This window comes from Micropterus salmoides, unplaced genomic scaffold (assembly GCF_014851395.1).
Source record: "Micropterus salmoides isolate LMB-PRFRI ecotype aquatic unplaced genomic scaffold, ASM1485139v1 Ms_hic_scaffold_8, whole genome shotgun sequence".
Taxonomy (NCBI): domain Eukaryota; kingdom Metazoa; phylum Chordata; class Actinopteri; order Centrarchiformes; family Centrarchidae; genus Micropterus; species Micropterus salmoides.
The window spans coordinates 22408649-22479277 of record NW_024044570.1 but is presented as its reverse complement, the minus strand read 5'-3'; the positions used below and the strand labels follow the sequence as shown (position 1 = coordinate 22479277).

General features: G+C 40.2%; 5 protein-coding genes across 8 annotated transcripts in view; 4 read left to right on the top strand and 1 right to left on the bottom strand.

Moving 5' to 3' along the window:
• The window catches only part of polr3b (polymerase (RNA) III (DNA directed) polypeptide B), a gene marked incomplete at its 5' end in the record, with an annotated part of 15334 nt that extends 9476 nt beyond the window's left edge, over positions 1-5858 (top strand). The window contains 5 exon segments of the mRNA XM_038705408.1: positions 2020-2123; positions 3262-3428; positions 4382-4495; positions 4653-4826; positions 5478-5858. Coding sequence (XP_038561336.1) covers positions 2020-2123; positions 3262-3428; positions 4382-4495; positions 4653-4826; positions 5478-5607 — 689 coding nt within the window.
• Positions 5859-8938: 3080 nt separating this feature from the next.
• Positions 8939-30050, top strand: rfx4 (regulatory factor X, 4). The gene is made up of 18 exons (XM_038705013.1): positions 8939-10050; positions 12564-12650; positions 12867-12927; positions 16807-16930; positions 18314-18375; positions 18879-19092; positions 19553-19630; positions 19762-19925; positions 20816-20916; positions 21055-21113; positions 21225-21369; positions 21721-21815; positions 22361-22478; positions 23790-23909; positions 24827-24988; positions 25102-25267; positions 25382-25520; positions 28668-30050. The coding sequence occupies exons 1-18, from the start codon at positions 10008-10010 to the stop codon at positions 28938-28940; spliced, it is 2211 nt and encodes a 736-aa protein (XP_038560941.1). The 5' UTR covers positions 8939-10007; the 3' UTR covers positions 28941-30050.
• Positions 30051-32168: 2118 nt separating this feature from the next.
• Positions 32169-44481, top strand: ric8b (RIC8 guanine nucleotide exchange factor B). Of its 3 annotated transcripts, XM_038706921.1 has the most exons (11): positions 32297-32380; positions 32810-32857; positions 32949-33578; positions 36241-36335; positions 37786-37936; positions 39193-39291; positions 39504-39648; positions 39882-40029; positions 40179-40298; positions 42073-42197; positions 42245-44481. In XM_038706921.1, the coding sequence occupies exons 1-10, from the start codon at positions 32297-32299 to the stop codon at positions 42179-42181; spliced, it is 1629 nt and encodes a 542-aa protein (XP_038562849.1). In that variant the 3' UTR covers positions 42182-42197; positions 42245-44481. The 3 variants fall into 3 exon arrangements, with proteins under 3 accessions (XP_038562850.1, XP_038562848.1, XP_038562849.1); XM_038706922.1 differs by having other exon boundaries at positions 32169-32380; positions 39196-39291; positions 42073-44481; XM_038706920.1 differs by having other exon boundaries at positions 32169-32380; positions 42073-44481.
• A 101-nt stretch (positions 44482-44582) lies between these two features.
• Positions 44583-57665, bottom strand: si:dkey-103i16.6 (uncharacterized protein LOC557125 homolog). Of its 2 annotated transcripts, none has more exons than XM_038706923.1 (8): positions 57155-57665; positions 48973-49195; positions 48368-48598; positions 47946-48178; positions 46545-46645; positions 46298-46459; positions 45965-46177; positions 44583-45168 (listed from the first exon to the last, which is right to left on the bottom strand). In XM_038706923.1, exons 2-8 carry the CDS (start codon positions 49185-49187, stop codon positions 44974-44976), a joined length of 1350 nt encoding a protein of 449 aa, XP_038562851.1. In that variant the 5' UTR covers positions 49188-49195; positions 57155-57665; the 3' UTR covers positions 44583-44973. The 2 variants fall into 2 exon arrangements, with proteins under 2 accessions (XP_038562851.1, XP_038562852.1); XM_038706924.1 differs by having other exon boundaries at positions 44584-45168; positions 48368-48586; positions 57155-57645.
• Positions 57666-59284: 1619 nt separating this feature from the next.
• tmem263 (transmembrane protein 263) lies at positions 59285-64561 on the top strand. Its single transcript, XM_038706925.1, has 3 exons — positions 59285-59442; positions 61012-61082; positions 62942-64561. The coding sequence occupies exons 2-3, from the start codon at positions 61016-61018 to the stop codon at positions 63241-63243; spliced, it is 369 nt and encodes a 122-aa protein (XP_038562853.1). The 5' UTR covers positions 59285-59442; positions 61012-61015; the 3' UTR covers positions 63244-64561.
• Positions 64562-70629: the final 6068 nt, after the last annotated feature.

Genomic DNA, 70629 nt, shown 5'->3' with positions numbered 1-70629 from the left:
TGCATAATTTACTCTCCTCATTAACACGGTGGCCACTGGGCGGTCAGCTCAGGGTGGGACAATGTCTTCTGTCTCAGATGGTGACGAAGAGAGAGGGGTCGCCGGGGGGTTAGCTGGAGGAGATGTGGTCCCAGATGTGCAACTGATGAATGGGCTAGTTTTTAATCAGAGCTCTTTGGACTCCCGTTGAGGTGCTACTTAAAAAAAAAAAATAAATTCTTGTGAAACTTTTTTTTTTACAAATATTTTTAAACAGAACTAAATCCTAAGTCAAGGTTTCATCATTTTATTAGAAGTGAATTTGACTGCAGCAATAGATTTCCCAGCTACTCATGACTAGTCTCATAAGTCCTGGTCAGCAGAGCAGAATAAGTTAATTATTTACCGGTCACAAACACACACACACACACACACACACACACACACACAGCTGTGGAGATAGGGGAGGAGGTGGAGGGGTTGTCAGCAGTAGGGGCCCATTGTGCGAACCGCCAGCATGGAGCTGTATGAGCTGTGATGGAGGGCTCTGGACCCTTGCTGTTGTCTTGCCTTTCTCTGCTGATTTCATGCCTCTTTTATCATTCACTTTCACACAAAACAAACAACACCAAGGATGTCTGCTATGGGAACTAGTGTGTCTCTCTCTCTCTCTCTCTCTCTCACTCACACACTCACACATATTTTCCTCCATTTTCCACTTTCTGTCCTCCCTCTCTTTGGTCTTTCTTCCTGCTTTTACCCCGATATTTAGACTTTTTTTTGACTGCCTTCTCTTTGTTTTTATTTTCCCCTTTTACCTCTTTTTTTCCACTGGCCTTTTCTCTCTTTTCTTTTCACCTTCTTCCTGCTGTTGGATGACTTTCCAGTAAATCGCTGCACTTGTTCCCAGTCTGCATCCTGTTAGTGCATCCTGTAAGGCATCAACAGTCCGCTGTGTGCTGTGTCGGCGACTCGTCGGCTAATAGTGAATTTTTCCCACGTGCACGGATTCAGTTTCTCCTCTCCAGTTGATCCCCCTCCACTTCCTTTGAGTTGAACTGAAAGTCATGGATGTGTAATCCCGGTCTCCCTGTCAAGCTAAGCACCTCTCTGCACTTCCTGCTCTCCTTCTCTTCTCTCCTCTTTCTCTTTTTTTTTCATTTGCAAATGGGCCTACAATCTGTTTACCCTGGCCAGGGAGGAGTGCTTCGGCCCCTCAGCAAACATTTGCACTCTCTCTTAAACTCCTGGCTACCCAGGATGCTTGTCCCCCACGTCATGTGAATCAAAAGATGACCCTGTCTGTCCACATGAGTATGGAAATGTCACGCTCAGCCAGAGGTCCACACCACCTCCCAGCAATACACAACAAGAAGTTTTACTAGAAGTTGTTTTAGTCAGAACTGTAAGGTCAGTTAGGTTAGTGTGCGTTTGACTTTTTGCTAGAAATTGATGATAGGGCTGCAACTGACAATTAGTTTCCTTACTTTAATCTTTTGGTTATTTTTTAGATGAGTCTGTAAAATGTAATTAAATATCACATGTTCTGGGAACCCAAGGTGACATCTTCAGAGTGCTTGTTTTGTCCAACCAACAGTCTAAAATGAAAATATATTAGATTTGCAATGATGATAAATAGAGAAACGCGTCTAATGCTCATATGTGAGAAGCTGAAACCAGCAAAGAATTGCTTGATAAATGACCTAAACAATCAATTAAATATCCACAAGATTTTCGTCTAATTTTTGATTACTTAATGGACATTATAATAATTAAAGATAAATAACTTAAAAGTAGTAGTTGTACTTACTTGGATACTTGGACTTGGGATGTGTGCATTTACTTACCTCAGTTCTTTTTGTGTGTGTGTGTGTGTGTGTGTGTGTGTGTGTGTGTGTGTGTGTGTGTGTGTGTGTGTGTGTGTGTGTGTGTGTGTGTGTGTGTGTGTGTGTGTGTGTGTGTGTGTGTGTGTGTGTGTGTGTGGTGTGTGTGTGTGTGTGTGTGTGTGTGTGTGTGTGTGTGTGTGTGTGTGTGTGTCAGGTGTTTGTGGCCTTATCGTTCCACAGGAGGACATGCCGTTTTGTGACACAGGCATCTGTCCAGATATTATCATGAACCCTCACGGATATCCCTCCAGAATGACGGTACGACTCTCCTCAACTGTGGGGGAAAAACATAATTTGTGGTGCTACAGAGAATTTTCTCAATAAATCATTTCATTGTTTTGTTTACAAAATGTCAGAAAGGACTGTAAAATGCCATTTTCTTACTTTCCCACAGCCCAAGGTGATGTATTCACATGGCTTTATTTTGCCCAAAATCCAAAGATATTTGGTTTAATATCGTTTATGACAAAGAAAAGCAGTGAATGTTCTTCATTTTTGTTTAAAAAGTCACTCAAATGATTAGTCAATTATCAAAGTAGTAACCAGATTAGTTTTCTGTCGATTTTATTAATTAATGGTCTGATCATTTCAGCTCTAAAATTCTGTGTAATACGTGTCGGGTAGGTCAAAACGACATTTGTTTTTGATGAAAATTTGGTAATTTGACGCCTAATCCAAAACCTGTAGACAGTTGTTTTTGTGATCTTTGGCTGCGAGTTCAGCGTCTGTGTTGACCATCGCTCTTCATAAGTTTGTGTCGGCTCTTCTGAGACAAAACCCTCATTATCCCTGCTCCTCTCCTCTCTGGGTTATCATTGGCTTCCAGAGCACACGTCCATTGATGCCGCTAAGCAGCAGTCTTGCTGTTCACAAACAGATATTTGTTGCTTCGGAGACGGCTGCCAGGGAAGCCACCGCCCCATAGCAGAGTGTGCAAGTTTTATCAAACATGCACAGTACATCTGAACTGTAGGATGGTGCTGAATGCGAATGACGTGAAACTTGGCCCCGTTTCTCCCTCCTTTTTGTCCCTTGCACTGTAAAAACTTAAGTGATCTTTACTGCTGAAGTCGTCAGTGCCAGTGTGTTTGCTGTCTGTGGTTGTCATGGAAAAGACTCAGAAATGTTTGGCTCGGGAGGATGTTTCTGTGGCCTGAGAGTGAAATGAGAGTAGGTGTTTCCTTTTATGTGATGGGGTCAGGGGTCCTCTGGGTTTGGAATTGTTGAAATCAGTCATCCTTAGACTGCTGGTCCCACCCCGAAGGGGTACATGTGTAATCTAATCTTACCCACAATATGCCAGCAACATTTGGAGCCAGCAATGAGTGTAAATCTCAAAAGATTTATGGTGTGAACGGAGCCATTGTTACATTTGTGGTGTGTTTTATTGTGTCAGGTGGGAAAGTTGATTGAACTGCTGGCTGGGAAGGCAGGGGTCCTGGACGGACGGTTTCACTACGGTACGGCTTTCGGAGGTAGCAAAGTGAAGGATGTGTGTGAGGATCTTATCCGTTACGGATACAACTACCAGGGCAAAGACTACGTCACCTCAGGAATCACTGGGTAATAAAGAGATCATGTTTCAACCCATTAAACACAACTCTTATATACATCATAGCACTGCTCAATATTTTCCAAAGTATACCATAATTATAGGTTGTCTAAATTTCATTGTTTATCTCTTTCTTTACACTGGTGTAGACATAAAACTAGCTTACAGCAACATATTGAACCCTTTTCTCATAACAATGGCTGACTGAGGAAGGACAAACAATTTATCTATTAATTTAGTTACTAAAAAGGATAATACTTTTACCTATAAAGCGCACTGTTCCGCACGGACATTTATTACTGTCGCACATCGCACTTACGCTGTGATCAAGTGAACACAATGTGATTATGATGGCGCTGTTTGCAAAGTGGAGGAAAAGAGAGAAAATAGCGAAGGACAAAGAAGAAAGTGTCCAAAGTATTGGATTATTTCAAGCTGTCGCCGCCGCCTACTAAAAGTACTTCTTATACGATTACTTGATGAATCGATGAAATAATCTGTAGAATACTCAATTACTAAAATCATCGTTAGCTGCAGCCCTAATCTCAATCTTAAAAGAGTTGGATGCTGAATTGTGCAAGAAATTAAAAATTATACTGGGATCAATCGATCAGCTTGTTTGTTTCGTAGGACTACAGTTCAAGCCTTACTGTTTTTCGGTTTTGAATTTCTAACAACTAGCTTATAAAAGAATAGCATCTTGTCAGCCAGCTGTCAAATGTAGGATGTCTGAGATTCCCAGAGACACCTGAAAGCACCATCGTCATCATGATGTTTTCAGCATCAAGTGTTTTTAGTGCAGCCCTCGCTCTCTCCCACATTACCATAAGACGCAACTTTGATTATATACCATAGAAAACAGAGAAGCAGCCATCATATGTGAGAAGTAACTAGCAAATGTTTGATTTTTACTTATTGTTGACTAGATCTTTATGGATGTATTTGACTGCTGTATTTTCCTCAGGGAACCTCTTGAGGCTTATATCTACTTTGGACCGGTATATTATCAGAAACTAAAGCACATGGTCCTCGACAAAATGCACGCCAGAGCCCGAGGCCCCAGAGCTGTTCTCACCAGGTAAAATCAATGCTCTTGTTGCAATTACATAGAAATAACAAAAAGAATGCTCAGTGTCTCGGCAAACACTGCTGAGACACTGAACAGGTGAGGTAACAATCTAATTACCTCTGTGTCAACTGTTTGTATCTCCTGAATGCGTCTGTGCCGCCACCAGGCAGCCTACAGAGGGCCGCTCCAGAGATGGAGGTCTACGTCTGGGCGAGATGGAGCGCGACTGTCTGATCGGCTACGGAGCGAGCATGTTACTGCTAGAGCGCCTCATGATCTCCAGTGACGCCTTTGAGGTGGACGTGTGCGGACAGTGCGGCCTGTTGGGATACTCTGGGTGGTAAGTTGAACTCTTCTGTCGACAAAGTTGCTCCTTTGGGAACAGGCTAACCTGTTCAGTAAGTTGTAGTTGCTGCTCATACACGCTAAAGATTTTAAAAGGCATTGCATGACACACCTGGGACAATGGACATGAGAGCTTTTGATAGTCACTCACAAAATCTAGTGTACATTAATGTGTACTGAGGGGGGGAAAAAAAAAAAAAAAGCAACTGTATGTAGCATCGTCTGTTTATGTTAGCAAGATTGGTCATTTGCATATCACCTTTCTTAAAAAGTGAAAATCTTCATAGGTGACCCTTATTACAGCACCGCACTGTAACTCTCACTCTCATTGGCTACTGAGTCTGCATGTTCGGGCTGAAACTCTGGTCCTTGTTCAACACAATGTGAAGCTAAACAGTAAATGAAGAATTTGCAGTTTCAATATTAAGACAGATCTAATTGTGTGGTAAATGAGCTGCCCCCCCCCTCCCAAAAAATCCCTGAATTATTCAATGTAATTGATTTCATTCAGGTCACATGTGTCTACTTCATTTCCTCAAAGTGGCATGCAACATGAGGACCTTTTCAAGTCCTCAGATCCGTCTGACGTACAATTTATGTTTCCTCTGGTTTGTTTCCAGTCTGATTCTGTTTTTTTATCTTTCAGGTGTCACTACTGTAAGTCTTCCTGCCACGTTTCCTCCCTGCGTATCCCGTACGCCTGCAAGCTGCTGTTCCAAGAACTGCAGTCCATGAACATCATCCCCCGACTCAAACTGTCACGCTACAACGAGTGACCAAGACAGAGACAGAAACACAGTCTGTGTGAGTGAAAGGTTTAGGGTTAGAGATATAATTTACAAAGTATGAAGTGTTCATTTATAAAATATACAGCAGAGAGAAATGAGAGGAAAAACAAGTGTTTTGACATTTTTGTTGACGTTAACAAACCAAAACAATGTGAAGTTTCTCATTTATGTTGATACTTTCTCACCGTTTTGCCCTTTTGTATGTGTACATAATAAACACAAAATGATTATTTCAGTCAGCTGCTGTTTGTGCTACTATTGGATTACTTAAAGCAATTCCTGTTTAATTACAAATATTAAAATAGGTACTTGAAAAATGCCCTCGTATCTAAGTACAACATTTGATTTGTCAATATTACCAAGAGTATGAAAAGTGCAACAAGATAGGAATTGGCACAATATAAATAAAATTGAAATGACTCAATCAACAATTAATAACACAAGGACCAAATAGCAGCAGCCCATGTCTGCAGTGTGTATCCTTTTTCTTTTTTTCTTAGCGCCACAAATCCTTGGCTTTATTCTTTATGGTTTTGGTGAATGAATTTCAAAGCAAAAACAAGTATTTTACTTGGCTGTTAAATGTTTTCCTTCTGGCAGCAACTGATTTTCAAAACCTGAAACTTGAGCTATATTTTTTGTCAGTGATCTTACTGTTGGGGCATCCAGGTGATGTCCCTGTTTCATGGACATTTGTTGTCCTTTGTCTTTTCCCTGCCTCTACATGTCCTGTCAGCCCCTCTACCATTGGGTGATAATACAGCTGAGGACAAACTCAAAGTAATGCATCTGATAGCTGCACAACTTGAGATTTGACATTTAGCTGCTGAACAGCGCTTCATTCACAAGTTACTTTGTTATAAATTCAGCCACAGAAATCAAACAGAAAGCAAACATGACATCATGACAAGATAAATGTGTGGGAGAATGATGGGACACTCCATCACCATCACAACAGGAGTGACAATAACAACAACAGAGTAAAAATACAAATTATGTTCTTCTCTTTTTAATAAAAAGAATAGAAATCAACCATAGAAATCAACCTCTCTGAATATTTAAACTAGTGTGAATTCTCAGCAGTGGCATGCATCCACACAAGCACACCCTCGAGAACACTTGACCTCCATGGCAGATTTTAGCTAAAAAGTTGTGGTTGCTTTAAGATGGGCACAGGTTTGTGGACCGATGAACTGATGGACTAACAGAAGGAGATACAGAGCTGCCGGTTGCAGCTAAACATGTTACACTCCTTAGGCATCATATAAACTTCCAGATGCATCATAAAGGGCTTTTTTGTGTGTGTCTTATTGGCGTAGATGTGATCAAGCAGACAATCCTCCAGGTGAGTGGGATGATTCACAAGTTGCCTGAATCCCGTTATCTTTAGCTCTCTGATAAATAACAGATGTTGAAGTCACCAGTAATCTATGTCAACTATTTGACATTTCTCATCCAGGAAGGTTGGAGGAGCATTTGTTGTTGGTCATGTTATGTGAATCATGTTATGTGTTGCAGGCCATTCCCACGGCCACACCCCCTTTTCCCTATTTGCATGAACAGTCAATCAGTTGTCCTTTGGCTCATTACCAAACTTTCCACAAAATCTTTTGCATGTCTCTGAATCCATTTGGAAGTTAGCCTCTCCTACATCCATGCCCCCTTTTAGCCACTTGGCATGAACACAAACACACATTGGGACCTCCATGCCAAATTTCAGCCTGCTAGGGGGAGACGTTTTTGTGGACTGACTGTTCAACCGACAGAGTGAGCCATAGAGCTGCTGCTCGCAGCTAAAAACCTAATTATGTCGGGAAAGCACTCCTACATTTACTGGTCCTGAAAAATCTGAATTCACCTCTTTGGGTGATCAGAAAGACGCGCAGCTCATGGTTACAGTCAGCCTGTAGAGGGAAATCTTATGTACTTACCTGAAATGTCAAACTAGGGTTCGGCAATATGGCTAACATTTTTATCTCAGTATTGAAATAATTAAAAAAATATATATTTTCTGTCACGATTTAGCAAATGTATACATAATCACATAGACAATAAGTAAATGAATGTGTTCCACTGTAATGCATTACGCAAGACCAAAATCATATGTGTCAAACAAAAAAACACATTTTATGTTGGTGTATTATCAGATTGATCTTTGGCCTATAACAAAAATCTGAAAATTGTGATAAATCACTGTCACAATTTCACAAATACCAAGATTATTTCATCAAATGTCTTATTTTGTGCAACCAGCAGCCTCAAACGCAAAGATATTCCATTTACAATCGTAGAGGACAAAGGAAAAAACAGCAATTTGAGTAACAATTGTCAGCATTTTTGCCAATTAATTGTGTTGATTTATTAATAAATGAATTAACTAATCATTGCAGATCTATAGTTTTTTATTACAGCTTGCTATAACATAAGATGTAAGAATAGGGAATTATCCCACAGTTCATATTAGACCTGATATTCAGGTAAAATGTTTACTGCCTGATGTAGGTCCAGGAAACTAACTGGCTCATAAAACCATCAAAAGCAGTGTTTTTTTGTTTTTTTTTAATTTATTTATTTGTAACTTGAATGTTTGAATGTTCCTCAGTAGATAGTGGAGGCATATAAATGTCATGTGATAAGCAGACAGCAGAATGGCAGATAGCACAAGTGACGACATCTATCTTTGAGTCATACGGTTTCCTCTTTCAAACCCAAGCCTTAATACCAACAACATGTCGTATGTAGCGTAACCATACCCCCCACCCGCACATACACACACAACTCAATTGGGGCCTTTTCACTGAACAAAAGCAGTACACATCCGTTTGTGCGGGCAGAGTGTGTGAAAATAGGAAGGGTGGAAGAGGCTCTTTTGGTGGCTGCACCTGTCCTATTTTATGAAGCTCTAATAAGCAGATAACAGGATGAAAAAGAAAGGACGTCCACTGACGGAGATGCAGACTCCACCTTCTCCTTATTTGACTGAAATTAATTAGATCCTCATTTGAGGTCACGGCTTTGCGTGAGCCACCATTTAGGCCTTTAAAGGTGTCACAATTGGTTGTTGTAGTATCTTTCTTGTTTACTCTTTTCTTAAGTGCTGAGAATCTTTGCAGACAAGTCAAAAGGATTTTCTGTTATGATGATGAAGAGTTTGTTTTACTTTTTTTTTTCCAAAGTCTTTTTGACCTGTCACTCATACCAGCAGTTTTTATCTACCTAGAAGAGTCTGAATGGATGCACAGACCTGTTTTAACAAAGTATGGCCCTTTGCACAGTGTCCCGTGTGATGGTTGCTGCCACCCTGACGGCCAGTTGGCTGCACGGTGTGTGTCGGTGAGTAGCAGCAGCAGCGGTGCCCACGCCTGCGCACTGGTAGAGAAAGTCCTCCTTTGCTATCCATGGTGTGGTGAGTAATTCAGCCATAATCCGCCTTTCTCCTCTCCCCTCTTCTTTCCCCTCTCCTCTCCCCCTCTCCTGTGGTTCCATTCATATTCTAATCACAGCTTTCCCTTCTCCAGCTCTCAGGCACTCCATCAGAGCCCTCCCAGCCTCGGGCTTTGCACTTTTACTTCCCCCCCTTTGTGACCATTCCCTCTTCTCAGAGGCACACCAAAAATAAGGTTGCCACAGCGAAAGCATGAGCGAAAAAAGACGTGAGAACTCCACCAAAAGATTCACACTGGTGCAGTTTTAGCATGTTTGGATGATGCGTGTCGACTGTGAAAAAGTTATCATAAAGACGGTTTAATGGTGGAATGAGGTGAGAAACAGACCAAATGTGACAACAAGTTTCTGTGGGATGTGTAACGGGAGTTATAATCAGGAGAAAAGGCAGGAGTGGCGGTTTTGTAGGGATGTATGTTCATATGGAGCTCTGGGGTGTATAAAAACGTATTAAATGCCTTCATGGAAGACGAGGAGGCCACAGTGTTAGGACTGCGTAGATCTAAGCCCCCTTTTTTTTGGGTTGGGAGGGAGCTTTTCTTATTCAAAACAGCTCCACAAAAGACTTCCAGTGAGCCTTGCCACATCCCCATCTGACTTGGGGCCATTCATCAGCCTTCCAAGCCTATCAATGACATGTCCCCATCAGGGCTCCTATAAAATCAGCCCCTTTCCCATGAAACATCAGCAAACATTTTGACGGGTCTGGCTTTCCCCCCGCTGGATTTCTGGAGTCTCTACCCCCCTTTCCTCCCCTATTCCCACCTCCCCCCTTTCCTCCGCCAACACCACCCTTCTCTGGGCGAACCTCAGATCCTCAACATCTCCTGTGACGGGCAGTGGTCACGGAAACACAGAGCGAGACAAGGGGAGAGCCGCTGAGGAGGGGGAAACGTGCACTAAGCCATTTTCTTGGAGGAGAAAGTGTCGTTGATGGGAAGAGGATGCATTGCGGGCTGCTGGAGGAGCCTGATATGGATTCCACAGGTCAGTCCTGTTAAACTCGCTTTGCCTTGTGTGGATGTGTTGAGAAAACTAGCTTCTGTTCAGAAACATTGTGTGAGCGTCTTCTGCTGCTGCTGCCGCTGCTCTCCTGGAAGTCTCAAACTTTCTCTGCAGTCGTTCACTGGACGTGTCTGGATGCTCAGCTGTTGTTTTTGGGTTTCTGCCTTTTTACCACGTGTTTATTTTTTAATTTCTGAAGTTATTTCTGAATGAGCGTTGTTTGGTCGCACACATTTATGTGAAGTGATTGAAGAAAAAGTCACAGAAAGCAGAGAAACAGCCTTTAAATCTCTCAGTATCAGCTGGGCCAAGTGGCTTCTTGCTGTCTTTTCAGTTAAACCGGTTAAAAGGATCTCCGTTCATCATTAGGAGTGGAGAAATAAAAACAACAGGTGCACATCATGGTGCACTTTAAAGTACTATGCATCTGTTCTTTTCTGCTTACTTGCTTTTTTTTTGTCTAAAATTGGTAAATGTTTAAAGCATTTGTTCAGCTTGAAAATTGAATTTATCAGTATTTTATTTTGTTTTATCTGGTAAAAGTGTGTATGTTGTTTAGTTTTCAGAAACAATGATTAATGTCTAATCTCATTAAAACATGCAACCGTTTCTTATCTGCAGAAAAGTGGCACACCTTGTTAGAATAAGTAAAGGTGATCGATTGAATTAAATCTTTGGTTAAATACATATTTCATTCATCAGTTACACTAAAAAAAATCACATTTGTAGTATGCTGGTGCAATGTAGAGTAGTTTAGCCCTGAATGTGTGTTAATAAATGAGTGAACATCCGTTTCACTTGTTGATCAAATTTAATCCAATTATTTAGATCCCCACCTTATCTGTTCCTGCGGCAAATGAAGCTTGAGGTCTGAGCCTCTGTGGAGAATTAGCTTCACTTCAGTGGATTCACTTGTTCATTTCCAGGGTTGGTTCGTTTGTTTTTATTTATTTATTGTTTTATTTAATATTTTTAGGTGGACAGGTGCACGTGCTGTCTGTAAATGATGAGACCTGTCAGAGAGTGACACTGGTGGTGTTTTTATTTAAAGTTAAAATGCAAATGCAGGCTGTTTTTTTTTTTTATTGTGAAACAGGCATTATAATTTGCATGTAGAGTCATGTTAATCAGTTAGTAAAGTGAAAGGTGATGATAATCAAAAGTAATGAAGACAGTATTTAAGATATTAAAGAGTAAGCTTCAAATGATAATATTCCTCTAACACAGGGACAAAAAACCTTTTCCATGTCTGTGTTCAGAGGCCCTGAGCAGCGATGATGGGACTCAAACTGCAGTCTGACCTTTTCTATCAGCACGTGCCGAACATCGAGGTGTAGATTCCTCATCGAGTGTAAACTTCTAAAACTTTTGAATATCTCTGACCTACACCAACAGGTCGTCCTGCCAGCAGTCTGTCCCAGCAGCAGCTGCCATGGTGATTGTTGTCAGTTCACATGCAGAAAAATATTATGTGGAGAGTTTTTGTCGTGTTTGTAGAGGTTAGAAGTAACTAGTTAAGTACTTACTTTAGTACTGTATGTGCTGTGTAAACATCTGAAGGAGCCCTGTCCGCTCATTTCCATTTTAGGTTACATAATAGTATTAATTCACCAGAGTTAATGGAAAATATTATACTTTTTATTCCCATGCTCTGTAGGACATTCAGTTAAGTACATGTTGCTGTTGAAGAAGAATTATTATAATAGAAAAATGAAACTCAGAAAATGCTTTGCTTTGCACAAAAATAAACAAGAAGAATATTAATCATGTATAATTTCCTTCTTAACTACAATTAAAATACTGAATACCTTTCTTGAAACAAATGCAAGAATTTAAAATGGACTCCCACTCTACGTATCGGACTGTTTCTACATGAAAGCTTTGGTGTTGTGCTGCTGCTCGGTCACAGACAGCACACCAGTTGAGCTTTTTCTAAGTAGAAATTAAAACAGGACAATGGCCTCTATTCCACCAGACTGCTTCAGTAATGTGCGTAGGCTCTTTTAAGCAAGTGTGTACGCTTGTAGTCTCCTGGGAACAATGCTGGATTCCTGCCGTCTTGGTGAAAATGTCTCAAATAGAGCCATGGCTGAACCGCTGCCCATACAATCGATTGTTGTCCCCTAGCCCTGTCACATTAGTGACATTTAAAGTGTCCTTTATAGGCAGTGATTTGCGCTGTTTGTGTAAATACAGCTTTGGTTCTTTTCCACTGCAGGACCAAATGAGTTCACTCCAGAAAGTGAGTTTTAAATTGATAATTTAAGTTTCAATGAAAAATATTGCAACAAAAAATTACCAAAACTAATGTTTTACCCAAATGACATTTAAAAAGCCCAGTCATGTTACATCTTTACAAATCATATTCAGACCAGATTAATAATTTCATAATCACCTCAGTCTAAATAACAACAGAAAAGTTCAACTAAGAGGTGTCATATTAGCATCAAAGATTGTCCAGCTCTTGATCTGTCGTCCCTCATGTCTTTTTTTAGAGAGTTGGATTGAAAGATGCCTCAACGAGAGTGAGAGCAAGCGATACTCCAGTCACACGTCTCTGGGGAACATGTCCAATGATGAACGTAAGCAGGACGAGCACTGTTACACTCAAACTGCTGACTTCACTGAGGAATCTGACCTCATTTATATTAATCTTATAGTTAGTGTTTAGTGCAATACACGTCATTTAACCATGTATACACAGAGAGGATATTATTGTTGAATTATTATTGTCGGCTGTGTAAACTTTCATTGGTGCCACATACTCCCTAAAATACAAAATGTTTTGTTTGTTGCAGATGAAGAAAAAGAAAACAACAGAGCTTCTAAACCACATTCGACACCGGCTACTCTGGAATGGTAAGTTATCAAAAATGCAGTTGTATATTTGTTTGTGTATATTTAGTCACATGTAAAAATAAGTGAGAAAAAAGTCAGAAATAAAACAACACACATATTCAATGCCAGACAGCATTTATCAAAAGCAGATATTTTGTGAATAAATGCAAAAACGATGTAGCCAGGCTTCCTAAAAAAAAACAAAAATGGTTTTTAATAAATAAATATTTTACCTTACGCTTCCAGTCAACAAGAGAAAACGTTAATGCTATATATATAAAATCTAGAATTATTTGCCAAAGTTTAAAATGATACACACGTAACACGTGTTTTTTTGTTTATGTTAGATATCAAAATTAGTTTAATTGTTTTACACATACACATATTACACAATATTTTTAAATAGAACTAAATCCTAAGTCAAGGTTTCATCATTTTATTAGAAGTGAATTTGACTGCAGCAATAGATTTCCCAGCTACTCATGACTAGTCTCATAAGTCCTGGTCAGCAGAGCAGAATAAGTTAATTATTTACCGGTCACAAACACACACACACACACACACACACACACACACACACAGAGATGACACTGAACACAAGTTTCTTTTCTGGCCTTAATATGTTATTAAAGGTAAGATTCTCATTATGTGCCATTGAACCACAAACGCAACTGTAAGTGACGTTCTGCTTTTGAAATGTTTTTTTCCCCCTTTGTTTGTACACATTGAACACATTTTGTTTTTAAGTAACAACAGGAAGCAGGATTTAAAAAAAATCTTACATATGATGATAATCTGATTAGATAAGATTTGATGTTTTATTTATCTTCACAGAAAAATGTGTTGGTTTTTTTACACTGCGCTGCTGTTCAACAATACAGTCTGCATGTATAAAATACAAACTCTACACATGCCTCTAGTTTATGTGTGTCTGCCTGTTGCACAGCCCCATGACCAACGACACCCTTTACTTAATTCAAAATGCACATGGGCTTTCATTAATATTTATACTGATTTAACCTGTGCTGTGGGGGGCTGAAACCCATTGTAAGGAACATGAGTTGGGTCAATGTACATATTTAAAAAGAAGCATTATAGACATAAATGCATATGTAATTTGCTGCTTATAATAATGTTTTCACTGTGCATAAGATGCTTTTTTAGGTATAGTGAAATTTACTACAAATCTTGCATATATTTTAGCAGGATGTTGCAGTGAAGGTAAACCGTAATGACGAGTATGTGATTGATGATTTGGTTTTTTGTTGTTAAATCAGAAATAACACATTTGGTCACAATTTGAATCTGATTTTCAGAAAGTCACTAAATTGAGGCTTATATATTTACATCAGAATAATACAGAATAAGTGACAATACAGCTATATCTAAGTGAAGCTGAGTGGTTGTTATTCCACTAAAAAACATTACTAGTGAGTGTAATTCTTTTATGACAGTAATTAAAGTTCACTGCTTTCTAAGTGAAAGGAAATGCAAGTCAGGTCAAAGAGATCAGCTCCCACGGCTCTCTGAAACAATGCAGTCATGGCTCATAAAACAACAGGACCAGGCTCCTGCAGTAGCCATATATAGTCCATAGACTAAAGTGGAATATGAGGCATTTATTGAGAAATCAAGGTTAAGGCCTAGAAAACATTACAAGTGAAGCAGTGGGTTAGTCCTGATGCAGACGAGGTGAAAGATTCATTGTGTTGTTTGTTTATTCTGTGAAGGTCCAGACTCTGAAGTTGTCTCAATCCGTTGTTCCTTTAAATATCAGTTTCTAGTTTTGACCATCTGAGCTGTTCCAAAGTGCAGGGAGACATTTCTCCTCGTACTATAAAGATATTTGATTTATTAGTGAAACTAAAACTGAATATCAAAGTGTGTGACAAAAACTGGTAAACTCATATCTCAAACTGAAAACATTGCATGTTTAATACCTCATCAGAAATCACTTGTAATGATGCTGCTGCACCTCAAGGCTCAGTTTTTATTTAGCTATGTGACTGTTTTTACTTGTAAATTGTACACAGACAATGTGATCAAATATATGTGCAGTTGTCTGTCTTGCCAACTAGCTGACAAACATATCAGAATGTTTGTAATAGCAAACTGCCGTACAGTGAAGACTGGACCATGAGGGGGCAGAAATACTCCAAAACAAACTTAAAGCATCACAACACTGATATACTAATGGGTTATCAAGTGTTTATAGTAATAATAATATTATATATAATATTATATTATATATGTCATATAGTATAGTCGTTTACACAGTGCCTTTTATAAACAAAGCTACAAAGGGCTATACAGTAAAAACAGAAAATAAAATGTAAATAAAATCCAAGACATAGATTGCAAAGAAATTTTGAAAAATGTAAATTTCAGAAAGGCCATAATAAAGGACACATCGATGGTACAAGGCTTTATCGGGACACACAGATGCGTATCATCCGATTAGCAATGAAAATCGATATTATGTCTGTGCATGATTTGCCCCAGGCGTAGCATGCAAATGGCAAATAAAAGGGGACCCAGAATAGACCCCTAGGGGACCCCACAAAAGATAGGAGCATGAGAGGAGGAGGCATTTCCAAGTGTAACAGAGAGGGACCTGTTGGACAGATGAGAGATGAACTAATCCTGAGCCACATCACTGATGTCAACATAGCTTTTCAGACAGCTGATTATGGCTAATGTGTTAGCAAACAGTTGCCTGCCTTCATATCCAGCCGACAGCAAAATGTATTTTAAAAACACTGACAGCTACAGAAAGCTGTAGAGTTGTGTTTTGCCTGTCATTTGGGATCTGTAGTACCAGCAACCCTTTCACATTACTGGAAGTAATTTGATTCAATATTAATATTAAATATATTGATTAAAATTTAAATAGTTCTCAAGTATTTTAATGCAAATCAATTATACATCAACATGACATGTATGATGTGCATCAGAGACCACTTACTGAGGCTTTAAAGTTAAAATCAGTGGTAGTTTTTTTTCTCTCCCACACATAAATTATTTTAACCAGGTAGACACAGTCATTTAAGACCACACTAAAACCACCGTGACCCTTAAAATGCAGGAACTGAAAACAGATACTAATCCAAAACGTTTGATCCCAGTAAAGTATAATGAAATACAACCTCTTATACTACAGCTGTTAATGAGATGAGGTCACTTACTATCATCAGGAAAATTATCTTTTGGACTTGTCTGTTACACATGTATCCCTCCAGGAGCAGTTGTTGTTGATGTCTGTGTCGTTGTGAGATCAGTGATATCTGGCTTGTCATGCTTACTGTCCACTAATTATGCTACATGTGAAGTTGTGTGCTACAGTGCATCTGCTGGTTGTCCTACGGTGCACAATGTTTGGTGCTAACTGTTGTATTAAATGTCTGTGTAAGTGCTTTATACTAAACATGACATGTTGTGATGATGTGAATGTGCGGACTTGGCGCTGCTTAATGTGTACATGCATGTTCGTTGTTTAATATTATATGACTTATGTGCATTTATTTAGTTTTCTGTTTCGACTGTTTCTCTTTCTTCATGGGCTGTTGTGTGTTACAGCCTCGTCAGGGACTACAGATAGAAATTAGTCCCAATGGCTTAATCTGGTACATTTACATTGTCTTTATTAATGTCCCCTCTCAAGTAGAAAAAATCCATATTATCAAATTGTCTTATTGTACTGCAGTTAATCATTTTGCTGACGTTTAATTGAGCTTCTTAAACATTTACACAGAAGATTACTGTACGTTTTCCCTCATTATTACCAGAAATGCCATGATCAAAAGAGGCCTGTCTGAAGTTGGGATGTCTCTTTTTGGCTCATTCATATTAGCAATGCTTGATTTTTTTTTCTGTGCTGATAATTCCCATTGTCATTCACAGGCTAGAAGAGAACTATGAGATAGCAGAAGGTGTGTGTATCCCACGAAGTGCCCTCTACATGCATTATCTAGACTTCAGTGAAAAGCACGACACACAGCCTGTGAACGCGGCCAGCTTTGGAAAGGTAAGACTCAAACTTCAACGGAGATGAAGGCTAAAGAGTCGGGGAGCTCATAATTCCCACTCACATCCAGTTTAACTAAAAACACCTTGAAAACACATTAATGTCTCTAATCAGTTTCTGTTTTTATAATTTTTGATTAATGATGCAGATGATGTGCAGCTGAGCAATTCTTTAAAGAAAAAAATCGAATATGGAACATTGTCTCAGCTTTTTAGGGTTTTCATGTACATTTGAATGCACTGCACGTTTATAGAATTCAGAGCAAAATAACTCAGCAGCAGAAGATACAAGCAGTAACCTCACACACTACATCAGCCGTGAGCATTGGTCTGACCATTTCATGCCTGGGTTGGTTTTGCAGCTTTGGCTGCTGTTGAAGTAATATCAACTGCAGCTCAGTGTGAAGCTCTGTGGCCGCTCGCTGAACACATAATCTAGAGCCAAAGGAGATGTGCTTTCGTCTGTTCCCACAACCCCAAGAAGTTCCTCAGCCTTCCTACCCCCAGCCATCCCCTGTACCCTGGACTCCGGCCCCAACCCCCAACCCCCAACCCGGCCCACCCCCACCCCTCCACAGCTCCTGTCGGAAGATATTGAAAAAGAGAAGGGGCCTGGATTAATGTGTAATTAAAGGAAATTTGGAAGGGTGAGATGTTGCGGAATGTTAGATCAGTGGCTGGAACAGTGTGGGGTGTCCTTTAGGAAGGCTTCATTGATTCAGGACAAAAAAACGAGAGAGGGCCCGGACTGCCTCCCTGTCTGCTCATTTATCAAGCGGGGCCTGACAGAAACTTCACAGCTTGGCCTCTTTTTTCATCCCACACAATGGAGAGCTACACTGTTTGCTAAAGTTTCTGCACCAGGAGCTGGACCAAGGAGCCAATCTCTTTAGACAAAAAAAAAGAGAGGAAAGCAAGAAGGAGGGAGTGGAGAAGAGAAAGAGAGTGAGAAGGAGAGATGATGGGTGGCTGGATAGATGAGGGGAGACCGTTGATATAGGAGGAAAAAAAGTAATACCCTTGGATGTCATAAATGGATGGCTCTCAAAGCTTTCTTTTTCTCTCAGAGACCTCCCCGTGGATACAGCTATGAGACTTTCATGTTGTTCTCCTGACAAACGTTATTAAACACTTTCTCATAAAGAATTGAAGATACTGTACAAGTGCAGTATTTCTATTAAGTAATGCATGCTGTAATTACTGCATATTAGATTTTAAGTAAAACAAACCCCAGCCCTTTTTCTGCTGTACACCATTTTCTTTCACTGAGTAAAAAATACACACAAGCTGATATTATAGTACATATTATTATAGTTGATGAATTTGATCCTCTCCCTGTGTAGTTGCAGTACACTGACAACTTTTTCTCACCTACAATGAACAGATCATACGGCAACAGTTTCCAGCGTTGACTACCAGAAGACTGGGGACAAGAGGGCAGTCTAAGTAAGTTGCTTTAGTTTGGTTTAATTCTGTCATAAACTATGTCCGTATTAAGCGTAACCTTGTACCCGATCAAACAAACCGTCAACAGCATGTATCACAAACAAGGTGTTGAGCCCTCCAATCGGAGCACAACACATGAAAACAACACTAAAAGTTTAAATAACTTCATTCCACTGTGGTCCTGTGTTTCTGAGGTTTTATCGAAAAAGTAAATTTCTTCACCTATTTAACAGGAAGTCTACACTTTCTTTACCTGAAGTATTTATCACATGTCACATTAGAGAAGATCTGAAATTGTTTTTTGTTATTCATGTAACTGTGAATAACTTTTGTTAAACATGTAAAGATACATGTAATCTGATTAAACATTTTTAATGAATTTACACATTTATTAATTAGAAAGATAATTGTTTAAAATGCATATGAATTGTTTTTCACAGTTTTCTATAGCCTGTAGTGATCCTACTTGTACTGAAAAGATGGCATCCACCCGTTCTCCTTAGGTATCACTACTACGGCATAGCGGTGAAGGAGACCTCTCAGTATTATGACGTGATGTACTCCAAAAAGGGAGCGGCGTGGGTGAACGAGACGGGCAAGAAAGAGGTCACGAAGCAGACAGTGGCGTATTCACCGCGCTCCAAACTGGGGACGCTCCTGCCAGAGTTTCCAAATGTCAAAGACCTAAATTTGCCTGCCAGCCTGCCAGAAGAGAGGGTAAACAGGAGTTTTAAAAGTCCATCCTTACAGCCCCCCCACTCCCTGCCATCTCACCATCTCTGCGCCCCCTCTGGCTCCAGCCTTTTATCTGCCTCAGGACCTTCACTGGGTTTGCATTTAGAGAAGGACCTTGAGGATTTATATGCTGGCTCCTCGCTAACTCTTAATCTTTTGGGGGAGATAATAAGATCTAGCAATGGACAAAGGACAGGCACTAGCTGTCCGGCTTTTAAAGAGGGGCCATGATTTTAAATGGTTTGTGTTTTGCTGATCTCTAAAGCTCGTTTTATATTACTTTGCTCCAGCCTAGACCTGTAACATATATTTATTGGTTCACATGCTTTGGTACAAGATTTATTTTCTTGTTTTTGTAACACTTTTTTTTGTTTCCCCTGAAGAGACAAAAAGCTATTAGTTTTGTGATGCAATTAGATTAATAGTTCGTTGTTGCCCGTAGGTGTCAACCTTCATCATGATGTACAGAACGCACTGTCAGAGGATACTGGACACTGTTATTCGAGCCAACTTTGATGAGGCAAGGTTTCTTCTGTTTTACAGATGTTTTACTTAGCATCCAAATCTGTCTCAACAAAAAGTTGATAATTCCTGTAGCTGAACTTTAATTTGCTGTAATTTTGAATATTAAGGTGTGTGTGGTACTTTCAGGTCCAAAGCTTCTTACTGCACTTCTGGCAGGGCATGCCGCCCCACATGCTCCCTGTCCTCGGCTCCACCACGGTGGTGAACATAGTTGGTGTTTGTGACTCTATCTTATACAAGGCCATCTCTGGGGTGCTGATGCCCACTGTCCTGCAAGCACTGCCTGATAGGTGAGCATGCTTCACTGCTCTTTACTGCTACACACATTAATGTCCTGGTTATCATTTATTTCAGTGAATTAAGCTTTTCTCTTCAGATAATACCATGTACTTTAAAGGTGTATGGACTTCTTACTATACTATACATTTTACTATATAATACTGCTATATAAGCAGTGTCATTTCGGTGTATTATTGTGTAAAAAAAATAAAAAAATAAAAAAAAATAAAAAAATTGTTAGTGCAGTTCTGTTGCATGTCTTACCTAATGATCAGCATACACATGAGTGAGGTTTGCTTACATTTATTTTGCAGCAACAATTTGTATAAACTTCACTCTAACGGTAGTAGTTTACAGTAGAAATGTGAGAGAATTAAATTGTTGTCTGGAAGCACAATTCAAAATGTGGCTTATTGAGAAATTTAAATGTGAGGCTGAAATGATTTGTCAATTACTTAAATTGGTTAATCGTCATATGATTTTTCAGGTAAAAACGCCCTAGATCATCTGGTTCCAGCTTCCCAAATGTGATGATTTGCTGTTTTTCTCTGTCACATGTTATAGTAAACTGAATATGTTGAGTGTTATCCTTGGAAACAGCATTTTGACTGAAGGTCCAATTACTGTCTTTTTCTGTAACTTTTTCCCACACGTCAGTCTTCCTCAGCAGATTGAAGTTGCTCAGTTGAATGTATTTATGTTTTTGTGGGACAAAAGAAGTCCTCTGAAGGCCTCATCTTTCGTTCTGGGATTTATTGTTTTGCAACATTTTATTAATGGATTATTTAAGAGAGTAATTATCAGTTATGAAAAATCAATAACGAAAGTTGTTGCTCTAATTAAATTAATTATGAATGGTGTCAACGATCTAAATTGTGCATCTGTTCCCTCATCCACACAGTTTGACTCAGGTTATCCGAAAATTTGCCAAACAGCTCGACGAGTGGCTAAAAATAGCACTTCACGACCTTCCTGAAAACCTGAGGAATATCAAATTTGAATGTAAGTGTAAAATCCACATCTCATCATAACGATTTGTGTCTTGAAAATATGGATGCTACATTTGTGTTTTTAAACAGAAAGTTCAAATGATGACACTCACAGGTTTAACCATATTTTTTCTCCTTTTTTTGTTTCCAGTGTCCAGGAGATTTTCTCAGATTCTAAAGCGGCAAACATCATTAAACCATCTATGTCAGGTGCCTATCATAGTCTGAATGTTTTTTAATAAAATCCATGTGAACAAACAAAGCTGATAAGGGATATGGGTATGCTTGTGTAAGTAATATTGTTGATTTATCTTACCCAAGGCATCGCGGACTGTGATAAACAGTGCCGACATCACCTTTCAAATGCTGGAGGACTGGAGGAATGTGGACTTGAACAGCATCACCAAGCAGACACTTTACACCATGGAGGACTCACAAGAGGAGCACAGGCAGCTTATTATCCACTGTAAGTCTACGCATTTTAAATTGATTGCACTCTTCACACACGCAGCCAGACAGAGAACTACACGATACTGCCACACAAACAACACAGGGGGACAATCATTCCCACGACCAGCAGAGTCAAAGCATTAATGGATGGAGACTAAAAGGTTACACAAGTTCACTCTCCTCTGAAACACCCTGTGGAGCATCTCCAATTCACTCCAGCCTCACTCCTCTGAATCAGTCCTGATGGGATCAGAGGTCACAGATACAAGTAGAAGTTGTTGCATAAAGCCGCCATTTGCATCCAAATTTGTCAGTTTTTTTAGCTTTCAAGTGATGTAAAATACTGACGTCCTCCCTCTTGTTGCAGTGTATCAGGAGTTTGACCGTCTTTTGGAGGAGCAGTCTCCGATCGAGGCATACATTGAGTGGCTGGACTCCATGGTGGACCGCTGTGTCGTCAAGGTCAGACAGCAAATACTTTTCTTCACTCATTTCTGGAAACAGGTGTTTAAGCCTGATCTGACTCAGCATTTTTGCATAAAGTGTCTATCTTTTGTTCAGGTTGCACAGATTAAGTTTATATATTTTTTCCTATTTGATGCTGAGGAGTGATTTTAACTAAATGTTTGAAGTCTTTGCACAGCAGAAGTCTTATTACTTTGTCCTTTAAAAGACACCTGTGGCTGAAAGCCACTCGTCTCTGCATGTCTTTCTTCCACAGAGGCACTTACGTTGCAATCCTCTCAGTTAATGATGTCTTCAAGCTTCCCATTTGCGTCCATTATGTGCCAGATATGGGCTTGTAAAATTTGGTCGCCCTGGCAACGTCTTGGACTCCCCAGACAATAGTTCAATAGGAAGGCGTGTCCCTGGGGGCAAATTAAATAGTTGACTTGTTGACATGTTTTTCGTTCCTGAGGGTTAAGCCCCAATGTGGACCTAGGGGTTAATTCTGCCCCGGCATCCCAACCCTTCCCCCTCTTTTCTCATGGAAATGTTCTCTCTAGGTGGCAGGGAAGAGGCCCGGGTGCCTGAAGAAGGTGGCCCAGCAGTTTCTTCTGATGTGGTCGTGTTTCGGTACCAGAGTCATCCGGGATATGACCCTCCACAGCGCGCCCAGCTTTGGTGAGCTGCTAATGCTTTGTCATCATTCCTTAATGCAACGGAAGTATACAGCTCTGACAGAAAAGTTAGGTATATTTATGATGTCATACACTTACAAGGGCCCACACAACACAGTCTTATAAGATGCCAAAAATTCCATGGTGAAACATATGTCAGACAAAAACATAACATCTTACATTGCAAACAAAGAGCTTTGTCATCCATCTCAGACTCCACAAATAAAACCTGCCACAATAAAGGTTCCTTTCGTAAAATACAATAAGCTCTTATAATCATCCAGAAGTGGGCATTTCACTAAAAAGTGTGGCCCTTAAGTCATAATATTGAATAATAAAACATTAAATTCACTTTGTCTTCAGTCTTTCCTCTTCAAGGAGAACATTATTTCTGTAGCTTTATCTGATGGTCTAATCTAATCTACCTGAACATTACTGTGCACTTTAAGGAAAATGAAAATGAATAAAAGCATACCAAACTAAGGATTTCATATCACTAATGCAGGATGTCCATGTAAAAGTTACACATACCCCCGCTGATGGCCAAAGCTGGTGTACAAATTCCATACAGGTTCAGTGCAATTAAATAAACATTGTAGAATTGCTCTCCTGTATGAAACTAAAGTCTGAAATAAGGAGAGTGGAGAAACAAGTCAAATGGCTGCTTTAATTGCTTGTTGTGCACGACCAAGGTTTGCAGTAAGTGAAGTTGTAAAAATGAAAGAAAAGAAAATGGCTTTTCTTTCCTCTACTTGTGTCCTTTGGTGCTGTCTGTGAATATCAAAGACACAGCTGGTTGCAGTGTTTTGATAAAGCAGGTCTCTGTGCACAAACAGCTAATTAACAAAAGCCACCCCTCCCCTCTCCCGATGCGTTTGCCCGGCTTTTCCATTTTATGACCGGTCAGTATTACACCCCGCTCCCTTGAATAGCCGCAAGTGTTTATTATGCGCGCGGCGGCTGCAGCGACAGACAACAATGACACAATTGTGACACTCACTCACATGCCACGGTCTCATCTTCCGTGCGACCCCGGGGTCAGCTGCCATATTTTTGGCGCTGACTTGGTACACGGAAAGAATCGCACTCGCTTCTTTTTTAATGACAGCGACCATCCTGTCCGCCTGTAGGATGTGATGTCATCACTCGGATGCTTTTAGAAACACTTAATGGTCTTCATCATTTTTGTCCTATCCCAAAACATGGCTAGCCTTTTGTTTTGTTTCCACACTGTCACCAAGTTAATCTGTCACTTCCACATAACCTCCTGGACTTCTTCCTCTGTGTAAAGCTCATCCTGTCTCTTTGTCTGCAGGGTCCTTCCACCTGATCCACCTCATGTTTGATGATTATGTGCTTTACCTGCTGGAGTCCCTGCACTGCCAGGAGAAGGCCAACGACCTCATGAGGGCCATGAAGGGAGAGGGCAGCACAGGTGAGACCGCTTCCTGGAGGCCTAAGGAATTATTAATGACAGTGCAGCTACATAAAGGTCTAGTGTAGTAGTTTGTCAAGAAATTAAGTTGCAGAATAAGAAGATTTTTCCAGGAATTATGTGCTGTTATTGGTTTCAATTGATTAAGTGCTTTTTCCAAGCAGAAATCCCAAACATTCAGTGGTTTCACTTCATGAATTGTGTGGATTTGCTGTGATAATAAACTAAATAGCTTTGGTTTTGGACTGTTGGTCAGTCAAAACAAGCAAACTGAAGACATCCCCTTGGGCTTGAGGAAATTACAATGTACATTTTTCACGATCTTCGAAAACGATTTGCACGAAACGGTAATGATGACTGATTATTGTTTTATATGCCTTTCCTTAAAAAATGAACTGGTTTCTCTTTGGAGCTGCCTCTGAAGAAGAAAACAAAGTATAAAATTATATTTACTTTACACTTTGAAGCCTCAAACTACTGATGTCATGAGAATCGTGCGAGCCTATGGGGTCTCCAGTGTTCAGCTGAGGTAGTTTAGTCTTTTAGTCCAATAATGTACTATTACAGGTTACTCAATGGTAGCGACATGAGTTTCTTCTCTTCATCTTCCTACACAGTGCGGCAAAGTGTGAATTGTGCTGACTGTCTGTAAATGCTTATATCCAAACATTTATATATGCAGTATAATAAGTCCATAAATGGCTGTCAGTCTGCGAAAAACCTGATAAGGCATGATAGGAAACAGTCTGCATTATCACTCGATTTTGTACCCATAGTTCATATGCTTTACCTTCATGTATGTGTTTTACTTGTACACATTCACGTACACCTAGTTCTCAAATTAGCTGCTTTATTTGGCTTGCAGCACAAAACACGGTCGGAGTATTTAATGGTTTGTCCTCTCTTGACACCTTCAGCAGAGAGAGAGGAGGAATTCACACTGACAGAAACCACCCCCACCTCTCCATCTCCAGGATCCTTCTCTCCCGCTCGGTCGGTCCACTCTGTGGGAGTTCCCTCGGCCAGCTCCCCCATAGCAGCCGTGTCCCCGGAGTACACCGGAGTCACCTCCACCACAGGTGAGACAGGCCTCGCAATCACACGCAGATATCCTAGATAAGCAGAAGTCTCACCGCACATAGTTTCTCTGCACCAACACATTTGTCTCTGTGTCCATATATTCGTCTACCAGGCGCTGTTCAGTCATATACCTGGTCCCTTACATACACAGTGACAACAGCCGGCGGCTCCACTCCAGAGGCCGGACAGCAGCTGTCCTGTATGAGGAGCAGCGCTCCAGTCCCACCTCCATCCCCCGCCCACCGGATGCCAGTCTACGCCCACAGAGAGGAGCATGGGTAATGATGATTTTAGAGTTAAAATTCTTTTTCAAGGCATTTAGAAAACTTTGTTGGAAAACTTTTGATTTTTGTTGGAGAATTTCTTAAATGAACTTTCTTACTCCATTCTAGGTATACTGGTAGCTACAACTATGGCAGCTATGCCAACCAGCATCCTCACTCAATCCAGAGCCAGTATCCCAGTCTGGCCCATGAGCCGGCGATCCCAGCCCCCCTCCACTACTCCGCCTACCACCGGTCGTCTGCACAGGTCAGTGCCAGTCACCCAAATACTGAGGTTTAATAGCATTTTCTTTCCTCATCTGTGAACTAAGGATGTATTTTGACCAAACCAGAATGTAAATGTAAAGAAATAAATTAATTTGCTTAGTGAGGCAAAAACAATCATTTTAAATCCATTTGAAAAATTTAGAATAATTTTAAATCCCTTATTCATATGGGGATTCCCTTATCCCTTATTCCCTTAAGTTTTGCTACTGTGTGTGGATACAGGACCTGTTTTGTTTGTTACTCTTTGATAAGTAGAAGAAAAAATAAAAACAGTAAAAGTGGCAAAAACATGGGATGAAAATACAATTACAACAATTACTCCATTCAAAATTGTGTATAATTAATGGTACAGAAGTACTGAATTAGTATTAACATTCATTTAAACATTCAAAAGTCAAACTAATCATTATACAAAATGAGCCATTTCAGAGTGTAATGTGTTATTATGTGTGTTATTATTATTGATGCATAATATATGAGGTGTATTTTAAAGTTGCAGTTGATCAAGGTGGACCACATTTAAGCTACATACCGTTTACATACAAGATTATATATTTTATAAGATTATATATTTTGTATGTAAAACCTTAATTGCGTACCTGTAGTTGGTAGGTAAATGCAGTGCAGTAAAAAGCTGAATATTTCTTCTGTGAAATGTGGTGGAATAGAAGTATAAAGTAGTAGTAGTAAATTAGAGTACTCGAGTAAATATGGTGTCTCTTTCCACCGGTGAGAACAGTACAGTGAAAGCTGCAGGTCACGCTGATGTCCAAAGAGAGAGATGAAATTCAGAGGCCATTTACTTAAAAAACAAAAACAAGATGGCTATGATGTTTTCAAATAATGTGTGTAAATATGAGTGTGTGTAGGTCTAAATTGTACTTCAGAACTGCCCTTTTAAGAGAGTAAATAGGGGGCTGAAGATTTACACGTGAGAAAAAAGGTTATTAGGATGAGATGGAGTCTGATGTTACAGCTGGTGTAGCGACCGGTGTGCGTTTACTCTTTTGATGGTAATTTCCTGTCAAGGACCCTCCAGCCTCCTCTGCCGTTACAGTGGGAGGAGATCAGCTGGGCCTCAGCGGTCGCAGTGTTTCTAAAAGTCTCCGAATCTCCCTCTCCACACAGCGGAAGCAGACAGTGAAAGGTGGCGCGGCCGGGGCCAAGAGGGGCCCTGCTCTGTTACTCCTCTTTCCAGCTCTCAATAGTCTCTTCATCTGTTTGAGCCAGTAGCCACAGAGCAGGGCAAGGGGGCGGTTATTAAAATATTGTTATTCAATGGTCTCTTTTCTGCTTGTGAACAAGGGGCAGCTGAGCCGTCTGTTCTGCTCTCTGACCTGCGCTGACTGTCTTTTTCCATGCTGTGATCCCTCATAATGGAATCGACTGTCGTGTTTATATTTAGTGAGAAAAGGGGTAAAGGGTCCTACTTCCACTTTTTTTTTTAAATCTGTCTGAGCTTAAAACGGGCACAATGCCTGTGCTTTGTCTGAGTGAGAAGTTGGGGATGGAACTGAGACGAACAGAAAACTTTGTCGGATGCCCATCTGTCCAAAATATTAATATCAACTGGGATATTTAGTCAGAGCTGTTTGGGCTCAGTCACCACAGGCAACAAAAACCACTTTTTCAGCTGATGTCTAATTTTCTTAAGTGGCTTCATTTTCTATTTTGTACAACTTGTGAAGCAATTTCCCCTGACAGGAAATTACAATCTGCAGGGTCAGGTTCACACCCAACGCTACAGGGCTAGCACAGCATCAAAAATGATATCAGCAGGGCTAAAGCTACCTTTAGGGACACTTAGGTCATGTTCTCTGTGAATGTTTATATACTACAATTAAAAAGTTACACATGGTGGGCATTTTATAGGCTGATTCCAAGCTGTCCTTTTCAGGTTTTTTGAGTCAGTATGTTAAAATTTGACTACTTTTAGGCTAATTAGTAAATAAATGATTGATATTTCCCCACCAGTTTATTCCTGGCGTTGTGGAGAGGGCCGCGTACCTTCATTAAAGGAATAGTTTGGGGAAAGCACTTATTTATACAGTAATAAGAGAAGATTGATACCCCTCTCAAATCTGTCGATAAATATGAAGCTACAGCCAGCGGCTGATTAGCTTAGCTTCGCAAAGAAGACTGGAAACAGTTAGCTTGGCTCTGTCCAAAGGTAACAAAGTCTGCCTACCAGCACCTCTGAAGCTCGGTAATTAACATGTCATATCTTGTTTGTTTAATCTACACAAAAACCAACAGTGTGAAAACACTGTTTTACTGAGGGTTTGTGTCAGACTATTTATTCCCTGGGACAGAGCCATGCTAGCTGTTTCTAGTCTTTATGCTAAGCTAAACTAACTGGCTGCTGGCTGCAGCTTCATATTTAACAGACAGATTTGAGACTGGTATCAATCTTCTCATATAACCCTCCACCAGAAAGCCAATAATCCTTTTTTCCTTCTTATTCCTTTCTAGGAATTAAAATTCAAAGACTGTATCATTTAACAGTAAACTGAATAATTAAAGAAGATAGAATGATAGAAGAAGATAATTATGAAATAAAATAAGACAAAAATTAAATCTTATTTTTTGGTGTCAACTCAAAATTTCCAAAGGTGTAAGTGGTGCATTTGGGGAACTTGGACTCATGACCTCAGTATTTCTGAAGTCCTAGCTATGGAAATTAGAGAGAAAACACATAATGAACGCCCTGTATTGATCAGTAACCGCTCAGCAATAAGTGATGTTCATGTCCAAAATTCTGATACTTAAAACTAAAATTGTCTGCCAAATCTGATCTGAATTTCTTAATATTAATGTAGACTTTACAGGCGTCTGCTCCTTGAGCTCTTTTGGCAAACTTGTTGTAAAGTTTTTTGCATGAAGTCCCTTACATATTCTACAAAGTTTGCAATGATCTAACCCTGAGCTGAAACAATTGGTCGATTAATTGATAAGTCAATTCACAGAAACTTCACTTTTCAATGAGATTACCAAACATTTAATGGTTCTACCATCACAAATGTGCTGAATTGGTAATAAAAATAATTGTTAGTTGGGGCTCTATCTGTTCACTGTATGCTTCTCTCAATAGATAACAGAACTTGTTTCCTCTTCTTCTCTTCCACAGTACCAGCTCAACGGCCAGATGTCTCGAATGGAGCCGTGCTTGATGGGCAGCACACCTCGGTTGCACCCTGCACCCGTCGCCCCCCGGTGGCCAGATGTGTCGCCAGCTAACAGCTGTTACACCAGCCCACCTATGCATTCATCCCGCTATGCCACTTCTGGGGACATGTACTCTCCCCTGGGCCCGCGCAGGAACTCAGAGTACGAACACTCGCAACATTTCCCCGGCTTTGCCTACATCAACGGAGAGGCTACCACAGGCTGGGCAAAATAGCCTGCAAACTCTTCTTTGGATAGCTGTATACAAGCTGCAGGCCTGCCAAACTGGTGGATGCAAAGTCTCTGAACACTTCCAATCAAGTATATCAGAAAAGGAGGAGCAGAGGGTGGAGAGTACCAATGCAAGGTAATAGGAATCATGGTATGGACGTACTGACAATTTGAAAAGACTCATGACATTAACCACTCTGATGATTGTGGTGTAATATGTGCTGAGGTTTAATGAAATTTCAACAATTGATGTTTTTGCTCACTGCTGGAAGAAAAAAAATCAATTAAAATCATATAGATTGTCAAAACTTGCAGCAAAATCATTTTAAGAGTGCAATGCTGCTGCCAAGCTGTGCCTTTGTTTTAAGGAATGTACACCTCTGCCAGAGTTTCCCTCGTCAGTCTCACAAGTCAGCACACAGATCATCCGACCAACTCTCAGTCGGTTTTGTCAGTGACTGGCGGATCAGTGTGCTGTAAGCTTTTACTGACACCAGTACAATCTCAGTGACACTGCTGTCTCCTCTTCTTGCTCAGCACTGTGCAGCATCTTGTCATGGGCTCGTCGCAGCAGATTTGTTTGCTGTAGGATGTGGATGAACTGTTCTGCCTTAACGTTCTTTTGAAACAGTGGCAAAAAGCCAAAACATACAACGTCATATAAACTCATGAAAGACCTTGTTATTGTTAAGGTGTCTACATCTTGGATAATTTTTTTTAATGATTGAATGCTGTGACTCAAAAAGAATTGTATCCTGTCGCAAGCCTTTTTGCTGTTTTCCTGTGACAATGTACTATATATCTATATCTATATCTATATATATATATATATATATATATATATATATATATATATATGTACATATATATATATAGTATGTATTTTCTGTAACTTTGTAACATGGTGTATCCTTTATTTTCTATGTTACAATTGGTACTTTGTTCTCTGTTTTGTATGGTTAGTACGCATTAACTTAGGGTTGTGTGTTTTATAATGCACTCAAGGCTACCGAGGACCTATTACCCTATGGGTATTTATAAAAAGGGAAAATATCAAAGTGTACAGTAACATGAAGTCTAGTCACTTTCTGTAAATAAAAGCACTGGAAACCGTCTGTGGTGACTGTTAAACTATCACAGTTGAAACTGATTTGTATGTGGGAAAAATGTTGCCACATAAATAATTTCACAATTTAAAACAGTGAGTCATCTTTGTCAAATCGTCTTCTTTTTCAACTCTTTCTTCATTCTTTCTGTGTAAAAGTGAACAAAATCATGCACAAAAATGTCCACATATTAATTATATTATTATAACCATCATTGTTAGCGCTGGAGCAAAGTCTTAACTGACATTGATAGGTCCTGCTCTTTCTACACTTTCTATGCCTAACACAGCCATTATTGATCAAGTTTTTAATAGAATTATTTAAGGTAGATTTCACTAATTTACCAAATATGGTTACTTTATAACTACTGATTAACTACTACTTGTTAGCCTTCCCTATGTTCCAAGTCTAAATTTTGATGTTGGAAAAGGAAAAACATTTTGGAGGTCGTCTGAGCTGATTTTTACCTCGGCAGTGGCAACACTGTGGGGGGTTGGGCCAGTAGCACATGGGCCACACTACAGAAAGAATTACATTTCTATAGAGAGAATGTCCTGCTGTGCTGGGGTCATTGCACCTCAGTCCCGTAACCTTTGACCTCTGACCTCTACCGAGGTTTGTATTTATTGGAACATAGATCTTCTGTGTTGTGTCTCTCTGAAATCCTCCAGGATTCACAACAGAGACTTTGAATGCAGAAAAAATGGCAACCCACTATTGTGATTTAATCACCTGACCTGAGTGTCAATATCAATATCCGCTGAAGATTTCAGAGGAAGATTTGTGATCCCGGGTGTGCACAAGGACGTCACTGTCAGCTGTGAAAAACGTGCTGCCAGACCAGAAGGTTTTATCTCTGATGTCACCAAAACACTGCTTCAACAGTGGTTTTAACAAGTACCTCCGTTTTTATTTTTAAAAACTAGTTAGTTAATTCTAGTATACGTCTTCTATGAGCTAGAATTTCTTTGAATTAAACTAATAAAGAAAGAATCAAGAGATGAATCTGAAAATATAAGATTATAATATAATTTCAAGTTTCAAAGTAGGTTTATTGTTTTGAAACTTACAGTATTTATACATGAATAGTGTAAAAATGTGTCAATGGATGAATAAAAACACGTATTACAAACAAATTTCACATGCTGAGATTCATTTTCCATTGTTAAGGGTCATGAAGGGAAACTGACCTGTGGGAACATTTATCAGAAGGAAAACAGACACACTCGAAGTTATTGATAGTTTAGATTCTCCATGTGCAAGTCTTCGGTTGGTCTGTTGAAGAGGAGGATTAATCAGACGTGTAGAAAACACGCAAGCTCCACACAGAAACAACTAAAGTTCAAACACTGGAGGTTGTTAATTTGAGGTAAGTTTCAGAGTCTGTATGAAAGCTGTGTATCATGTGTCATAAACAATATAGTCTTTTTCTAAATTTATAAAAACAATGAGACAATTGTGGTAAATCTGAAGAATCTATTTACTGCCTCATAAAACCTGAAATAAGAATAAACATCTTAATCTGTGATGCCTCACAGATGTACCAACAACACCTCCAGTTATATAGGTATATATATTTTTATTCAAATAAGCTTAAATGTAGAACTCCAGATTTTTTTTTTTTAGGCCACATAGTCAGTATTCACAGTTCACAGGCTGAACATGATATTCCTGAGTTAAACAAATTAAATGTTTGTTAATTTCTCAGTAACAGATCTGACTGTCACAGAGGAATAAGTACATGTACATAAGCTTTTAACACCAGAAGTGACTGTGGCAACCCAAACCACTGACAGGAAAATATTCTGTGACAGAATCTCTGACTTTCATCCTTAGATTAATATGTCTCTGTGTGTAAAATATTGTACTGCATTATTATTTATTATACCTGCATACTAATTCATTCATTGTCATGTCCCTTGTTTGTGTGGTCTTTTTCACAATATCCCAAAAGTTAGGTACCGATGCCATTTACACATGCAGATTCACCATGTTTCCTGCCTTGAAACTGTAAATGTGTACAGTACTGAATAAACCCAGCGGAGAGCAGGACAGCCCATCAGGCGGAGACAGTCAGGGGAGTTTCCCTGTTGACAGCAGCAGACCTGACGGTAACACACACACACACACACACACACACACAGACAGACAGACAGACACACTCAGCTAGCCGGCCAGCTAGCTAGCTAGCTGCACAGCACCCATTGGTCACGTCAAAATCAAGCAAACCATCTGCTTTCTTCAGATATCAGCCATGGATTTAAATAATATGTTGTTGCGACTTGAAAGTGCCAACGAAGAGGAAGTCGAGAAGCTTCTGAAGCAGTATAATCAGGAGGTGAGTCGCGGCTCTGCTCGTCTTTACATCAACAAACCGCGGCGCTAACGTCGCTAGCTAGCAAAGCTGCTAGCTTTGAGTCGGCTACTAGCCAACGAAGCAACTATGTTGGTACTGTCATATGATTTCTAATGGTGCATCGTTAAACATATCATACCCAAACCTATGTATGAGGCAAACAGGGCGTTGATGCGTTGTTTGCGTACGTAATGCTGATAATGCTACTACTGCCTGCTCACAAACCATGTTGCTAAGTTATTCAGAAATATTTGCAAACAGATATTTCTTGGAGGTCTCTAGGAAATCTAATGACATTTAAATGCGTTTCAAAGAGGTTGGGGTTTATTTGTAATACGGCGTGTTTAATATGTCTGTAACATGTCAGACTGAGTTGTTTAGTGTCAATAATGAGCATCTTATCTGTTTCAGAACAGTCGCACCTTCGCCTTTGACCAAAAGGAAGAAACCCTGCGGAGTGTAAGTACTACTTATGGGAGCAGCTGGCTATTAGACGATCCAGGTACCTCAGATATGCTATAATGTGTAATCCTTTCACTCTGTGTCATAGAAACTGTGTCAGAGTGTGTTGGCAGTACTTGGGAGGCAGGCGCAGCCCAGCTGTCAGAAGACATGTCTGGAGACACTCCGCATCCTGTCCAGAGACAAGCGTATCCTCGCACCTGTAGCCACCAAGGAGGGCATGCTGATCCTGGGAAGGATGGCGGGGCTGCATGCTGGAGAGGAAGGATGTGATAACGAGAAAAGCTCTCAGGAAGACGCCCAGTCAGAGGAGGAGGAGAGGGTGGTGGTGGAGGCCTTGAAGTGCCTATGCAATGTGGTGTACAACAGTCCTGCAGCTCAGAAGGTTAGTGTAGACGTGCAGCTGGCTCATGGCCTGTGTGCCACCCTGCGTACGGCCCGCACATGGCACCACGAGGTGGGCCTGTTCACACTTCGCCTTCTCTTCCTGCTGTCTGCATTGAGACCTGATGTGAGAGGGGTTTTGAGGAGAGAATTGCATGCTGTGAGACTGCTGACAGAGGTGCTGGAGCACACCCTTGATGTGCGCTGGGTCGGTCCCTATGAAGCTGCCCCTCCAGAGCCGCAGGCCCTGCCCATGCCTGCAGAGGACAATGAGCGAACAATGGAAGCACTCAAAGCCTTGTTCAACGTCACACTGTCTGAGGCTGGTGGTGAGGTGAGTGTATTGTAGAGTAAAGGTTCAAGTTGCAAGTATGTATGAAAGGGTTGGGAGTAGGTCAGCTGCGCATCACCAGAAACGTAAATATTTATGGCTCAGTCATTTGCTCAGTTACAGATTAGTCTGCCCTGGACCACAGAGATAATACAACTTTTCCCCCCACAACTTCCAAATGATATCTCTCACTAACCATTTGGCCTCTTTACGTCTTTCTGAGCAACACACTCAGCAATTTACCGTCAGTGGCTCTTAGCACGTCAGCTGAATCCCTGAAATGTAAACATTCAGCACAGCACAATACTCTGCAACCACTCAAAATGTCTACAGAGAAGGTTCATTTAGGGAGGGCCTATACATCAACACAGAGCTTTTGCGTATTTTCCGATCTTATCCACCAATGACGTCTTTTTTTACAGTTTGAAGTCAGTTTCATAAAAGTCTTTTATAGGCGTCCATCTTCGACTGGTTTTGAAATAGTTCCACCTGATCACAAAATACAGGAGTAACAGGTTGCCCGCACCAAAATACCCTTCTCTTTTTTACTTTAACATTCAAGTTGTGTACTAAACAGTGTTTCACTTTTAAACCAGATCAGTCACTGATATCCCATTCAGCATAGGTCTTTTTCCCAACAGACATTATGACTGGTCATAGTAGGAAGAGTGTGATAGTGAGTCACCGTGTGTTATTATTTACACTTGTGTTTTTATTTGTGTGACAAAATGTAATATCTCTTTACACAATATCACCGTCCAGCACTAGACTGCGTTTATTTGACACACTAGCTCTCTCTTTCATAGACTTCACACTAGTGTTGTAGTACTTGAGACCAGTCTTGGTCTTAAGACCGTTCTTAATATCACTTTTTGATGGTCTTGGTCTCGTCTCTGACTCGACTGCATTTGTACTCGGTCTTGTCTCAGTCTCAGACATTGAGGACTCGGGATTTTATTTTAAGATCAGTCAAGACCGTAACTTTGGGAATATCAATAAATTGCTTTTGCATTGTTTGATTTATTTGTTAACATCCTAACTTTGATGGATGTAAAACTTATTGCTTTAAAATGCAACCAATAACCCTGATAAAAAAGGGGTTGTTACTGTTCACGACTGTCTCCCCTCCCAGCGATGGTAAGCATGGAAAAGGCGCGTTGAATTAAGAAGCTTACGTTGATTTCAGCTGTTAGTGTTTGTATGGGTGTTTTAATAGGAATGCTGATCTTTCAGATCAGTTTGAGAAGTACCTATGATCTCATTCCACATTTTATTGTGTGTCATGTAATGCAGGGGACTGCTCTTGGTCTTGACTCGGTCTCGCCCTCCTTCGGTCTTGGTCTCGACTCATTTTCGATAAACTCTGGTCTTGGTCTTGACTTGGTCTCGGTTTGGGTGATCTTTACTACTACAACACTACTACAGGCCAAAAAGCTTTGTCATCCTCTGAGTGAAATAGGATGATATTTGCTATATGTGCTTTTGGACCAATGTGTGAAGTATATATTATATTTTATTGTCATTGATGTCGATTATGATAACGTTATTATGTAGTTTGGCCCCAATCAGACAGAAAGCGCGTTGCAGGTTCGAAAACGCGAGGCACACATCCTTTTGTGGTTGAATTTGGAAAAGATCAGTGCGTGTTTTTTTTGTTTGTTTTTTTGGTTTTTTAATGTTGCTAGGCAACCACCGAGTTGCTCCAGAGGTGTGCGACCTCTGACATGTATAGCAATTGTAAGTCGCAATGGAAAAAGCGTCAGCTAAATGAATAAATGTAATGTAATGATCGGGGCCTAAGAATGTATTTTAAGTAATAATCTGTTTGTGTGTATGTATATATATTCAATTCACAAAAAGAAAAATTATTTTACAAAAGAAAAATCTAAATCAGATCAGTATTTGGTGTGACCAACTTTTGCCTTCAAAACATTCATCAGTTCTTCTATGTACACTTGCACAAAGTTAGAACTCGACTGTTTTCAGCCATTTCTGAGCTGATGGCACTGCTGGACATCTTGTGATTACGAAGGGAAGTAAGCATGATGTGTCTTTCATCTGCTGTTTCTTTGGACGACCAACAAACAACCCTAACCCTAAACTTTGCCTGTTTCTTTGTGCTTCTTCAAAAGAGCTTGGACAGCACATCTGGAAACCCCTGTCTGTCTGGGAGAGAGCTTGCTGATGCAGAATAACTACCTTGTGTCTTGTTGCTGTGCTCAGACTTGCCATGGTGTATGACTTTTGACAGTAACCTGCTTCAGCAGCCTCACCTTGTTAGCTGAGTTTGGCTGTTCCTCACCCAGTTTCTGTGTCCGTTAATGATTGTGTTTCAACCTACATATTGAATTTACGATCATTAGCAGCTGTTTAGTATAATTGTTTAATCATGCACCTGCCTACAAAATACCTCCCTTTATTTAGAAGAATTGATGCTTTTTTGAAGGCAAAGGGTGATTGATTTTTCTACTTTAAACTCACTTTGTATTCTGTAAATTGACAAACATAATCTGTTAACATGTCTATTTTTGAAAATACTCTTTGCTACCAGGTTCCTGACCTTTTAGCTTAAGTCTTTTTTGTTTCCCTTATTGTTTTGCTTTACCTCTTAACAATAAAACTGTCTGCTTGGAATTAACGTTTCTGTACATCCTTGATTTTATAGGAGGACGACCACCAGTTCCGACTCATCGCTGCCATCCTGCGTCATCTGTTGATGCTGAAGACTGAGACGGAGGAGAAAACAGAGGAAGCACACAGGTCTGTTCCTCACTCCTCTTAATATTTTATTCTATTTTTGTAAGATACACCGTGCACAAGGCGCTCTCCATTTTGCAACTTTTGAAAGGACGCAAAACAAGCATGAAATGGCCCAGTCCCATGATGTTTCATGACTTTCAGTATGTAAATGTGTGTCCTCACTTCTATATTTGGTGATTGTGCTTTACTCGAATGCTGCTGTTGAGCCAAACTTTATTTGAAACTGATTTGCATAGAAAAGCACACCGATTGAGGACGTGCTGCCACCACTCAGTAAACTAACTTGTACCCATGTGAGAGGCTGAGTGTCCTGCAGGCAGCTGTGAGTGAGAGACATTAAGCCATTAAGACTGATAGCCCACAGTCCGATAGCACACTGCAGCATCATGGGAAAAAGGGCGAAAGAGACATTTCTTTGGAGCCTCGTTGGGTGTTTCATCTTCTAAATGTTCTTAGCTGTCGTAATACTGCAGCAGTATTTGCTTCTCATGCTAATTTAATGCAGGAATGCCAAGAATCTGTGGCCATTAACTGAAATTTAAACAATGTCTTGTATAAGTGACTGATGTTCCTCTTGACCTGTCAAGTCGTGGCTCAACTGGGAGTTTGGCCCCTTTTGATCAACAGATCAACATAACTCTGCTGTAGTTTGTTGGAATGTGACAGATCTCATCTAAATGAAATTGTGGAGTGTCTTTAAAAGACATTTCACAAACATCCTCACAGTATAAAACACGGCACACTAAAATACAATATTGATATTTGGCCTTGGCAGTATTCACCATAATCAGCCAGCTTTGTCCTCCATCGGTGCTGCCCAGACAACAGCTTTTTGTCTTTTCAAATTCACCATTTTACAAGTTCTCTCTCTCATCCAAAATCTTTCTCATTGTTTGCCTCTAATTGGCTATTGCCGGTCTTCTCAGACAAAATTAATGTAAAATCATACTAATTAGATACAAATTTAAAACTCTAGGCATGCTTGATGAATCTACCTACAGTAAAGGAGGTATAATTTTCTGTTTACTATACACAGCTGGGGATGGTAAACAGAGCACAAATTACAGTTCAGTTCAGTTGTGAATGACATAAATATCAACATAGATTTGTGTAGAATTAACAATGTGGCACAGATGGGAGTTAGATGAAATGATTTGACACTTAAAAGCTCCCCATCAGCTGTTCCAAAATGTAGATTAAAACCAGAGGTGATTGGTCCTTTGCCATGAGGGGTACTTGACTTGACTGTCTCAGGCAAAATGTTCCAAAGCTTTCATCTATTAATCATCTTATTCAGTTTTTAAACCTCATTTAGACTTTTTGGCAGTTGCATCTCAGAAACGGATGATTTGATGTGTCCCTTTTTATTTACTGGACTGTAAATGTCTCTTTTGATCTAAGATCTAAGTAATTAAAACCTTGGGGTTTTTTTTGTTTGTTTTGTCTCCAGCCATGCCGTCAATCTATTGAATAACCTGCCTGTGTCCTGCCTTGACAAGCTAATCGACGTGCCCGTCCAGGGAGGACTAGAGAAATATGGTGGTAAAAACATGGATGCAGTCCAGGTGTTACTGGACTTCATGGAGAAAAGGATCGACAAGGTAAAGTTCATCCTCTGCAGCGAATATAGAGAGGACTGGCTGCATCGTTTTCACACTGAAAGTTACTGATTATTTGTATCTCTTTATGTGTGGTTGAAGAGGGGTAAGAATGTTGAAGTAGACATTAGTGAGTACATTTAAATCTGTTGTAATTGACACTTTAGGACATAACAGACATATTTCGAGCTTAAATTAAACATTATTGCCAACATAGGCAAACTCACACGCAGTAAGAAAAGAAACACATCTTTGTGATATTTTGCATCTATTTGATATTTGAAAGTAGTGCTGAACCTGGAATCCCTCAGATCTGATCCTTGGCCTAGCAGAACAAAAATACACTCACAATAGCCCCTTTTCCACTGCACGGTACCAGCTCGACTCGCCTCGACTCTACTCGCTTTTTTTTGCTTTTCCATTGTGGAAAAGTTGTACCTGCTTCAAGGTACTTTTTTTCGTATCACCTCTGTCGAGGTTCCAAGCGAGCTGAAGCGATACTAAAATGTGGTGTAAAAACACGGCAGACTACTGATTGGTCAGAGAGAATCATCACTATTCACTGCATCATCATTGCGCACGCCGGACAGAGGCCATCAACAGAAACTTTTATATTTTACAATTTTCGTATGTTATTTCATCACTAAATCCACTTCCAAGTTTTGAGGTGAGAAATCAGCTGTGTAGATTTTGAATATTCATAGTTTTACGAAAAGTGATGGCGGAACAAAAATGTGCTTCAAAGTTTTCGGAGTTGAGGAGCCCCGCAAGTGGCGGCGGTGGAAGCCTGCACCAACCTGCGGGAGGAAGCCGGCTAGCCGCCGCTCACAGAGCCCTCTGGTCCCACCATCACACAGACCACTGCAGCAGCAATGGCAGAGGAAAACACAGCTGTAAGGTTTTGATCTGTCTTTACATTCTAAGTAATGCTGAAACATTTTAACTTAAATCAAGAGAAAGCTGTGTGAGGGTCGCTGGTGTGTGTGTTGCGTTGAACATTACATCGCGGCAGTTGTGTGTGGCACTATCTCTGGGTAATATCTGCAATGGAAAACGGAGGACGGGCGAGGCGAGTTGAGCTGGTAATGGAAAAACGGCAAATGACTACACACAAAGCTTTACCACATGTCGTTCAGGTTCTCATCTACCCATCCCGCCTTTATCTCATGATCCTTCATGTTTACCCCCGAGTGCACTGCTGAATAAAATCTATCCATTGTTTCAGCTTGTGAAGTGTCTGTGGTTTGTGTCACCTCAAGCAGGGCTCCAACTACAAAGAGGGTTTGACTCCGGTGCTCAGCCTCTTGACTGAAGGATCCAGGAAACACAGGGAGATCCGCATTTATATCAAAGCTCAGGTACAGAAGTTGCCAACGGATTTAAACAGAGATAATAAACTTTGACACTTTTTGTGCCCTGCCTTCCCTGTGGAAGTGTCTGAGTAAACTACTGAAGTCTTACCAGGATCCCAAACGTGTGTGTGTGTGTTATGTATTAGTCAGTGACTAGGTTATAGTGACAGAAAAACAGAAAATATAATCTGAACTAATTATAATCCCTGCATCTTCAGGTACTTCCCCCACTGAAAGATGTGAAGATCAGGCCGGAGATTGGCACTGCCGTCAGAAACAAGTTGGTCCGCCTTATGACACATGTCGACATGGGTGTGAAGCAGACTGCTGCAGAGTTTCTCTTTGTCCTCTGCAAAGAAAGCGGTGAGTGAGCTGGGGGCGGGGGGCGGCAGGCAGTGGTCGGGTCATGGGAGGAACATTGGGGAGAGCTTCAGAAAAGCAGGAATGGTGCCTCTAGTTGGGTCTAATTGTTGAAGTAGTGCACTGCCAGATGCATGATCGTTACATAACTGTATCTACAGCACGGGTCATCCTCGCACATGAACATTTATATGTAACTCTTCACAATCTTGTGTATCTGTGGCCTCGTCTTGCAGTGGACAACCTGTTAAAGTACACGGGATATGGAAATGCAGCGGGGCTCCTGGTGGCTCGAGGACTTCTTGCAGGAGGGAGAGGAGAGACAGAGTACTCCGAAGATGAAGAAGACTCAGACACAGAGGAATACAAATCTGCAAAACCCTTGTGAGTGCTCTGCACAGGGCTTAGAATAATAGTAATAATAAGAATTGGTGATCCGACGTCAACTTGTTCAATACATTAATGTGTATGCATTGATAATGAATGAATCCGTTTGCAGCTGTACATTAAGCTCGCTTGTGTGCTTGTTCCAGCATCAACCCCATCACCGGTCATGTGGAGGAGCCGATGCCGAACCCCATCGAAGAGATGACAGAGGAGCAGAAGGAGTACGAAGCCCAGAAACTTGTCAACATGTTTGACAAGTTGTCAAGGTGAATACACTAAACTAGGAAGTATTCAGAGAGATAATAACTTGTTTGTTTTTATGGAGCAGGGTCTGTTGCCTGACTTTCCATCAGATTTAATTAAAATCTGCTGATACCTGCTAACAAACAGACAGACAAACAACAAAATGATGCCACAGAAGTCTTTGACAAATAATAATTTGTGTTCTTTTGCAAAGGCTCGACTAAGATGATGAACTTTTTCAGTTTGAACAACTGTTGCTTCCCCTGCTCAAATTATATTATTTATTGTTTCCTCTGCAAAGAGCCCTGCTGCATTTGTGTTGACCTTTCCTTAGTGAGCAGAGGCCAATGTTCGTCAAGCACCATGTCTGTTCAAAAGGTAACGACGAGCTCGCTCCCTGCCAACCGATTCATCAAAGGAAGAATCTCTTGCCGTTAGCTTCAATTAGGCCTGGACTTTGAGCACGCCGCAGCATTCAGCTGGAGTAAAATGGAGGCTGCCGGCACGCCACCGCAGCATCTTTACCATGGCTTTGTTAATTATCACCTAATTGGCTCGCACAGTCGGTTTGTCGGCCCTGGTTCCTTTATGTGCCACAGTCAGGTTTTTAATAACACGTGTCCTGACTTTATTCTTCTCATTTTGAGGAGCCATTCGTTGGCCAGACAGGGAGTGGACTGAGACAGAGGCACAACTAGACAAAGCAATTTGGGTGGAACGTGGCCGAAGAGGAAGAGACACGTTTGAACAAATGAGCAGACGTAAGAAAGCTGACCTCATTGTTAAGCCAAAGAGGGGGTTGAGCTGTAATGAGGCGCGTGTGCCCACAAGAGGAAGATTCCTTTCCTCTTTCTTCTCTTTCTCTGATGTGATTATGAAGGAGAGGTGCTTCCTCAGTACAGGCTCTAAGGAGATCGTTCAGAGTCCTGCAAGAATGCGCTCCCCTAACTGCTTAACAGGTCCTCCAATTAGCACATATTCTGCACCCACCACATCTTACATCTGCCAGACCCCCCGGTCCACTGCTGAGGAGGAGAGGAGGGTTTGTTTTTGTTATTTACTCTAATTGGGAGAGGTGATGTTACATGTTTTTGTTTATTTTGTCTTGTTAGTCCTCAGTTTACCTGCTAAGTTTGACTAGTGACATAAGGCTGTGAGGCTGGTGGCGCTCTCTACAGGTTTTATCACTGAATAGATGCTGAAATGTTTTCAGATTTCACCACGTCTCCTCCATCCCCCATTTAAAGAACTTAACCTGTAGATTTCCCAGGATACGTTCAGTTTAATTGCAGGAATCAGTAGGAATTACATGGACATTTATATTTGAATCTCTTTCAAATGAATGCAAATGGATCCTTTTTAAATCTTTTAAGGATAATTCGCTGATAAATCATCTTAGAGGAAGTGGTGCCACACAGTGCAGGTATAATTGGATTAGGATGAAGGGGCAGCCGTGGTTTTGAGGAGATTAGTCCGAGCGCTGATCCTGTAATTAAACTCCCACAGGAGAGGAGGGGAGAGAGGATGGCCAGACAAGGGCGAGCATCCATGAAGCGGGGGGTTCTCTGGTGAGGGTCCTCGAGTTTTGGATGTAAGAGAGTAAAGATGTACAAATGAAAGCCCTCTTAAGACTGTCTGTGGATACAAAGGGTCCTGAACAGAGTTCAGGTTTTGTCTATAAGTTTGTTTAAAGTTAGTCATGTCCATTCATATGTTTGCTATGTGGCAACCTTCTGATCTAACCCCTTTCCATCTACCAAGTGGGCATCTCTGATTTTTTTCTTTTTGTGTCCACAGGCAGAATGTGATCCGGCCAATGGGGGTCAGGCCCGACGGGACCTTAGCACCGCTTGAAGAAACTCTCTGTGATGCGCCTGAAGACAACTCAGGATCAGACTCTGACTAGTACTCGGCCCACCTAGGCCACATTTTCCAGGCTAAGCTGACTAGATCTGTGTCCCATCTCAAGGCTGGATCCTTTGAAGGATGGTGCCCACAAAGGTGGGTTCTTCAGAGGAGCAAGAACCTGGCTGAACTTGTGCCTACACCCTAAACGCATCTAGTGTCACAGAAACAGTGTAGAGCAGAAATCAGTCAAAAGATCCACACGCTGTCCAGATAACTCCCTATGAATCACACTCCATTAACTTTAATGTCTTGGTAGATATCAGGACAATGTGTGGATCTACTCTTACAGAAACCCAAAGTAAAGTAGTTCAGACTCCCGCTTTTCAATTCGTATCACCAGGAAGTTTAGATGATTTAGAAAGCGGTTTCATGAAACCTGAGTGAACTTAAAGATTTTTGTTTTACTGCAACAAATGCAGCACAGCTGGCAAGTGTGTGACATGGTAACAGTAAATGTATCCATAGTTCTATTTATCTGTAAGTCAGGCATCCATTATTTACACCTTGCAGTGTAACAGCCCGTTAGACGTCTTCAGTCTACAAATGTAACTTCTGATGATCCATCCCTGAACTGGGACAGAGGTCAACATGTCACAGCACACTCCGGCCCCGTCGCAGCTGTGAGCCATTCTCCAAAGTGGAAGTGGACTTGATGTGTGACAGAAAGACTCTACTGCGGCATCATAATGCATAGGAGGCCTCTGTGGTTACCGTTGCATCTTCATCATTTATTTTATTGCTCCATAAGTTGAGAAAATGGGTGATAATGTGGTCTTTGCTGGATCATCTCACTGAAAGCACTGTTCTTATGCGTTATTCAGTCTGAATAATCATTCCTTCACCTGAGCTTTTGTTTTTCCACTTTAAAGTTGAATTATTTTTCTTCTACATGATTATACACTCTTTGTGTTTCTAGATAATTTAAGTGCACATTATACACACACGCACACACACTTTTAAACATGAAATCATTGTATCAGCCGCCACATCACTAGTACTTGGTTTGAAATCATGGGGCCTGTCCAGTATGGACCACGGAATTGATGTATATTTAGTAATCAGGCAGTGTCAGTGTGGATAGTTTAACTTGCAGCTCACAGTGAGTCTATATTTGGTTGTGTAACTATGATGAATGCTGCACATCAGTTAGTCACCAAGGAAACTTTCTGAATTCAGGGCTTTTTGGCTTACTGTCATGTCAATGAAAGGTGTTCTGGACACGAAGACTTGTTCTTTTCATTTCAAAGTGAGACTTCAAATGGAAAGATGCACCACTTTCCTGTGGTGGATCATCACAAACAGATTGTTTCTGCCTGTTGTGGATTCTTGACAAAGCAATGTGTAATGATTGTTTTCTAATCCATGTTACTTTTGCCAAATCTGCATGATCAGTTGTCAGCAATGTGATTTTTTTTTTTCTAGATTGAAATTTTTGCTAATTTTATATAAATACACTAGTTTAGTATATGTATAAACTGAACATTATTTCTTTGTGTTTGGTACAATTTAAATTAATGTATAGGTTGTCAGGTCTGAAATCAGCTACACGGTTGGTTATGACTTCACAACAGGTTTAAACCCTAAACTGAAATCCTCCTTTGGATTACTAATACATTTATTGTAAAAAAAAAAAAAAAAAAAGAAGGCTGATTACAATCCAGAGAAACTGAGTATTTCTTTAACCTTTGAACGTGTCATTATTACAGTAATATTAAATAATCATGAGCACACTTTTCACATGGCCTGTGAATCACCACTACTGCCTACTCATACACAGAATAACTCATAAGTAGAATATTTAATTGATCTGGAGTTGGCTTCACACTGGCACAAAAGACCTAACTCAGCATTTAGTCACCCTCCTGAATTTCATGTGAGTATTAAGTTTTTTTGTTTTTTTTTAAAGGTCAGATATTCACATGGTTTACAAATTAAAGGGAAAACCAACATTAAGTGTCTTAATGAGGTGTTGAGCCACCACAAGCCAACAACTTCAAGAACAACTTCCGTGCTCCTTGTCCGCAGAAGACCAGAGCATTCGTTTCACAGGATTTTGATATTTATCAAACCATTTGGTTTGTTTCTCCACTCATTTCTTCAGGTTTATCCCTTTAATATTTCCGTATGCATCTGTAGATCACACTTGTTTTTTTTTTGTGTTCCTATGTAAATGCCTTCTTTTTCCCCCTCCACAAACATAGTGGGATAAATCCAAATTGCATGTGAATCATTTCTGGAAAGAATACATTATGGGAACAGTTTCTTTTGCACATTTACATACTGTAAATAGCACCACACTTATTTTGTGTAGCGAGGCTTCCACTGAAATGTTAATAAACTGGAGAATAAAAATAGTTGTTTTTGGATCCAAACAACATAAAGGACAGAAGAAACACAAAATACGTAATCCTTTTATTAAGATACAGTGTCGTGCCGATATAAAACAACATTAACAAGTTTACTGACATGAGACGTATAAAACGATTTTTGTTACATGGCTCATTTATTTACTAGTGTTCTAGATGGATCCTCCCTCGATAATAAGTGCTTTCAATGTTTGTTGAAGGTTGATAAACTGTATTAGATATGATTTTTTGATTTACATATAAACATGACACACTTGATTCTCAGATGAAGAGGTAATAAGAACAAAAAACATTTTGCCACTACCAGAACTTTACCAGATAAACAGTAACATGTATACAGTTAACAGGAGAACAGTCTTAGTGCGAAATAAGGAGAGTAGAAACTCAAACCTTTCCAGTGCCATCGTTTATGAAATGTACAGACTCAGTTGCTCAGATTGGATGATGCAGAGCTCTTGCTGTCCGTCTCCGAGTCAGTCTCCTCGCTGCCGCTGCTGGCTACTCTTTGAGCTCCTGGTCTGGACGTCTCCATCCTACCTGGAGGCTCTGAAGCTCCTCTGTTCTGGCAAGGTGTCTGAACACTAACCGACAGAGGGTTGCTTATTAATGTAGGGATGCTCTGCAGAGAGGGAAATCATAGCCATAGTCAGCCTAAGTGTTAGAGACAGTTTACCCATCAAAGTCTGTTGCGAAGTTCTACCGTATATGTGAAATAAAATTGTATAAAGCCTTGACTCCAGAAGAAGCTGCACAAAATCTGATAGATTGCCTCAAGTGATGTCACTTGTTGGGTTGCATTATGGGTAACATAAGTGCCAGGTTTTGACAAGGAAGAATAATTGTGTGGAATAAAAAATGTTTTTAAAAAAGGCCAATGGCTGTGTCTGAAATCACCATTCACTAACTACTCTGTACTCCCTATAAAGTGAGCTCACATAATGAAAACAACACTGTCGGACACTACTCTTATCATTATTCCGGCACCGTTAATTATCTTATTGCCGTCGGACAATCAGTTGGACTGTTCAGCGCAATGCATGATGGTATATGGGGCTTGGTTAGTGACCATCGGTTGTACACTACTTTTCAAAATGCATTCTGGGATACTTTAAGTCCATTATAAATGGTATAATTCTCACTAAACATTCGGACAGCACTATAAAATGGCGAGCTCACTATATAGTCCACTATATAGTGAGAATTGATGATTTTGGACACAGCCAATATGTCTGGTTCTTCAATCTGACAAAGTTAAAGGGGCACAACAGAAAATCAGTGGAGTGCTCTTTTTAAGTTCTTAACTATCTCCACTGGCTTGGGATTATATTAATATTATCACTAGGTTTAATAAAGAACCCAAACAGACGTGCAAAACCCGAAGAAGTTCTTTAAAGGTCTAGTGCTTATGAACCCACCAGTGTTTCCTGACTCCCCATCAGCTCTTCAATCTCATCGCTCCAGCCGAGAATCTCTGCAAACCTCCGTACTGTATCCTCCAGATCACCCAGCTCCATGTGGTCTCCTCTTCGCCGTGGGACCTTCTCAAAGGGACCCACAGCGTGTCGGTTCAGGAGGAGACGTGGAACAGTGGAGCGCACAGTGTTCACAAGGCTGGCAAATGGCTCGATCTGAAACAATTAATTTTTGTTCAGATATAACTGAGCTCAGAAAATGTGAGAACTCATAAAATGTACTAGAAACCCATTTAAAGGACTGAATACAGATACCGTATAAAAAAAAAAATGTACCTGTAAAGACGTGCCCATTATAATCAGCAGGTCCGCTTTGGGGAAGTCTTTAGTGTGGAGGAAATACTTCTGAGGAAGGTCCTCTCCAAAAAACACAACATCAGGTTTGACTGTTGCAGCGCAGAAGGTGCATATGGGGACGTTGTCATTCATTATAGCATGCTGTGAAATAAGGAAGCATTACTGTGGCATCAAATGCAGTGAACTGTTAAATTTGAATGTTTGTTCACCATGGGGTCGGCTGTACCTTAGCCTCCTCAGCAGGGTACGCAGTGTAGCACAGGTGACAGGAAGCTGTAGCAAAACTACCGTGAGCCTCCACAAGTTTGTCATCTGGAATGCCACACACTGTGAAGAAAGTTATTCCATATTAAGACGGACATTAAGAGCAAATGACGACATCAATTCTGGACTGCAGATCTTTTTTTATATCACATACATTAAGTGTAAAGTGCACAGATTGGCACATGTTCAGAGGTCACCACATCAGTCTTGAGGAATATACATCAGTGACATCATAAAACAGCATATGTGTTGATGCGGTGATCATAAAGACATTAAAATCACTCCCTAACCAGAAAGCCATGAAGAATGGAAAGGCGAGGGCTCTACCCAGAGCCAAAAAGGCTGCTTTTCGGTCAGCTGTCAAGCGAGCATACAGCACCATCAGAGTGAGACTTAAAGCTGGCATCAAGGAGGCGAGACGGAGATATCAGCAGAGACTGGAGAGAGACCTCAACACCAAAGATACGTGGCAGGCGATCAAAAACAGCACAGCCTACAAAAGCAGGAGCATCATGTGTGAGGCCACATTACCAGATAAACACATTTTATGCTTGCCTTGATCTCCTCAACACTGAGGCAGCTGTAAAGTCTTTCCACCTCCAGAAGAATGGCAAACAACAACACCTACATCAGCATGCTGTTTGTGGATTCCACCTCAGTGGAGCTGAACTGGGAATAAGCATCACATCATAACATCTCTACCTTGGTGAAGAAACGGCTGCATTTCTTTAGGAAACTTAAGAAGGTTGAATTCCCGTGCCAGGTTGTTGTTAACATTTGCAGAGGAGCAATAGAAAGCCTCCTGACTGGAAACATCACTAACTGGCATAGGATGTGCACAGCCCAGGACTGAAGGGCTCTGCAGCAGGTTGGTACCCATCTCCTGAGCGTCAATGATATCAGTGAGGTGAGATGCCTACTCAGAGCCCAAAGTATAAACCAAAGGACAGTAACCACCCTGCCACAGCCTGTTCACTCTGCTTTCGTCTGGCAAGAGATACAGAAGTACTCCACCGTGTATATCTAGGACTTATTATTTATCCACCATCTTGTGCTTATCGTTTTTGTATATAATGTTTGTTATTGTATTATAAAAGAAAACTGCAACATAATCTCGTTAAACAACCTGTGTTGTGAAATGATAAATTAATCTCCCTTGTATGTTAATGGTAATTAATGTACGTTGTCCCTGATAAATAAATAAAGTAAAAACAAATAAGCAAATGTCTTCAGTGACCATAATCATTTTAATTTCGGTTTACATTTAATGTATGAAATGATGGGTATGTATTCAGCTTGCCCACAGTTTAATTTAAAGATCTATTTCTGGCAGTTTTTTGTTCCTTTTAAAGATGCCACTCACATTTCTCCAGCCCGTCAATGTTCTGGGTGTACATTCGGAGCAGCAGGCCTTTGTGATGAAGCATCCGGATGAAGTAGTGTATGTAGTTGGGTCGGTGGCTGCCGGGATACAGAGCCTTGGCTAGGGAGAAGAAAGGCTGCGGGTCGTTTGAGAAGTAGTCGATGTTGAAAATAGCTTCTGGGTAAGGGATGTTGTACTTCTCCAAATTGGCGTAAAGACCTGTTCCTGGAGTTCTGAAAATGTACAGATTTTGAAATGTGTACTAAAGGACAGCTAACAGTGTCTTGCTCATAAATTTTCCAAGGGTTAAATATCTTTTTAGGAAACACTCACCCAAGGAAACCAGAGCCGATCTGTTCTTAAGGTTTAGAGTGGAACTGAACAAGACTTGTAATAGTCAATAGATGAAGAGCGACACCAACCTGAAGTCTGGGATGCCGCTGGCTGTGCTGATTCCTGCTCCGGCCACCACCACCACATTCTTACAGCGGCCGAGCTTCACCAGCCGAGCCACAGAGGCCAGACCGCCCCGGGATGATGACTTGGCAGCACACGCAGACAGACTGTGCTCATCAGATCTGGACCCAGAGGACTGATCAGCCTGCACAGGGTCACTCGTGCCTTTGGACATCTTTCCATTACTGGAGATCATGCCAAGGAAAGACATGAAAAACTCCTGATTATATGGGACGATCCCCAACGTTAGATTAGTTAATGTATAACCAGAAGACATAATGTCCCCAAACAGGATTTTTCAGACACTTTAGGGAAATTAGGGATTCTATAAAGAACGGTACAATATTACGGATTGTCAGTCATATAATGCTAGCAGCATTATAGCAGGTTTATTCACAAATCTTGGACCACTTTAATATATTGCTGCTTCCACTCTGACCAGCAGATTTGTACCTGGGATGCCTTTGTTTTGTTTCCTGTATGTACAAATGTGTACTTGAAGTGTGTCCTGTAATGTTTGCTTTTCCTAATCATTTATCTTTTTTTAAAAGTTACTGTAATATGTTCTCACCTTATAGGTAAACCGTCCTGCCCGCTCACACTCATCTGACTGAGGTCCTGGGCCAGAGCAGAGCCCGTCTGCTTCTTTCGTAGTTTGCCATACGGACCAGGTCCAGAGTCCTGGGTCTCTGCCGGGACTGTGTGCCTGGCCTGGGAGCTGGAGCTGCGGGTCATCCTGGTGACTGGAGGCTTAGGGGCTTTTTTATCCCAGCTGGACCGGTTCATTCCAACACCTGTTGACAGCAAGAAAAATAAATAAATAAATGAAACATCACTGTTTGAATACACATTTCCTTTGCTCTGAGCCGTCAGCTCTAAATGACATTTGTATGTCAGGCCATACACACACTTTTTTTTTTTTTTTTTTTTAAATTGTGTCATTTGGAAAATATGGGCTTGATTGCTTGTGTATTTTCTTTTTATTTCCTTTTTTGCCCGCCCCCCCCCACAGACTGCACTAATTACATATTGACTTGTTTTCAGTGATTTGCTTTCCATTTGCTCTCCCTCCTTTCCCTCCAGCTTCTGTGTCCCATATTTAAAAAGCTGTTACACTGAAATCATCGTGGCATCCTCCTTTTCTCTTCACTCCCTTTGCACAGAGAGAAGCTGAAATGTTTTAAAACTGTCAAACTGTTGAACAAAAGGTAATGGCTGCAATATATTTAGCAACCCCCCCTCCCCTCCTCAGCAGCTATGCTAATACAGTCCACAGCTGTGGCAGCTTTACTGCTCAGGGAAAGCAGAGGGTAGAGCCCAGAGGTGGGGGGTGAGAGTTTAAAAAGAGGGGTGGCCGAGGTGAAAGGGAACCGTAGATTGACTGTGTGTCAACAAACCCAGCTGGAAGAGAAAAGAGGATGCCCTCAAACGGCCCCCTCAAACTGAGAAAAAGAGGGAGGTGGGGGTGCAGAGATAAATGATACGGAGGCGGGATTCAATAAAGAGGGAGCAGAGGAGTAGAAGAGGAGAGAACGGAGAGGAGGAGGGGGGATTCTTTTCCAAAGCTATTCTAGGCCTTCAAACAACTTCCATGAGGAATGAGTGTGAGTGATCAGGGAGAGGCAGCGAAAAAGAAAACAAAAGAGCTACAACCCATAAAACATGACTGCTTCAGAGGGCAGCAGGAAGATAAGACAGGCTTTTCTCAGCAGCACCTTATCGCCCTCCGGAGGGGATGGTAGAGGAGGACAAGGGTCAATGAAGGCTTACGGAGTGGCAACATGGCCAAAATGAGTGATGTGATGAGTAGTCTGAAAGCTTTTCTTAAATTGCTAAACTAACTTTTAAAGAAAGTTAGTGATTACCAAGCTTAAAACTGATGTAAATTAGTTTGTATACAACCCTCTGAACCATTAAAAAAAATTCTCAGAGCTACTTTCATTTAAGGCACTCAATCTTCTTTCACTTTGCCTTCTCAAAGGCTGAAGCCCCCACATTACTGTTTTTTCCCCCCTGCACATCCTAAGGAACTATTAAAAACAGCGGGAGGGCGAGGGTCTTGGCTTTTGTCTGGGTTCCTCTCAAAAAGAGACACTGCCGAGTACAGACAATAAATCACCAGCCCAGTTATTAAGGTCTCACACAGATGGTGGGGTAGTAGCAGCAGACACAATGTGTCACATAAAGACTACACACAGGTGTATTGCTCCTTGGATATTACAGATTTACTAAATTAAACTTGGCTCATATTAAGAGAGGAGAAACTTGAACATGGGAGAGAAAGCCTAACAGTCAGCGTGGCTGGAGAAAACTGTGGTGAGGACACGGCGCTGGCAGGTCTGCAGGAATAACACCCAGTCAAAACAGCCGCAAAGGGCAATGTTGACACTTCAGCAACAACAAAATATATTTTACATCAAAACATTCAAAACAAAGTCCCAGGCACAGGTGCAAAAAGTTATTTTTTTATTAGATCAAACTGTCTTTCAGTGTTTTAAATTTCCACTTTATCTGGTAAAGCTCTAATTGTGCAACAAATGCCATTATTATTCTTTAATGATAAATAAATCCCTGTATAAATAACAAAAGGCTTAAAAAAGGATTTGAGAGCCCCCCGCTCCCCTTGCTAGGCCTTCCACAGTACTTTTTCCTCACAGCTCTCCGCAGTTGAAAAGCTGAGCTCAGTGTGTCCCAGTACTGGACCACCAGGAGTGTAGCTACTCACATGAGGGTTACAGTTATCTAATTAGGACAGGCCTACAACACCGGGCACACCTCGGTGCTCACAATTACCCCCCCCCTCCAAAAAAGTCAGGATGGATAATCCTTTGACGCTAGAACCCAAAAACTAAACACCAGCAAAGAGAATCAGAAAAAAAGCTTGTCAGAACAACAAAAATGCCACATTCTCCAACATGTACTGTTCATTGACGAAGCAAAAGAACTTTCTGTCTGAAATGCTGCAACAATGTGAGGTAGGAAAAAAGCACAATTCTTCAAAAAAGGAGACCGATAAAAGCAATAATATAATAATTTTCTACTTTGCAAACAGCTCCTTCCATACAGATAATAACAAAGGGTCTCCTTTTAGATATTACAATCTCCACTTAAGTTTCAATGGTGATACAATGAGAGTTTGTCAGTGAACATGTGGATGCAGTTAGATCTGTGGTCTCACAATTGATGTATTTTTTAAATCATGAGAGAATATGTTAAGGTTTTTTTGGTTTGTTTAATTTATAAAATTCAATATAATTACGATAATAATCACAACTTGCCAGTTCACATAGGTGTATTGTACATGGCTAATTAGACTCACCATGAAACTGCGTAAAAAAAAAAAGTAGCACTGTTGTCAAAAGGTCTGAGATTCAAGCCCCTCTTCGGCCAAAATGTATGCTGGTCACTGCAGTCACTGGCCTTACAATTGGAGATGGTTGATTAGGGTTGTTTAGGTTCTTGAATGTGCATTGAAGCATTGTTTTTTTAAAGCTAAACATGCAGAAAGCACTCAACATGCAATATACGCATGTTCCTGGATTGAAAATATGGTTTCTAACGTTTACCCGCTTAAAGCCTTCGCACAGATTTACAACAGAACTGGATTTTTTTTTCACAGCAGACATTTTGACAAATCACAACAGGAAAAGCAGAGGCTGCAACTTGCAATTATTTTCCTTATAAGTTGAATTGACAATTATTTTAACCTGTAAAATGTCAGAAGCAGTGAAATTTACAAAGTTACAAAGCCCAAGGTGACGTTTAAAATAAAACAAAAGGAAAAAGAAACAAATTATCACATTTGAGAAGGTCGAGCCAGAGAACTTTTGGCTTTTTTTGCTTGAACGTACAAATGATTAATCAATTATCTGTTCTAGATTAATTTTCTATCAATTGACAAAATTTTCTATTCTTGTCAAAATATGAAATGCAATTCAAACAACAATCTTGATTTCAACAACAGATCAACTGGTCAAATGTCGACCTTTCAGTTCAACAATCCCTTGAAAATACCTCTAAATTACTACAAATCCAGTTTACATTCTTCATTAGATTACATTAATACATCCATCGTCAACCGCTTATCCTGTGTACAGGGTTGCGGAGGGCCTGGAGCCAATCCCAGCTGGCACCGGGCGAGAGGTCGGGTACAACCTGGACAGGTCGCCAGTTCATCGCACAAACAACCACTCACATTCAGACCTAAGGGGCAAATTAGAGTCGTCAATTAACCTAGCCTGCATGTCTTTGGATGGTGGGAGGAAGCCAAAACACCCGAAGAGAACCCGTGCAGATATGGGGAGAACATGAAACCCCACCCACAAAGGCCTGGGACCACCAGGACCTTCTTGCTGTGAATACCAAAAGCAGTATTTTAAAGATCTTTTTTAAATATTTTGTTAAATTACGCTATTGACTAAACATTAAATAAATCCTAAATTAGAGACATTAAATAAAGAGTTGATGCATCCAAAATCCAATCCTCATTCACAGTCAACAGCAGCAGCCTGAACCTGCAGAGTCTCTTTCTCCCCAGAGATGTGAGCGTTAAAAATATATACCTGCTGCCTCTGGAGTAACATGTCAGCTGTGTCTTAAAGGGGATTTGGTTAAGTTTAATGAGGGGCTTCCCCCCTGCAACCCCACCATTTAACCCTCCACTTAGAGCAGAATTGAGGACAGCCGACTTTGATCTCTGCTGCCCCCTCCTCTCCTTCCCTCCCGACACAGGAATGGCAACAGGCAGCCTGGTCACCATGGAAAGCTCTTCATTACTTAGTTGGAGAGGCAACAGCTCTCAGTTCTCCATCCCCACCTGCTTACGAATGACTTATCACTCCGTGTAGCATCTTTGTTGGACTCTCAATTGACACAAAGCAGAGAGTCCTAATTTGTGTTTATATATTGTTTGCTCTCACGGGGTGGGGGGTGGGTGGGTGCCAGAGAGCCAATTTCACCCAGTGGGTTGATGGCTAACTAATGACTCTTATCCCGCTGCTCCTCTGAGGACGTCCCAGCCCCTAAATTAAACACCAATCTACCAATAATGGGATGTGATGTTATTTGTACAACAATGTGGATTCTGTGGGAAGAGGGGATCTGAAAATAAGGTGTGCTTTCACAAAAGGTGTTAAGCCACCACTCACTACACTGCGTACAGGGACGTACAACAAAATAAAGGCTAGGTAATTAAAGTTATTTAAAATCATCCGGGGACGCAACAAACCACTTTTCATTATGAATTCATTTGCAATTACTTATTCGATTGACCGCGGAACTGTTTAGTCTCAAAAATGTAAAATGTTGCTTGTTTTTGTTGTAGTTTAAACCCACCGATAGGTATTGATATATACTGACATTGTATTAAACCAGGCAGAGATCAGCAACTATTTGAAATCTTTGATTGGAGAAAAAAAAAAGTTTTTATGGTTGTTTTTTAGTTGTCAATTGACTAATTAATTGGACTAATCCAACCGTGAGTCTTGTTTGCAGAATAGGCCTTCAAAAAAAAAACACAATACTTAACTTTTATTTAAAGATAAGCGGGATGCTACCCGTTAGCAACAGTTTGACTAACTTTGTGTGACCAAATCCTGATTTAAACAGGAACCACTTTTGGATGTGCAGAGTGTTTCCACTGCTACACCAAGTCCTGTATGAATTCAGGCACTCCAGCATCAGGTCTTCTAGAGGAGTTACTAACAGTGGGGCTACACTGGCACCTGCTGGAACCTAAATCTCATTACACATGAGAACCAGTAAGGGCCGCATGCTCTGTGGGAACTCTAACTTACATGGGATGGCTCCATTAATTACACCATGTTTAATAAGTTTAGTTTACTGCGACACAGACAGCCAAACCAAACCTGATTGGCTGTTTAGAGCAAAGTCTGAGTGGAAGCAAATATATTGACCATGTTTAATAAGCAAATACAGTCAATAAACAGCCATTAGTGTTGGTGACACCAGGACAGATTTCATAGCACGAAATGAGGATAGTAGATTATGCCTCCAACGTGATTTGATTCATTGATGAGCAGAAAGTTATTTATTATATTGATTAGAGCTGCAACAATTAATCGATTCCTTTTTAATTATTCTAATCTAATTATTCTGGCAATCAATTTTGTTAAGGAATTAAGGGGTAGAACAACACTGGTTTCCCAAGGTCGAGATTATCTTTATTTTGTTTTATTTTATTACAGACAGACTGGCTCGCTCTATGTAGAAAGTGTTGCTTGTGGCTTAAGTGACACACAATGTGTCTTGATTAAACAAATAACCTCTTCACACATGTATAGAGGGGTGAACAATAACCATATCTGGACTCTTAGTGAATCTCTGTAGGTCTAGGACGGATAAATATTCCCCAACAGGAAGTATCCTTCAGATTTGATGTTGGCATTTAATGTGTTCGTTGTTTGTCGGCACTGCATCTTATCGGCCCAGTGTCAATAAATCATGTTATCTGAACTCTCAGTCTCTGAAACTTCTTCATCACACCTAAACCTGGCTCACAATATTCAGTTTCGAGTAGATTAAGAAAAAATGTCTGATAAATCTCCAAATTATCTGATTTCTAGGGCAATGAATGTCATTTGAGCTTTGAAGCTTCGACAATTAACAGTGAATAATCGAAGCTTCGACGGCATTGTGCACGGTGTCCGCTACTGGTGGCGTTACCGACTGTGTTACGCCAGCTGTAATCGAGATACAGCTAGCCTATGTATTTCATATATTAAAACAGAACAACACAAGGAGGAGAGAGACTGGAGTTAGATAAAAAGAAGAATATTTGTCATTGTCATCAATCACTCCCACAGAGCTGAAGGCTTCATTGTTTTCCCTTTGATGTGAACGGGAGCGTCAAGTTCACTGCTGTGGGCAGAGGTCAGGCATGCAGAAAAAAAAAAATAAGACAAAATATTCTATATTCGAATCCCAAAACTGAAAATCAAATGTGTACCCAACAATCGGTCATTTGAATATTCAGGTCCAGCCCTACGGATTTCAGCTTCTCAAATATTTTCTGCCTTCATTTGGCCTCTATGATAGTAAAGTGAACATCGTTGGGTTGTTGACAAAACAATACATTTGAGGACGTCACCTTGGGCTTTGAGAAACACTGAACATTTTTCACCCTATTATGGACCAAACAACTTATCAATTAATCATGAAAATGACTGATGGGCCAACTGATATTGAAAATAATCAATAGTTGCAGCCCTAATATTGATCATTGAGTAAAAAGTTTCTCCCTTTATAAAATAAACAACATTTTGTTGTTTTAGCTGCATATTAAACTGAGTAAGGAATGTTGTTGTGGACCGAATTGTTTTTACCTTTGAGACAGTGGTTTTGTACATGTTAAGACATTTTTGTAAGAGATTACGATTAATGTAAAAAGACCACACATTTGCTTTATGTGCAGAGGACCATCTGCATCTGGACATATACGGAGTAAGTTTCATCACCGTGTTCTACTACTCCACCTGTTGCATTGAAAAATCCACAATTTATGAAAATGCAAATACGTAAATACAAACGTTTAACTACTGGACACAAAACGTCTCCATCCTGACCTGGAGGTTTCAGGTTTCCACATCACATGTGTTAAGTTGCATATTGAACCACGACTGGCTTTCAAATCAGCTGTGATATTACAAGTCCTGCTCGTAAATACACGTCTTCAATAAAAAGGAGAGCTCAGAGAAACTTTCCCTCTTCAGCAGCTGGAGGTGAAAACAGCCTTCTAGTGTCAAAGTCTGCACGGACATTGAGCTGCACAGCCGAGCTCAAACATCCAAGTGAAGCAACAATAGTGGTGGAAAGTAAGTACTTAAGTACAATTTTGAGATATTATTATTGGTGAAGAATATTACTTCTATCTATCCCTTTGTGAAATGCATAAGCTACATGCCAGTAGGCCTAGCCTCTATAAAGGAATTCAAATTAAAGTCCACCTTTACCAGCTGTAATATTGAAGTGATGTAAACATTTAACCATTAATAATAATAATAATAATAATTAAAATTATATTATATAATATGCATTCTTCTGAAATGGGATATTTTGTGTAATAGTACTTATTATTTTTGGTACTTTAAGCATATATTCTGACTAATACTTTTGTACTTTTACTTTTGAATACTAAACTTTTGAACATTGAATGCAGGACTGTTACTTGCATTTCTGCACTGTGGTATTACTACTTTTACTTTATGTCTGGGAAGGTTCTCTGTCATCCAGGTCATAGTTATCCAAAGAAGGTTAAAGTCAAGGGCAACTGGACTTGGTTGAAGATACTAGAAGACGTTTCGTCCCCCATCAAAGAGACTGCTTCAGTTTTGAAATGACTAGTAGGGAAACTATCAATTTAACCGCTGGTTAGTGATTTAAACCTTCTTTGGATACTTTTACTGTAGTGAAGTAGGCTACTTCTTTCACCGCTGAGTAACAATAAGCAAAACAACATTTTGGAGGAGGGCTTAAAACTACATGGGATACATCGCTAGAAAAACACAGGGACTCTTTCACAGCTGCTGTTAATAAGACTAATGTGGTTCCTAAGGTTGAGCGAAACACCAGGATCTTGGAAAATTTCTTCAAGTTGGAAGAGCTAATGCAGCTCCAGTCTGCAGGAAAACATTGACATTATCGTTAAAAGGTGGAAGAGCACATCCCCAGACGCCCTACGGTAGGCTAATAATGACAATAAGAAGGCTACGATTAACATCATTGTCATTAGCTACCTGTCTCCTTCCCAGGCGGCGGACTGTTTGAATGCAGAGCAGACGGCGACGACAGACTCAGTTGGGTCACTCGCAAAGCTCCTTTAACGCTGAACTCAAGCGTGTAGTCCGCCAGCCCAAACCCAAGTCACCCAAACATCTGACTCAGGAGTGGTAAAGGTACCCCCTACTTCTGAAACGCGGACACTTCCTCTCTACATGCAGCCTGGACTGTAAGTTTCAGAGTTGAGAGCTATCACTCTGCAGCTGTTTCCGGGTACTAAATAAGCCATTACCAATACAGGCGGGAAACCCAGCTGGACGTGTTTCCGCTTTGTAACTCCAGTGTTATTCAAATAGGACTTTTATTAACGTGGAAAATATTTTGATATTTCCTTATACGAAAAGCAAAGATGTCCTACTAATAACATTAATGATGGCTCTCTTATATCCTTGGGTCCCAGTCAGTTGTGACAGTGTGTGACACAATACTAGCATTGATCATTTGAACACATGTGCTTTTTCCAAACGTTACATGTCATATGTTTTCTGTGTAAAATGTAGGCTATATTAAAAAAATAAATACACTTCGTTGCCAGTTTATTAGGTACACCTAGATAAAATAAACACTGTCTAACAGTTGTAGACTTCTCCCTTTATGAAGGTTATAATGTTAAGTTTTTGTTGAAACTGATTTACAGAGGCTTCAGTTTGTGGTGCTGTTGAATTGTAATACACATTTTGCAGAGATGTGTTTCTGTTAATTAGCCTACCCTCATGGATATAAATGGGAAGGGCAAAATAATAGAAACACCAGACAGCTAAAAAAAAAAAAAAAACTAAAAAAGCAAGCAAAAAAATGATTTATTAGTATTAGTTGTGTTGGATAGCATTTGTTGTAGCAAGGTGTACCTAATACACTGGCAACTGAGTGTGTATGCATGTAATAAATTGGACAAAACTAAACGGCTGTCTTATTTCTGGATGTTTTACCTCTACTTGAGAAAGAAGACATTCGGTGAAAACCCTCTTTTGGGTTAGTTTAGTTAGTTTATAGCATACTCCAGATTTAAGGTGTCCGTGTTTTCTTCAGCAAGTTTAATCAGGGATTGTTCTTACTTTGAAACTTAATTCCCTTACTGCTGCTTATGAAGACACAAATGGGATTATGACGGTGTTTAGCTAATTTTTACACGTCATGCACAGGGTATTAGACTGTATGTAAATACCCATTCATGCAGGCCAGTGCTGTTAAGTTTAGAAGACATCCTTCCAGTCATTCAAGGCTTTGTCAACTACAATGTGCAGAGACCAAACAGCGAGGCCAGGTCACTTTAGTTCTTAACAGAAACACATCAGATCATCAAAAGATAGAAATATCCATATAGCAACATAACTTAATTAACATAACATAATTTGAATATGAAGTTTACAGATTACACCAATGCTTTGCATTTGTTTAATAATTTTGCCCCAGCAACACCTGATAAATGTGTGGCCCTTGAGGTTCTGAGACCCAGGAGCATTGCTTGGTTGGTAATTCAGCCTTCTCTACATTAATAAATTTCTCTTTCTTTAATCTTTTTGCTATTCCCATGAAAATGTAATCAATTCTATGCATTGAAGAGTGTCTTTTATTCTAGTCTTTTATTTTTTTAAACTATGACGTATCTTTATCAAAGAGATGATCTTTGATTCACGGTGTAAAAAGCTGCATGCACGTCACTTCCTCTTTCAGGGAGGAGGTTGTTTTGGGGGTATTTTGATCAGTGTCTTCTCCCGCCAAAGCTACAGTCCATACAACAAAAAAAACCCTGATCTTTTCAGTTCTGTTCCCACGTGAATTGCTAAGTGGTGCACAAACAGGATGGGTTATTTCTCTTCAAAACATCGAATCATTTCTGAATGAAAAAAAGAAAAAAAACGTGTTTGTGTGTGAACTAAAACATTGAACAACAAAACTATTGTAAGACAGCAAATGGGAAGCAATGTTATCTGTCAACCCAATTGTCCACAATAACTACTTCTGTTCTTGCATGCGTATGGATTGTGACTGCAGCCAGCAGCTGGAGCTCCAGCCAGCAGGCAGTGTACCTCTATGTGTGTGTGTGTGTGTGTGTGTGTGTGTGTGTGTGTGTGTGTGTGTTTTATGGGTGGAGACTGAGGTCCTCCTCCAAAATATAGTCAGACAACACAAATCTGCTTAACCACCAGCAGCAACACCGTTGCAGGCCCTGGGAAGCTGAAAATCACCTTGCTCATATAGTTTGAAGTCCCGCACCGCACTTTGGACCAGTCTGCAAAGCAAGGTGAGTGCTACATGAGCTAGTTCGGGATTCAGGTCGGACAATGACAGTCAGCCATGAGAACTTCTGGAGAACCGCTAGCGTTACTGATGATTAAAACAACAACGGAGCCATATTATCTTGCAAACCAGCTTCAAACCAAACTCCCTCGACCGTTAGGATCAGCGGGACCGATATGATAACGGTATATGTTTTTTTAATCGATCAATTTACGGTGATGTTTTGTGTTTCGGGGGTGACGTGTCCGTTTGGATGCCTCATCTAGAAGATTCAACAAACAAGCTTACTTATGGCGACTGAAGGCTTTAACAGCCCATAGGCGTGTTAGTTACAAGCACAACACTTTCTGCCTTTTCTGTTTGTTTTTAAAATGAGAAGGCAACAATTTTGTCAAGTTAAGCGGTGCGGCAATGCGACATGTTTTATCTTTTTAAGCGAGCATCCGCGGCTGTCGTTTTTAACTGCCTGTAGGTTAACGTTAGCTTCTGTTGACGTTAACGTACGCCTTCCACGTAACGACGGCTGTTAGCTTTGACATTGTACGTTAGGCCTTTAGCCAGCTAACGTTACTCCCTGGTAGTATCATTAAACCAACCAGGAAACACAGGGTGATCATGTTTACCCATCAGATAATAGCCACGACAGCTGCCAAAAGCATAACGTTACTGTTAAGTAATACGATGTTCCCCTTGTTCATCTTTAACGTAATAAACGCTGTGACTGCATGGTGCTTTCTTCTGAGCAGATTTCATAACTTCTTGACAAGGCATCATTGAGTTCCCAAAACAAAAAAAAAAATGACATTTCAAGTAACTAAGTCAAAGCAGTATGCAACGAGGCCTTCACTTTAAAACCCCAGACAGAAAGCTAAATAACGTTAATGTGGGTATCAGCTTTATGTGATCATATATGTCGTTAAAATGTAGAGTTTGCAACTGTCAGCTTATGCCATTGTTTATTACCGTTTTCCCAAATTTGTTTTACGTTTAGAAATTAATCTTGTCTGCTAGTTTTAACCAGCTGCACAGCTCTGTGAGACTGTGAACAGGTCTGCCTTGTTTTAGGACCAGCAGCACACCCTAAGCAAGCTCCTTTATTTTCTTTACACACTGTGTGCATAGCTCCTTCTGAGAAAGTCTTAACTAAATATCAAGAGTAAGGATCCTTACTCTTCACATTTAGTTATGTTTTTTTTTTGTACATGGTCACATAGAAAACATTTAGTACTTTTAATAATAATAATACAAATTTTAGTGTGTGTGTGTGTGTGTGTGTCTGTAGCCTTGTCACAATCAGTGTTGTTAGAGCATCTGGTATATGCACCAGGTTGAACAAAGTGAACAAGGTATTAATCTCTGTGAAATACAAATATTAAGGAATAATTCTAGACAAATCTGCAAAAACAAACACAGGCACAGATCTGTAACATGGTTTACAGCACAGAGTCTACATTATTAGAGTCTACATTATTAGAGCCAGGGGAGGTGGGGGGGCTTTCCAGGGAGCAGAATTAATGTTAAACAGAAGCTGTTTTCCTGTAGTTCACTGTAATTGTGTTCTTTATTTTCCCAGAGAGATGAGTCAGGAGGAGCAGGTGCCTGAGGACATGCCTGCATACCTCAAAGATGAGCCAGGAGCTACAGGTAAGTTTATTTGCGAAGGGCCTGTGACAGTGAGACATTTGTTTTATTCAGCATGTATTGATGATCAATACAATGAACAATACTTGTCATTTGCAGCCCTACATGACTGATACGGGCTTTTTGAAACACTGTTTTTTGATACATTCTACTATTTCTATTTAGATAATGGTGTATTGCAATAGCCCATGCGTGCATCTTTACAAAGTAAAGACGAAAAGGACGACACCATTATTTAATTTTTTTTAAATTAAGCACTTTCATAATCAAATAATCTTTTAAGTCATTCATCAAGCAAAAATACTAAAATTTCAAATGTGAGGATTAATTTTATTTGATTTTTTCTCTGTTTTAGATCATTTTAAATTGAATATCTGGGTTTTTTACTGTTGGTTGTACGAAACAAGTGATTTGAGCTCTGGGAAATTTTGGTGGACATTTTTCACTGGCATTTCATAGACTAAACCATTATTCAATTAATAATAAAAAAAAGAACTAACTGATTAATCGATAATGACTATAATCAGCTAAAGTGTCGTGGACAATCTTGCAGAATCTTTTGTATCACGGTAACAGGTTACTATGGGTGACATTTATAATCTGAAAAGGCCTGTGTAGATGCAGAATGTTTGAAGTAGAGCTGAAATGATAAGTTGATTCATCAATTAGTCGATATACAGAAAATGAGACAGTGACTGTTATATAATAAAATATATTGATTGCTTGAGTTAAAAGAAGCCAAACTGTATGGTTCCATCTTAATTGTGTGAATGTATTACATTACAGTAAACGTAATTTAGCTATTTGAATATCTGTGGTGGGCATTTTTTTCTTTTCTGATGTTTATATCAGAGATGCTTACAAGTCTTTGAGCTAGAGTCCAAGTTAAGTCTCAAGTCACTAGTGGTTATAACGAATGTTGTATCACCTGCTGCGTTCAATCCAGGCTGCTTATAAAACTGTGTAGCTATAATGAATTCTGTAACTGTAACCAGTTTTTCACTTACAGAGCACAACCATGTAATGTGCAGTGCAATTAATGACAGCTTATAAAATACTGTAAGTCAACACATACCCCAGACTCTCAAACCCAGTGTAACGTTATCTAAATAAAACTGTAACATTACATCAACAATAAACTTATAACCTGTTTGCAGCCGACGTTAATTAACGTGATGGCATCCAGCGGGATGTAAATGATTACATTAATCGACCACCACAAGTTTGCCAAGTAAAAAAATGCTCATTCATCTTTTCATAACAAACGACAGTCGGAGTAAACCTCCCGTAGGTCGTAGCTAAAGCAAGAAGCAAGCTAATGTTAGATGGCCAATGCTGAGCTAAACATATTTACTAACCTCAGGTTAGTAACGCCTTTTGCGTTCAGCGCTTCCTTGTTTGGGCCTTGTTGTAGGAAGTTTTAAAGCCAAAGTATATGATTAATGGCACAACAGCTGCTGGTGTTTGTTGTCCTCTCTCACGTTTGGCTGCGCGCAGCCGATACTACGTGTTAGGTAGGCAGGTTATAGGTAATGGAGAGAGGGGAATAATAACAGCAAGCTCAATAGACATTTCCTAAAAATAAACATTGTTCACGAGCCCCGCACCTCGAGTCCAAGTCGAGTCTGAAGTCACTCTGTGTGCGACTTAAGTTGGACTCGAATCCGAGTCTCAAACTCGAGTCCCCGTCTCTGGTTTATATACCAAACAAGCAATGGATTCATTTAGAAAATTATTGGCAGGTTAATTGATAATGTAAATAATCGTTCATTGAAGCTTTTGTTTGGAGGTCTTCCGTCCTCTTATTATTTGGCAGTGACATGTTGAATCTTAAAATGTTTGCTTTGGTTGTTTTAAATCAGAGGACAACGAAAAGGACCACCCTCAGACCCAGCCGGGCATGTTCGGCAGGTTGGCAGGGGGCTTGTACGGCGCCACCAAGGGAGCTTTGGGAGCGACGGTGGGCGGTGTGACCTGGATAGGAGGAAAGAGTCTGGACCTCACCAAGACTGCGGTCAGCTCTGTAGCCGCAGTTCCTGCGATGGGAGTGGGTCTGGTTAAAGGAGGAGTGTGTGCTGTAGCTGGAGGAGTGACTGCTGTTGGCTCTGCAGTGGTCAGCAAAGTTCCCATAGGAGGAGGCAAAAAGAAGGACAAGTCTGACTGAGGGAGAGAAGAGTGAACTCACAGCTGAGGTGTATGGCTCGCACTTTGTTTGCCTGTTTTAGCATTCATGAGCAGGAAAAGAGCAACAGAGGACTCAAAGATTTAGTGTACACATTTTGGTGAGGGGGGAGGAGGGGGTCTGTGCTTTGTTTTTGTCTTTTAGCTTCTGTTTTTGTGATTGATGGTAAAACCACATTCATACGATTATGTGGCAAGGACCTACAAAGCAAGAACTAACTAAGACTCTCCTGCTCTGCTGTTAAAGGAAAACACCAAACTATTGTCACCAGTGCCTGAAATTGTTCAAATAAAATGTCCATGTTGTATTTTTGATAATAAGCCACAACACTGTCACTGCAAACTGTTGTATTGGCGACATCAGTTAATTTACACAGCAGAGGAGAAAAGATCAGTGTAAATGCACTTAAATTTCACTTGCAGGACAATCGTTGATCAGTGATGATCTTTAACTGACAAGTTTGTTAGTTATGTACATTAAATCACCTTTCTGTACAGTTAATCACCTTTTGTTCACGATGAACAAATGTGATGTCTGATCAAAGATGTGATTTTAAAAGGTACAGTCCAGTTTAATATCTAAGCCATCTGATGGCTGTGGACTGGATATTTCACTGGTGAATTTTTGTGACATTTTCAGTTTTCCTCTAAATTCACATTGCCCTCTGGTGGTGGTTTTCTCAGCTCAGTGGAAGGCAAGTTGTACTTTCAAAATCACATTATTCCAATAAATGTTGTGTCACAATATAAAAGGTAGAATATTTTGATTGCAATAAACTTTATTTCCAGTTATAGTGTTACCAGATTCACTATGACCATGCCAGTTGAGCCTAAGTTCATTGAATGACATTTTATACATTACACTTATTTTGACCAACTATATATAGATATTGTGACATGTTGGTTATGTCGCTGTCAAATCAAAGTATATTAACATCTTGTAAAAATAAAACTGACACAAAAGCTTCATAATGTAATAAATCTGTCTGACTGAACCAAAGCATTAGACAGTTAAGTTCTAAACATTTCCTTAACACTCCTATGTCGCTTAGGGTCACTGTTTACTATTGTAGGAATCTGATGGCTGGATTTCTTGACATTAAATTTCAAGCGTCAAGTACATTTTTTTAAGCTGCCAATCCTGTAAGAGTACATTCAATAAAAAGTCCTTTTTGTAAATCAACCTTTAATTGTAAAATGCCTTTGTATGATGCATGAAGTTTTCATAACAATGAGAATTTATTGAAACAGCAATTATATTCAGAAATTGTTGAAATAAAACATGCTGAAGGTTGTGTTTATATTGTGGTCCATCAGTTACATAAATCTGTGTACAAATATTGTTCAGATATTTCTACACAGGTTTAATTTCAGAAGCTGATCTATATCTTTCAAGGTCTATTCCAAGATTTGTAAATTCTCTTTTTCTTGGTTGTAAAATAACCTCCTCTATTATAGAAAATAATTTAACTTGATATTTCTGCACAACAAAGTGGCCTTGGAATAACAGTCATTTGTTATCAAATGATTTAATTGACTATTTCATTAAATAAAGATGTGCATAGTTGATAAATTTGTGATGCTGTCTTCAGTACAGCATTCATTTAAAATTGTGAAGTACAAATTGTTTAAATGGAGCCCCATTGTTGTATGCAATGGTTAACAAAATAAATACAATTAAAACTGCAAAAATAAGGATCTGGCCATTTTACAATCTCTAACAAGAACAAGCTTCATCCTAAAATGTTTGGATTCCATTTGTACACTGTATAAACATGGCAAATAGACAGATTGGTAGTTGATCTTGGCTTATCAGTGATATTTTTTGTGTCAGCCAAAAACTAACAAGAAATGCAGTATGGCTACAGAGACATTTTATAATAGCTCAGAAATGGTGTCTCCTTTGCAATGTTTGTCCACCATAGGACACTGACAAGTTTACTTTCAACTCTAAACTCTACTCTCTGTCCATATCTTGGTCAAAATTCTTTAAAAAACAAATATAATTGATAATAATGATTTTTTATTGTAAATGATTAATGTAAATGACTACCTGATGTATCATGGTTCACGCCTCTCCACCATGGGAGCCTGAGTCTTAGCTGCTCGGTACCCAGGCTTTGGAACACACTACCCCCTCCAATTGAGTGTAACTGAGTTACATTGTGCACAAAACTCCTCAAAAACAAGTTTGGGATCTGTCTTTTCACTTGAGTTCAACCTCCATGTAAACAGGGTCCTCAGTACTTTGGTCAAAGGATGGTCTGTCATTGTATAGAAAGAGCTATATAGGCTGCATCCACTGTGAGAGTGGAGATACCAGTCAGTATGACAGCCACCATTATGAAATGATCTACAAACAAAGCAAGGCTGCCAAGCGGACACACACTTACCTGCATTACAACCCTTTGTATGGCATTGTCCGTTAGCCAACCTCAGTTGTACTGTGATTGGTCCTAGAGCAGCAACTGGTAGAGGAGGATCTTGTAATGGTAATACTTGTGCAACCACAGTTTCAACAGAAGTGCTGATGTACCTACACTGGAAGATCAAACTTAATAGAGAAAACAGTTTTGGGCGATAGTACAAAAAGGTGACAAATTAGACAGACACACGTGAAACAGAAGGTGAAACGAAATAATTAGACAATAACACAAAACAGTAAGACATGAACAGAGGTTAATATTATATTATTATAGATTTTTAGTTAATTAATTTGTTAGTGGGAGGAACTACCTATAGACATTTCTATAGATGTATACATGTTTATGTGGTTGTGTGCATGTATGAATAAGTGTTGTGCAAATGTGTCGTGTATTCCTAAGTTTGATCAGAGATAAATCTAAAAAAGAAATGTTTGAAAAAAATATATGTGTGCACAATCATGCATATATGTACTGCATATAATACAAATTATAGTACAGTAACAGCAACTTGGGTTTTGCAGAACTTCAGCGCAGCTGTGGGGGTCTAGCAAGGCCCACCCTTTTCTTTCTCCTTGTGTTTCCTTGTATTCCTTGTACTTGCAATATGTTCCTTGGTCAGAACTAATGCTTAACGCTCTGATGCTGTTACACTAAAGAAAATTATCACCCACTCATAGTGGCTGTCCCTGGTAATGGATCCAAGAGGCCCAACTTCCACTTCACATGAGGAGAACATCCTGTTCTGATAGACTTTAACACCAGGCCCCTCTTCTGTTACATTCTTTGTGATTAAAAACCTCACCTCTGAGGCCAAATAACCACCAATCCCAACTTTGTACCTTTTCAATTGCCACTTAAAAGCTTCAGCTGTGTATTTTGTAATGTTATTACATAGTTCAGGTAGATTAAAAGCCTTTTGGCAAGTTCACAAGACTAGTTGTATGGGTAGGATGAGGAGATGCAACACGTGTGTCCTATTAGATCAGATTACTGGGTTGTGTTGGACAATTTGACATCAAAGTACTTATTGAGCAACATTTGGGTCACAAAAACCTTTATTAAAGGTCTTTGCGGCCTCAGGCTGTATTTGTTACCAAATGTTTGTTTTGCTAGTGTACAATGATAAACATATTGATCTTTTCTCTGAATCTTTAACAAAGTCGGCCTTTATACGCACTTTAACAAACTAGGTCTGTCTATCTGTTTGCTTTGCTGTTGTGTAGCCAATTATTAACATGCATTTATACCATTATTAAAACTCACCATGTTGCAGCTTCCTAAACTCCACTGCAAGACAAACATGCTGTAAAAGTTAATGTCAGCAAAAATATGACTGTAAGCCAAGGAAGACTTTTCTAGATATGAATCTATACAGCATTGCATAATTATTGTAGCTAGGGAGGTAACAGATGAAAAAGGTAAAAGGTCTTTAATTGTCTATTTATAATAAATTGTACAATGGGTAATAACAATAGTGTGATGTTTTGTAAATACTCTGAACACATGACTGTGTAGTTCTGATTTATGGAATGATATTTGTGCATGATGAGACATTTTGAGCACAGAAAACTATTTTTTGTTCAAAGTATTTTTAGGTTACTTAATACAATTAGAAAAATTTCAACAAAATCCTACCTCACAAGTAATTCTAACCTATTACACATTTACAATATGACATATCAAAACATAAATTCAATGGTGTTTATGATAAAAGATTTTAAACACACAGAAGAAGAACACAACTAAGGTAACTGGTGTATTTTATCTAATGTAGGTTGCAACATGTCCTCAGAAAGTTCTACATCTAGTTCTTCTTCCCACTGTCTCTTTAAACTTGTCAGGGGTTCTAAATTGTAAGAATTAAGTAAAGTGTAAATTTTGCTGATAATCTCTTTAGGGTGGGTAGCTGAGCTCCAAAACAGATTCAAGGAGATAATTTTTTTTTACTTATTTAAAAGAGCAATGAACTAAACATGATCTATTTAGCTGCAGGATTAATAGGCATTAGTGCACATTTTACTACCACATGCAAAATAAATTATTATGCTATGAATAATTTAATGTGTGCACACAAAAATCTCTTCCGTGCTCAATACGTTTGCCATTTCCACATAAGTCCAAAATAATAACCCCCCTCACTTTGTTTTACTCATAATCCCGCTTTCAAAATCTTCTTTTCACTCTCAAATTTGCCTGCACACTTGGGCAATCTGATACAGTGTTACAGCGTGCCACATTTTCAAGTAATCTGAAAACTGGATTATGGTTCTGATTGGCTGTTTAGTAGGCTGATTATCTGTCGCCAGGGAAGTAGGAAAACACTGGAAGTAGGCACCAAGCTGACAGGAACAGCGCTAGTCTGTGAGGCATAGTGGCCTGATTCTGTACTGCAGGATCAAATGATGCACACTTGCCAATTCACCCGGAAATTACTCTTTGTATTATCAGGATATGATGTTTTGAAAAAGTTTTGAAAAGTTAAAGAGCTGAGTCAGTAAATTATTTTTATGCCAGTGATGTGTGAATGGAGCCAGACGTCAAACCACTTAGCCAGAGAAGGACTCTATTACGCATGCTCAATGGACCCAGAGAGCATCTGTCATTTGGATGAATGGCTGCCATCTTCACATAAGTGGTTTACCGTAATTTCGTTACTAATTGACAGTTTGCTAAAAGCTTGTGCTGACTACACGACTTTCAGCGTTGGACGATGGCCGTGCCATCCACACTACACAACTTGCGGTCTTGAGACAGGAGTCTTGAAGTCGTTGTGGTATTCACACTACGTGACTGATTGGTGACAGGAGGTCACACACTACATGAGCTGACAGCGGCTGTAAACCACGTTTTGTCATGAAAACACGTGAAATTACGCAAACATACATATGAAACGGCTGTTGTTTGTTATTATAAAGATAGCAATTATAAAGACAAAGAATATGGGTGAAAGAATGGATTAGCACACGCAGGTAGCCGGGATAGTCTGAGCTACAGAGAGAGGTGGAGGTGAGTAAAAAGTGTTTTGCAGAGAAAAAGTAGCTGCCTGCTCTGCCAGATGCCTGCTCTCATTGGCTGGATGTGGATGTCGAGTCGGCCGACTCTTCCAGATATTTGGCATGCTAGATATCTGGCAGATGTCGGCGATGTGTGTGGGGTGGCCATTCTGATGCGTCGTTGAGTAGTACACACATAACAACTGGCGACCACTGATTGATCGCTGATTTACTCCCCATCACTGCTGACGTACTGCGGTAAGCGTGTCGACTCATTTCTGTTTCCGGTGCTTGTGTGTTGGTACCGAGTTGTGCTGCTCTCGCTAAATACCAGTTACATTTGTTAGATTACAGCAGCCAACTGTCCGCTAAACACTTATTCTTTACAGTAATTTTGCTTAAGCACTCACAGTTCTTTCCATCTTTTAGTGACTGCTGTTCAATCTCATAGTTGCTCTAAAGTTTTGGTAGCTGACGCTACAGTACTTTAGCTTAGTCGTTAGCGACTTTAGCTTAGCAGCTAGTGATGGCTTCTCCTTCTCCCTCTCTCTCTCCCCCACTTTCTCCTGCTCGGTGTGTCAGATGTTCAGTTACTCCTCTGCCTCCTTTAGCGGTAATGGTACATGTAATAAGTGTAGTTTATTTATAGACATGGAGGCGAGGCTCAGTGATTGGGGTGACTGTCCGAAGGAGGAATAGTCGTAAGCATTCAAAGTCCACGGGGCACCATAAACCTGTTCACGTCTCTAACAGATTTTCCCCACTCAGCGACACACCCGCTGAGAAACCAACTCTGATCATTGGCAGCTCCATTTTGAGAAACGTGAAGTTAGCGAAGCCAGCGGCCATAGTTAAGTGCATCCCTGGGGCCAGAGCGGGCGACATTGAGTCTTATTTGAAACTGCTGGCTAAGGATAAACGTAAATACAGTAAGATTGTTATTCACGTTGGCGGTAATGACTCCCGGTTACGCCAATCAGAGGTCACTAAGATTAATGTTGAGTTGGTGTGTACATATGCAAAAACAATGTCGGACACCGTAGTTTTCTCTGGACCCCTGCCAAATCTGACCAGTGATGACATGTATAGCCGCATGTCGTCATTCCGCCGCTGGTTGTCGAGGTGGTGTCCAGCAAACGATGTGGGCTTTGTAGATCATTGGCAGACTTTCTGGGGAAGACCTGGTCTGATCCGGAGAGATGGCATCCATCCCACTTGGGAAGGAGCAGCTCTCATTTCTAGAAATCTGGCCAAGTTTATTAGTGGACCAAATCCATGACAACACAGAGTTGAGACCAGGAGGCAGACACACTTCTCTGCCCTTCTTTTTCAGCAGTTACCCACCCAAAACCCTACGCAGAGCGGCAGTCTAACACACTTCTCTGCTCCTCCATTTCAGGAGTTACTTAGTGAAAATCCTATAGTGACGGTGTCTGCCCCCCGACCATCGAAATTATTTAAAAAGGTAAACAGAAGCTGTGCATAAAAACCTCATAAAAATTAAAACCACAAGAGCAATAGTGCAAACGAATAGGTGGAGTTAGGATAGGAGGATAGGAGTTAAATGTGGACTCTTAAACATCAGATCTCTCTCTTCTAAAGGTGTACTAGTAAATGAACTAATATCAGATTATGATATTGATCTATTTTGTCTTACTGAAACCTGGCTGGGTGATGGAGAATATGTTATGTTATATTAATACTCACATTCCTCGAGGCACAGGCTCAAGGAATGTGAATGTCTCAAAATATTTTTAACAGCTGTAGCTAGCTAGTTAATTAAGATATAATTAGCTCCATTAGTTAGTTAAAATCTGTGCCATTTTTAATGTTTGCAGCTGACTCATTTATTGCACTTGATGGCTTGTGCTAAAAGACTGAGGCTGAAGCTGCATGTCCCAGGTAAAGGCCAGTCAGTGTCCTCACCAGTTGATGATCCATGTCATAGAA

Excerpts from the sequence above, each read along its gene's own strand:
- ric8b (XM_038706920.1), top strand. The coding sequence starts at position 32,297 with ATGGATTTAAATAATATGTTGTTGCGACTTGAAAGTGCCAACGAAGAG. Across the intron at positions 33,579-36,240 it reads TGTCTGAGGCTGGTGGTGAG|GAGGACGACCACCAGTTCCG; the intron begins GTGAGTGTATTG and ends TTGATTTTATAG. Across the intron at positions 39,649-39,881 it reads TGTCCTCTGCAAAGAAAGCG|TGGACAACCTGTTAAAGTAC; the intron begins GTGAGTGAGCTG and ends CTCGTCTTGCAG.
- si:dkey-103i16.6 (XM_038706923.1), bottom strand. The coding sequence starts at position 49,187 with ATGAACCGGTCCAGCTGGGATAAAAAAGCCCCTAAGCCTCCAGTCACC. Across the intron at positions 46,646-47,945 it reads CATTGACGGGCTGGAGAAAT|TGTGTGGCATTCCAGATGAC; the intron begins GTGAGTGGCATC and ends CTTTCTTCACAG. Across the intron at positions 46,460-46,544 it reads ACCCTGCTGAGGAGGCTAAG|CATGCTATAATGAATGACAA; the intron begins GTACAGCCGACC and ends CTTATTTCACAG.
- tmem263 (XM_038706925.1), top strand. The coding sequence starts at position 61,016 with ATGAGTCAGGAGGAGCAGGTGCCTGAGGACATGCCTGCATACCTCAAA. Across the intron at positions 61,083-62,941 it reads AGATGAGCCAGGAGCTACAG|AGGACAACGAAAAGGACCAC; the intron begins GTAAGTTTATTT and ends GTTTTAAATCAG.
- rfx4 (XM_038705013.1), top strand. The coding sequence starts at position 10,008 with ATGCATTGCGGGCTGCTGGAGGAGCCTGATATGGATTCCACAG. Across the intron at positions 12,928-16,806 it reads ACACCGGCTACTCTGGAATG|GCTAGAAGAGAACTATGAGA; the intron begins GTAAGTTATCAA and ends TGTCATTCACAG. Across the intron at positions 23,910-24,826 it reads GAAGGGAGAGGGCAGCACAG|CAGAGAGAGAGGAGGAATTC; the intron begins GTGAGACCGCTT and ends TGACACCTTCAG.